Source organism: Scatophagus argus, chromosome 19 (assembly GCF_020382885.2).
Source record: "Scatophagus argus isolate fScaArg1 chromosome 19, fScaArg1.pri, whole genome shotgun sequence".
NCBI lineage: Eukaryota > Metazoa > Chordata > Actinopteri > Scatophagidae > Scatophagus > Scatophagus argus.
The window spans coordinates 15,466,555-15,527,502 of record NC_058511.1 but is presented as its reverse complement, the minus strand read 5'-3'; the positions used below and the strand labels follow the sequence as shown (position 1 = coordinate 15,527,502).

The following is a 60,948-nucleotide window of genomic DNA, read 5'->3' as shown; positions in this document are numbered from 1 at the left end:
ACTCTAAATTTCAGGTTTACAAATGGCCAGCAAACCTTCAGTTCTGGTATTGAAAGGAGGTCATGTCAGAGAGGGAGACACAGTGAGGAGCATGTCATGTCATAAGTAACTGACAGTGGCAATGGAAAAGGTAAAAGAGGTTCTTTTTACTTGATTTGAATGTCAGATTGGCATTTTATCACCTTATAGAGTTAACAAACAATTTCCTTCTGACACATCTAGCAGAGACAGAGAAACATTAGCATTTGTTTCAGTTGTGTTTGTGTCCACCAGATGAATGTGAATCCAATATTTAATGTCTTTTAGTTCTTTTTGGGTCTTCAGCAACTTCCAAGGAAACTGTCTGGCTCTTTAGCAGCTAAATGCTCTGCTATGTTCACCAGCTAAAGTCGTTAAGTTTGTCTGTCTGCCATTTGGTGCCAGGCAGGTAATGTATATAATGTAAAACCAAAACAAGAAGAAAGAAGAAAGAAAGTTACAACACAGCATAGAGTTCTGTGGAGAAAACAGCACCGCCTTATGATAACCATGACCATGAATGCAACCTATCCCTAAAATACAACATTTTGGAAAAGACTAATTTCTTTTCTTGACAATTGAGAATACCACTCACATATTTGTCAGTTAGCCAGTTATGTTATCTTAACATGAAGACTGGAATCACGGGGTTACCTTTAGCCATGTTCTGTCTAAAGCCTGCCTACCAACAACTTTAAAACTCAAAAATGAACACAGAATAATTTGTCTTTAATTGTTGTTTGTTTTTTACTTTCATGCAAAGTGTTATGCGTGGAACTACTTCTTGGCTAGGTACAGTGTCTTCATAGAGTATTCACTTGTTAATGTTATTTAACCTGGTCTTGTTAATTAGTGAACTTAAGCTCTGGATGCAGATTTTTGCAGCCTTTGAACGGAGCCAAGCTAGCTGTTTTCCCTAACTTCCAGTATTTATATTAAGCTAAACTCTTCTTGATTCAAACTTCATATTTGACAGACAGATTGAACATGAGATATGAGAAGAGTATTCTCAACAAGAAAACTGAAACCACTCACAGCCACCTGTGACTGATCCAGGTTTCTACCAGACTAATCTTTCATCATGATCTCAGGCATCAACTTGTGGCCAGCCTCTGTTCCATATGTGCCAGCGGAGCAAACATGGAGGCATGAGCGGCTTGGGTCATCTGTGCAGAGCAGTCAACCTGTCATCCATCCAGTTACTTTCCTGCTGCTGAGATATCCAGACACAACGTGTGAAGTGTTTAGACCCACCAGGCTGGCCTTGAGTAAACAGTCTGCATACACACAAGCTGGCATTCTCATAGCCTCAGACGTTACTCCAAATAGCAGCAGCTGATAAAAGACTGGCGCACCATCTGCCCTGCACGTGGAGCGGAAGTGAGTGGACAGAGAGCAGTGGGGGGGGGGGGGGGGTAAAGCCATGAAACATGCTTTACTTTTGCTTGTGGAGGGAAAAACTTTGAATAAGTGGGTCAGTGACTCAGTCGGATTATAGTAGATGAAGGGAAAATCCACACAAACCTAAGAATGAAAGCAATCTTTTTGAATATGAGGCTTTTGTGTAGAAACGCCTGGCTGCAAAGACATGTTGCAGAGTGATACTACGTTTCACTTGGGTTCTGACCAGCACTGCTGCTTGCTCATGCTGCAGGGCAGAGCTGATGACCAGTGGGCCAAACAGCCTGAGTGGCTGCAGGGCCACACATGTGCAGTTGTAGCTGCAGTTACTAGGTGAACTTTCCTTTTATAGAACTCAAGTGTTTTTTAAAAACTATGTGTATATGTGAAAAAGAGAGAGCAGTACACTAAGCAGGAAAGAAAACGCGTGTCCTCTAAATTATCCCAGTGTGCATACAACTATAAACTATCAACAGTCACAAACAGCAGCCTGCCCTATACACAAACAAGCCACTTGGTGAACATGCTAATCACTGCAGCTGTAATTTAAACGACAATTCCAGTTTATTACGGCTTCAGTCTTGTATTTTCAGGATTTTAGTGACATCGGTAAAAAGGAGGTGGTCGAGGCAATGCACATATGGGTTGTAAACAAATCCCTACCTTACTCAAACATACAAAGGTAACCCAAAGTTAAATCTACTTTACTTACTGTGGTTGGCTACTCAGTTTTCCCGTGTTACCAACCTCCAGTAAAGCTGGTCGTGATAATGTGGCTAAGAAGTCGCATATAGTACAACCTGTCTGATAATCTGGCTGGCCACATCTCAGAAACTGCTTTTGGAAGCAAAACATTAGCATAATTGAAAGGAATGTTTGCCAAGCTATGAATTTAATACCCAAGTTGAACTAAACTGGGAATTTCTGTTCGAGGCTATATACGATGATAAGTATCCTCCATTAGATATCACTCATTCATTAAAGCTCCTCTGGGCTTATAAATGCGTTTTGCATGTTGTCACTTTGTCTGAGCTTCAGTGTGCAGAATGAGTTTGTTTCACATGCATCTGCTGCTAAGGCAAAGCTTCTCCATGCTCACCAACTTACAATCATGGTCCAGTCCGCAACTTACATAAGTGTGATGTTTCTTGTGTCCAGTGATTAAAGATTAAAGATTAAAGATTAAAGTGACATATTTTGTCATTGGAGGGAACTCACTCCAACGAAATTTGTTCTCTGCATTTAACCCACCCAAGTGACGTGCACACACACACACAGCAAACCCGGGGCAGTGGGCGACCGCGTGCAGCGCCCGGGGAGCAGTGGGGGTTAGGTACCTTGCTCAAGGGTACCTCAGCCATGGACACCGGTACGGGGAATCGAACCAGCGATCCACCGGTTACGGGTCCGATACCCTAACCGCTGATCCACGACTGCCCCATTAAACTTTTGAAATTCATATATTCAAAGATTTTTGGATTTTAGAGTGAGGAAAAATACTGAAATGGCGGCATATTCTCAGGCCAGGTCACACTTCAGTGTCTCTTACAGACTCACGAGGTACGATTTGAGTCTGTGTACTGCCTTCTTGCCACCAAGACTTTCTAATGGCACTTTGGTTATGTTTCGGCACAAGGGCTACGTGGTTAGGTTTAGGAAGAGATCAGTGATGTTTGGTTTCACCCAGGACTCAGGTCTTCAGGGTGAAAATCATATGTGTGACCCGCCACTCAACCCTGAACTCCACCTTTCCTGGGGATTTTTTTGCTTTGCAAACTATGTCACGTTGTGCAGCTGCTCTGATCTGACGTGGATAGATTTAGATAATTTCACTGAGACACTAAAGGATACCGCTTGCATGTGGATGAGATGCTGAGGACCTGTTAAAATGGCAGTATTTAGGAATGAGATTGGGCTGGAACCAGATAATTGATGGAAGGGATCTTTAAAATGGACAAGAATGTCCCTGTCAGCAGCAGAGTGAGAGAGGGAGACAGAATCTATCCATGATCTTAACACTGTTGGTTTGGTTTTCTGGCAGCACTTGTTTTAAAATGCCAATTTACTAACATTTACTACTGCGGGTGAGGCCTCTCTTAGCTTATTATCTTTGAGATTGTGACTGAGATGATTTAAATGAGCCAGATAATAAACTTCTAATCCTTTGTGAGCCTATCCTACTCACATTTTTTCCTCTTCAATATCTGGTGTTCAAAAGTATGGTCAGTACATACCACTGTTGCGGGCCTGCTGTAATCACAGCGTTCGCTCAGTTCTGTTGTGAAAATTCATCACAGGCCTCAGGCATATGTTTCTGTGCAAGGAGCTTGCTGGTGTATGTGAAAAGGGGGAATCAATGCATTTCCATCTCACTCCATTATCTACATTATGGCGAAATGTTCTTTTTTTCAAATTCAAATTCAAAGTTGCATGTAAGAATTTGCAGTTGATGACTTGTAATAAATGCCTGACTCCCTCTCAGGCAACTGAGGCTCCTCAATGGAAATATGTTGGAGTCTCCTAGTAACAGACCAAACACTTGAGACCTATAGGTGTATAAAGGAAGACATTTGTGCTTATAGCAACCAACTGTTTGGAAAAACAGATTTTTACAAAGACTGCCATTGAAACTAAGTTGATATCATGACTTTATATCTGCCAAGTGGTTCATTACACAGACAAACACACTCAAAGTGAGTGTGTAGGTTGCAAAGAGTTCCTTTCCTGCTTTAAGATGTAACTTTGGGCACGCTGGTGTCAGCATGTAGGAAAGCACTGAACTGATTAGGCACATACCACTTGCAAGACCAAATTTTACAACTACAACTACAACTACTACTACAACTAGTGTTGGATATTTCACCCAAATTGAAAATGGATGCTGATTTTGTATGCTGGATGTATGAACTGTAGACCCGTATTACGGAGCTCTTGTATAACTGTTAAATTGGATTTGGCCAAAATTAAAAAGTAGATTAAATAAAGTGGATTGCTTTTTTTGATTTGCCTGTATTATAGATTAAATTATATTATGGTACATTCTTGTGGATATTTAGGATTTAGCATGAACATTTCAAATGTGTCAAAACAAGTAGCAGAAAAAAACTCCTCAAAACTGACAAACTGTGAAAACAATGCCAGGATTAGCCTGACCTCTGCTGGAAAAACTTGGCAATTACACTTTAAAGAAACCTTACGTCACATATCAGACTGTAGTCTGATTCTGACTGCAGTTAGAGGTCATTTCTGCTCAATAATAAATTACACAATATAATGAAGTAAAAATACCTGATGATGTCAGTAATAGCCAACATATTGTGCTTACTTTTTGATGAGATTACTCCTCTTTTGTCAATAATAAAATGACAATGTATACTGTATGGGCAACTATGAAACTAGCAAAAGTCAAAGTGAGTGAGTAAAAATCTATCCAGAGTCACAGTGCATACATGTATGGAAATAATGATAATAACAAACAATGACAATAACAACAGCAAAGTCAGCATAATGAACTATATTTTTTCATTAGAATTGTTTTTACATGATCTAAAAAGTGTTTCACAATTAAATATAAGAGAGAAAGAATACAACCATAAGTGAAATAAAACCAAACTGTATAAATGCACTTCCTGTTGCATACACTATACAGAATTAAATAATAACAAACAAATAATAATATTAAATAAAAGTATAAATAATGGCAATAATAATGATTGTTAGGCAACACTTTACTCTAATCCCCTTATTTAGCATTTTCTAAACTTTATACGATGAATGCTTTATAACACACTATAGTTGTATGTTGTCATTCACAGCATATAATGCAAAATGATAAACAATATGAGCTGACATATTGGACAGCTTGCAGTTTCACATTTTATCCACAAGGTGGCTCTAGATTATAGAGTGAGGCCAAGTTAGGATGAGTAACATGCTACTTGGATGCAGTTTTTGTCGATTACACCCTATCTGCCCACTCTTAAAATTGGTAACCTTAATTTATTGGATAAAAAATTGTAACAATAAATTGATAAGTCTGCATTTTAAACAAACAATTTTTGGCGACTTTAATTCATGTTCTGTTCAGGATAACAAAGAAGTGTCCCTAAAGAGACAGGCCCTTCCTTTTTATATAACTTGCCCTGTTGCTCCTAAAGTAAAGGAGGCCCATTTTAAAATAATATCAGCAATTTACCCTGCTTACCCTGCATACGATTTAAGTTTGCTGTTGATTCATGTGTCTTTGGCTCTTCAGAGGCCGAAACTGTTGAACATGTATTTTTTGAATGTTCCGTTGTCACTTTCAACCAACTTCTTTAGGTCAAAGTTATAGAAAGTTATAGAAAGAAAAAACCAAAAGACTGATAAAATATCCTTGTCTATTTCTCGATCCTTGCTCCCTTGTGTCTCTTTTTGTTTATTCTTAACTTCTCTTTTGTTTAATGGTTATATTCGGTTGCTTATTTCCGTCCTCGATTGGTTGATTCTTGTGATCAATTTTGTTCAATTGTTCCTATCTTGTGATGTAAATATAATTAATTAACTAAATCAATACAAAAATAAATAAATAAACATGTGCTACTTGGAACACTGAGCCTCACACTTCCTGCTGTTGATGAAGTAAGACAGGGCTGGTTGGGATTTGAAGTCAGTAGACTTCATTGCAGAATAAATGTCATTACACGACATATAAACCTTTCTCATCAACCACTTACCGTCTATTGTAATAGCTGCTCCATTTCCATGTGATTTGTCTTTGTTTTTTCAGATGGTCACAGTGACAGTTATGTGCAAATTCGTGCAAACTGACATTGTGGATACAGGAGCTAATGCCTGGGAGGTGCTTTCACTAATTATTGCTGAGCACTGAACACCTTCACTGGAGGTGTAGGTGTGTTTTCTGAAGGCCTGTTGTTGTGATAACAGCTTTTCACAGAGAACCCGTTGCTGCTGAGCCATGTACGGAAACTCGCAGCTAACGTATCCTATAGTACTAATGAACTACAGAGTTCTTTGTAGGAAACTCCAGGAAACCTATTCAGAGGTTTCAGAGCAATGAAATAAAGCATTACCAAAGATTACACTCTCTGCTATCTTAAATCAATAATGAATGAAGACTAATGTGAATTAGATTTTTCTTTTATATGAGAATGTCCCTACACTATATATACAAAGGTATCCAGACAAACCTCTTTATGGGGCTGTTTTTCAGGGGTTGGGCTCGGTCTCTTACTTCCAGTGAAGGGAAATCTTAATGTTTCGGCATACCAAGACATTTTGGACAATGCTATGCTTCCAACTTTGTGGAAACACTTTGGGGAAGTCCAGCATGACTGTGCCCCAGTGCACAAAGCAAAGTCCATAAAGACATGGTTGGGTGAGTTTGGTGTGGAAGAACTTGACTGGTCCACACAGAACCCTGACCTCAACCCCTTCCAACACCTTTGGGATGAACTGGAACGGAGATTGCTAGCCAGGCTTTCGTGTTGAACATCAGTGCCTGACCTCACAAATGCTCTACTGCATGAATGGGGAAAAATTCCCACAGAAACACTCAGAAGAAACATAAACCAAAATCTTATGAAGAGCCTTCCCAGAAGAGTGGAAGCTATTATAGCTGAAAAGCTGTCCATGTTTTCAAAATGCAATGTCATTACAGTCTGTGTTGGTGTGAAAGTCAAGCGTTCCACTATTTTTGTCTATATAGTGTATTTTCTTTAAATTTAGCACCAAACTTTGGTGTTATTATTTAAAGTTAGTAAAGTTATTATTTATTTATGGAATCATAAAGCATTGCTTAGTCCTCATATATGTTGACTTTTCTGACTATATGCAAATTCCACATTTGTCATATTCAACTGACATGCTGTGCTCAGACTAAATGATTTGCTGGGTTAGTTTAGCCATTATGATTATTATTATTATTATTACCATTACAAGATGACAGACCCATCAAATAAAGTGAAGCCGTGTACTCAGTGCCACCTCTACAAGAAAATCATTCACATCCACTCTCATCTGTTAGGCTCAGTGGGGATTAATCTCTACTTTGTATGTTGTCTGTAATTAGCTAATTATATTGATTAAATAAATTAATGGAAACGTGCATTGAGTGGTCTTCAAAGTTTAGGAATAAATGCACGTGTTTGAATTAATGAGAATAACCCAGGACTGTTATGGTTCCCAAAACCAAGCTGGACTCCTATGCTTCCACTGCATGTTATTCAAATTCATTCACCAACAATGAATGATGCTGTGTGTGTGTGTGCGTGTGTGTGTCTGCATGTGTGGTAGGGTTACTTGTGTGGTCAAACACATTTGCATAGAATATTTGTTTTTTGTTGCCTTTTGAAATGTTGTTGACATTTCGCTTAAATTGATCCTGTCAGGATGAATCAAAACTCAACTACTTCCTTTTTTAACAGTTCATTCTCTGGTTCTCTGGTTAGCAAGATAAGCTGGGAAATCAACAGCAGGCACTGTGCCCACTGCACAGCAATGACTTTTTATGTAATGCTGCAGGGCAAGGGCCCCGTCGCAGTGGCAACCCGAGCTATTTTTATCAATGTGATTTACAAATCAAATGTGAAATTTAAAATCGCTCTCAGTATTGAATCTGAAGTCCTGATTTAATTTTCTTGAAGCAAAAACTTCTTTAGAAACTTGATGATTTAACACAAATGCCATTACTGAAGCACAACATACTGATTATTAGTGCAGAGGTTTGAAGATGAGTTATTGTTGTTTAGATGCACATCTGATCACACATGCTGAGCTCTGTGAATGTTTTATGAACATGAAGCAGTTTTTTCACTTCAGTTCACATTCCCACAATCGCATTGTTTTGGATGTGGTGTGAGTGTCTCAAATAGTCTGTTGTCACATGACAGGGAGGAAAGATCCTATTGTGCCCTCTGATACCAAACCATTTATGACAAGGCCAGAAGTCATTCCATCGAAATGCTTTTATGCATGCACTTCACTTTCTTTTGATTCTGGTTAAGAGATTTATGCAACTACACTATATACTGTATCATATGATCAGGCACTTTTACTAACATATGTGCTTCACAATACTGTTATTACTCTATGTGTATATTACATAAACTGTGCATAGGCCTATAGAGACCTATAAGATTATATGTTGTTTATTATTTTGCATATTGTACTTGTTACTTATAACTAAATGCTTCCACTGGACCTATATGTCTAGTTTACACAACATGCCCACCTGCATTGCACCACTAGATTTCGCTGGCACAGGTATTTGCACAGTTCACAGCGCAGTGCCTTTAATATTGTCTTTAATATTTTATCTTATTTTAATATAAAAAAAAGTCCATATCCGATTTAAGAAATTAAAAAGCTTTTATTATTATTATTATTACTTAATCATCAAAGTCAGCCTCAAAAACTATCCGTCATCATCCATGCTGGTGTAACACTTGTGTCTGTTTTTCATTTTTGCATTTAATGAACAACAGTAAATTTATTCATTCTAAATCACTACGACTTGTATCATATTTTAAATTCTCTTCTGTCAACACAAGCTTTTGTGTATACAGCAGTCTCAATCATGCAGTGTCATCCCAGACTTATGGACAAGGCACTTCATTGGAGTACTGTATTTTCACTGTATTTTTTAGTACGCGTGCAGCGTTGTTTTCCCACTCACACGCAGTGGTTGGTGGTTGAATAAAAAACCAGCATAAATATCACTGTGGTTGGGAAGAGCACACACGCACGCGCGCACTCACGTACAGTAGTTACTGTACTTGCTGAGTGGGCCAATAATACCAGCGGGATCAACATTCCATTAAACATTCCTCTCGCGGGACTGTCCTACCTGAAACATCGCGAAGTTTTCTGCTATTTTGTATTTTGGTGGCAGGCAGAAGGCAGCCAGCAGCACCCCGTGAAGGCAAGTCCAAGAAAGGTGGAGACTCCTGGTTAACTTCCTGCACAATTATCTTGAAGCACCACCAAGAGAGAACTCGGAAGGCTGCTGCTGCTGCTGAGGGAAGGACGAATGGATACACGGCCCAATTTACTTCTTGTTCGGCAGTGAAGCGACTAAAGAAGAAGAACAAGAAGAGGGAAAACACTTTGTCGTTGATTATACACCTGGCTAGCAGCTAAAGTAGCTAGCAGTGCGGCTGCTGGATAAGAGATTCCCAACATTTGATAGCGAGGCGTTGCGAAGGACGGGAATGGGTGAGTTTTCCATGATGTGGCGCTTGTGTTGTGTTTATGTATTAGCTTGCTCATTCTTTTTGACTCAACATTCAAAGAAAGTCGAACACACCCAAGGGATTAAACCAAGTGTCAGTGCCATTAATCATGGTATCATCTTTTGCCAGCAGGGAGTTAAAGTTAGCAAGCCAGTTAGCTATAGCTCGTTAGCCTAGCCAGCTAGCTTGTCTGGTTAACTGGAGAACGCCGTCTCCATCCTTGAATCTGGCTGCAGTTTTAGCTAATGTTAACATGGACTACTTTAAAGCTGATGTCAGCATGGCCTCTGCAGAACCACTTACGGTCCTGAAAATGTCGTAACGGTAGTAGCTTGAAATTCCCACTTAATTTCCATCCGAAGTTGGCAGTCGAAAGGAAAGTTTAGACATAAAGTTAACTTTTTCTGCGAGTACAGGAGAACTTCTCCTTTTGACATTTGCTTCAAGTGACAGGTTTACTGTAAGTTCCCACACGCCAATGTAATACTTGGATTGTGTCCACCTAGCTGGAACAAAATGGACCAGGACTCTCTCAGGATTTTATATGTAACTATTACCTTCATCCTTTAACCTTACAACAAAGTATTAAATCAGTCCGATTCTCAGAGTGATCCAGTTCTCTTTGGGCAAACAACATCATAGCCAAACTTACTATCTTGCAGGCTTTATACAAGAGTTAAAAAATACACCAGGAGTGGGTGATGCTTTTTATTACCTTTCTACAGAGAGTGTTTTTTCTAATGGTTATACTGACTATATGTAGAGGAAATACTCAGATCTTGTGTGGAAACCTTTTGTATGATGACAGCAGCCTACTGCATCTCACTAAGATGTGCAGTCTGTGGTTCATGTGGTTGTGTGCAGTAGGACTTGTTCAAGAACTTCGCTATGTTGTAAAACAGGTTTTAAGATCAGCCTTGCTGTGTCTTCAGATGTGAAAAGTTGCACACTGTGGTTTTGATATTCAAAGTCAAGAGAACTGCTTAAGAAAACCTTGCATGGACTCTGTTTCTTACATTTGAACACATTTTAAGCAGTTTAGCAGTGAGGCACCAAAGTGACCATGTAGGAGCAAATGAAACTAACAATGTATTTAAATTGCAAAGAGATTAACAAAAACAGTACAGATTATAATCAAGCTAAAAAAAATTTTTGTCGAGATACTGGTCTCTCTCTTGGACTTTTAAAACATCTGACATTCACTCCATTTGAGAATCCATCAAAATAGACTTCTTAGCGAGTGCCCATTTATTTATTGCGTTTGTAATGCAATGTGCTTTTTTTTTTCTTTTTTTTTTTTTTCCTTTGGTATGCCTTTCCTCAGGTGCTTCATTGCTGAGGATATCTGAGCTGTGTTTGAACATGTCCAAGCTCTGTGTGTGTGTGAGCCCTTCACATTCTATGTTTGCTTTCTCTGAACTTAGCTTATGCTACGTACAGCGTGCTGCTGGTTGATTGACTAAAATCTACAAACTGGGATTTTGTTTTGTAATCTTAAGCACTTGGAAATACCAGTGCTTTGTCTGGTCTGCTCCTCAAAGTTGTGTCAGCAGCCATTCTTTGATCTTGTATTATTTGGGCATACTTTGTTTTTCATGCTTGTAGCTGTTAGTGGCAGAGGAAGGGACTGAGTGGAGAGAAAAAACAAAGGTCCCCAGCTACATATTGACTGGGGACATTATGATTACATAGACTGCTTCTTAAACCCTGAGACCACCAGGACATCACAGTTCTGTTTTATTAGCCAACGTCCCTACAGCTTTCCATAAAACCAAAACAAAGACTGGACATGTTCCAAAATGTCTGATTGATTATTAACCTCACTGGCCCCAACTGGTATTTACCAGCATGTGTTTTTTGTTAATTTCCCACCCTGGTTTTAACTTAACCGGTGAAGGTCAGTGTACCTAGCCTGGTTTATGTGGAGCTGAAAAGTTCATTCATTGGTAAAAATAACTTGATTTGGTCCTACTTATTGTAATTCTGATAAAATAGTTATCATAGATATTGCAAATGTCTGAAACTGAACATTGATGAAAGACACATTGTAATCGGCGGAGTTGAAAACATTTGTCACAAACTTTGATCACTGTCTTCAAATGTGCTTCAGAAATGTTCTTTCTGCTGACAGATATTTCATATCATTACAGTTATATTCTATTTGTCACATCTGAACCGAGACTTGTTTAGACCCACAGCAAACACATGTAGCCATGCATAACACAACAAGCTATAGATATTGCTTTCCTATGTGTTATTTATGTAATCCTTTCTCATAGCATAACTGTTTGATCTGTAGATTTTTATTATTATGTCTATAACAGACAGCAATGCTAATGTTTTCCACGACATGTTTGCCCTCTCATATTTGGCAGACACACTCATTGTTTGCTCATAGAACTATTGGTTATGTAATTTGTAAAACAGGGCAGGTTTAATAACTTGAATAAAGGTTGCACTGTTTAAAGTGTTGCCCAAACATAGCTTCCAGAAGTGTGTAATGAGTGGCAGAGCGTTGGTGTGAAATACACATGTATGTTGAGGTATTATCTCCTTCAGTGAAATAAAAGGTGAATGGAAGAATTCATTTAGACCAGTCATCTTACTATGATTGCCCTTCATATCAGCTACTTCTCAGATCAGTAGGAAGGAATGCAGTTATGAGTTTCCTCTTTGCTGATTGTGTGTGAGTGACTGAGAGAAACACAGAGAGCACACTGATTTAGACAGTCTGCCTGGCAGTCAGCTCGCCTGCGTGGCCTTGTGTACCCCCCCCCCCCCCCCCCTCTTCCTCTCCTCCCTCCCTCCTCTGTAACATCCTCCTGTCTGTCACTAGCTTATATAAGACCCATATTGTACAAACTCTTTACCTGGAAGCACTGTGTGAGGAGAGGAAAACAATAACCTGGAAATTCCTTCCCTTCTGTTTAACCTCAACCCGACACACAGGCAGGAAGTGAGATCAAAATTTACCGTGCTCTCTCAGGAGTTTTACTGGTGCTCATTAAAGCAGGGATAACGCATAGAAGTTAATAAAATCTATGTAAAAACACTTTCAGGTCTAGTCCCAATACCGAGCAGTGTTTCAGTCACTCTGAGTTAACTCTTGTTCCACAGTGTGAGTTCAGTTTTCAACACTGTGGGGAGGAGACTGAAAGATAAATTGCATCTGATAAGAGGCATACAGCACAAAGCAAGACAAGGCATGATGGAGGTATGCTGAAGGGGCAGCATGCACACACACAAAGAGACACACAGCAAAGCTGTACAGGCAATGACACGACTCTCAATTCTCTTGCTAGAATAATCCAAGATATTTTCATAGAGTCAGAATCTACAGAATTAAATATTTTCCATGTGTAGGACAGGGTTGTTTAAAAGGTTGTGTTGTTTGTATCTTGAAACTGATGGAACTGAACTAACTTATATTGGACACAATAATCTACCAGGGAAAACAAGCAACAGCTGATTTCACCTTTTAATGAGCAATGTGATCATTAAAGTGATAACAAGTCAAGATGTGTCCCATTCATTTCTGGAAGATATTGATCATATCTTAAGTTCTGTTTGCAGTAATCAACATTGCAATGAAAGACAAATTTGTACAGTCTGGGGGCAGCCATGGCCTAGAGGTTGGAGAAGCGGCTTGTGATCGGAGGGTCACCGGTTCGATTCCCCCACCGGACGGGCAGGAAAAATTTGGGTGTGGTGGAGTGATTAATGTGGAAAAAAAATGCCCCCCCCCCCCCCCCCCCCCTTCATTAGCCGGCTGATTGATCTTAAGTCTACTTTTCAGGTGAATTATTGAGATTGCAATATTTGATGTCCTTAAATATGTCCAATCCAGTGTGATTTTATAGCTGGACACATGGGGGATGAGGAGCTTGTGCCAAAGGAACTGTCATTACATCAATATTGTGGTTTAATGGTGGAAATGGAGACATTCTGAGGTCAACTCTGGCTATAGACTATGGGGAAATAATTGCGTTGAAATAGATTGTGGTATTATTAGTTTTAGCCAAAATCTCTCTCTCGCTCTCTCTCTCTCTCTCTCTCTCTCTCTCTCTCTCTCTCTCTCTCGTGCTCGTGCTCATGCTCATGTCTAAGCTGCAGCAAATATGTCAGGAATCCTCTCCCACCACTCCCCAAGGGCAAGGTGTCACGTCAATGTTAACGAAAAGATAGCAAATTTCCTAATGTGTATGTTCCTCTTTTTTTCCTCTTTCACTCCTTTCTATTATTTCTCACCCTCATTTGAGACTACCTTCATTCTTCCCTTTTGTACTGGTGGTCTGTATACTTGTGGGCAGTGTGAGAGAGTCTGTCAGGAGGTAACATGACAGTGTGAAGATGTGGTTAATTTTCTAGAATTTCTCATGTACATTGTAAAAACCAGACACTGTTCTTTATTTCTGCATCATTCAGCCAAGCACACTCGACACTGTGCTTGGCTTATCCAGAGATAAATGAAATGTGAATGGAATGGAGATGTTGGGGGGAGGTGCTGAAATCCTGAAGTGGTTTATTACTCACGTCTGTGTAATTTGTCATTTCTGTTGAGACATTATAAGTCAAAGGCAACTGGATTGGCTGTTTTATTTTGTCTTGAACTTGAACTTGAACTGTTCCCATTAGTGGTATTTTGCTCAGAGTTTCTACAAAGCCTATTAACATGTCACACACAAAATAAAGCAAAACTTAAGATTTTAGTTCTGATCATACTGTTCAGGTGCTCAGAATATATCCGACATCTGGACCTGGAGCTGAAGTTGCATTCTCTCACATTCACTTTCATATTCTTTGGAGTCATCTTCAATAATGTCGAAAAAACAGACAAATTGTTTTAAAGATGTCAATGAAATCTCCTGAGAACTTTGACAGAAGGGGGGGTGGGGTGCGGGGGTGTTTGGTTGGTTATGTATCTCATCTCATGCTTGTACAGTATTTTGACTCTTGCTCTACTCATCATCTGCTTGACAGCACACCATTTACTGGATGTGCTTTTGGCCATAGCTCTATGTTTTTTGACCTATTTCTCATTTATGGAAGGGCAATGGAACAACTTGTGCTGGATATTGTTGGTTTTGAAAGATGCTGACAGAATTTTAAATCGTTATATAATGTGTTCAGATTAGACTGAAATGAAAGAAAAGTGTGATGTGATTCATTTTGCATCCTTGACTTGTTTTGAGGGCTTTGCAGGCAAAATTATACTGTTGTACAGTCTGACATCAAGGCCATGAATGACTAGCAGACCTGCTGACCCACATCCACACTGATTCATTAACACAAAGGTTTCCAGGGAGACGTGCATCTAAGTCACTTACCGTCTTGTCTTAGCAATGGAGGCAGTTGGCTTTTGTCACACTTATTTATTCGGTTCATTTCAACATTCAGAAAGACAGCCATTGCATTTAATTTGTCTTAATCCTGTATGAATATAAGTAACTGTGTAGCTGTTCCTGGGACAGTGGCCAGCACTGGATGAATGAAGTAATTCTCCAACCTCAGCAAAAACCCTGTTTGAAGGCCCTTAAATGATTTGACCTTGGGCAGTTCTTGCACAAGTTACTTTGTTGTTAACAGACTTCTTTTTTGCTTCAGTTACTCAAGAAAAGTCCCACCTCTGCGCTCTGGACCACTTCACAAGTCGGTTCAACTATTTTGGCCAGAATTCTTCTGCTGTTGCCTGACTGTAGTGAACTGGCAGGAAGTTTGCTGCTGCTACACACATACATACACGCACACACACACAAACCACCTGCATGCTGACAGCTTTTGGCTGCGGTTAAATGTATTCAGAAAGGCATTTCCTCTGAAGGACAAACCAAGAAGACTTTGTCCACTGCCCTTCTGCAGGTATTTTACAGGCCGACGCCCATCACTCACTACACTCATTCAGTAGCAAAGTTAGTGAGAAAAATGCCAGACTGAAAGAGAACTGACCATCACAGTTCATTTCAGTGTGTTACTTGTCCCATCCCTCCAGAGTTTAGTTATCAAGAATCTCCAAAGGAACAGAAATGAGTCAGGTCAGCCCCCTAAACAAAGTTTTCAAGCAAGACAAATCCAGGCGAAAGTAATAAAGCCGTGAGTATAATGGAGACCTCTCACCCATGCAGTAACTGTAAGGAATAAAAATAATTTCACTTTTGAAGGAAATGCTCAGGAGATCTTGTAGAGGGTCTTGCATGTTGGAAATGTCTATTGAATGCCTTTCAAATAAAGTTCATAATTTATAAAATGAAATTTAGACTTTAGACACAGGCAGCACACCACTGTGATTTTCTTCCAAAGATTGTAACATAGCCAATGTCACACTAAGATCTTAAGACTGAAAAGTACACACTTCATTTTTCTCGTAAGGTGTGTTTTCTCTCCGTGATCAACTCAAACATCTCAGCTTTCACTGTCACTCAAAGTGTTCAACTCTGCCACTGCAACGCCACATGAATCAGCTGGCAGATTAGTCTGTAGTTGCCCTCCTTCGTCTTTCCATGCAATGTCATGTCCAGTAACAACACAGAATTACAGTAGTGTTTCTTGGTGCAGCCATCCGTACCTTTACATATACACTCATATCTGAGGAAACATGTCTTCAGTAAGGCTTGCAGATGTGCTCATACAGAGCACTGGAAACTAAAGTTTTTAAAATAGGCGCAAATGTTTTTTCCCTGAGATGCCAAAAATGTAAAACCACTTTTTATTTATTTACTTGTTTTTTTTTTTTTAGTTTAAGGAATACATTTTTGTTTCCACTACACTACATTAACACCAAATTACCTGGTAGCAAAATCCAAAACATAATGTACAAGTAAGTGTATAACAGTGTGTTTTAATGTGATATAAGCAATATGGATTTGTCTGGCCTGCGTTCCTCAGGCAGGGTGTGTTTGTGTGGTTGCTGAGGCGCTGTAATCTGCACGGTTGCAGAAAGTCCCTCTGCTCCACATCCAATCATCTGGAAGATGAGGACTGCCCTGTTTGTTGCAGTATGATTCGGTCTGTCAGTGTTGCCTCTTGTTATGTTTACTGAAGCAGACCATATCTCTTCCTGTGTTTACATGGACAGATAGGACCAAATTATTGTCTGGGGTCTTGGCTCGGTTGTTTATCTGAGCATTGCTCAGTTTGCACCTTGTGTGTCAAGACAGTTTCTTATGGTGCACTGTGGAGAGCTTACTCTGTGAACTTAAATATAGTTTTACCAATAGCTGATCTATAGTGCCATTGGGAAAGTGAGTTCAGTGAAGCTGGAACCCACCGGACTCATTATTTACAGACTGAGAGAAGATGAGTTTCACTCACCTGGTAGTAAATGAAGCTGAGAGTGGTTTCACTGCCTGATCCATAATGTCGTGCTGGTCTTTATGAATCTGCAATTATCCTGTCCATCCCAGATGGTGTTTGTGATCATGATGGGACTGAGATGGGACGCCTTACCTTGAACAGCACTTCCACCATTGATTTGCTTGTGTTTTGCAAGTGTTGGGGTCCTGCACTAGAATGCTGTTAGCTTATGTAGCTGTCAGAGTTGGTAGATGTGTTCTGTCTAAGCTTTTTGGAAGAGTCTCATTTTTGAATGTCTAGTTCAAGTCAGTGTACTAGAATCATATTTTTAGCACCAGTGCACAGTTTCAGTTTTGCAGTTGCAAAATTGACAGAGCTGCAGAATCAACTTCCAAAACACTAGTTGGCAAGTCATCATCTGATTGGTACAACTGCTCTGCGATCATCCGTAGAGACATGAGCGATTTTAGAATAGACAGGTGCCAAAACTTATGTTGTGTCATACTTGTTGCTTTGAAAGGTGTTTCTTTGTAGCTTGTCTTATGCTGCATTCATGTGTTGTCTGCTTTTCCAACTTGAGAGTTTTTACACATATTTCCAAGATGGATACCTCTTTTTCTAATCTTGTAATCACCCTATTTAAAATTGAATTGCAGTTTTTATGTCTGCTGCTACATGCATTATTGTAAATCACCTGTCCTGTGAGGAAAAAAAACAAGAAACCAAAAGGGAGAAACTTGTCTCTTTGTCATATTTTTTGGTCTCATGATGACACCCCCGAGTTTAACATTAATTAGTTATGTCATAGACAAGGCAGATGGTCACGCCAAGTCAGACAGCAACACGACACTAGGGCCTTAGACTCTGAACAGCAGCCCACATTAGCTTTAGTGAAGTGTACTTCCTCTCTAACTTTTTTCCTCACTCAGCAGTCGGATGGTGGGGCAGGCACTCCACTCCACTTTCTTCCTCCTCTTGAAACGCTGCTCCTCTTATCCTCTTTTCAAAGGCTTAAATACTGAGTGTTTGATGTAGAGGGGAAGGCTTCTCTGAGATCATTGGTCAGGACCGATTTCTCCTAGGAGGTTGGCCCTGTCTGCTGGAGTGCTCGGGCCAAGGTTGATGATGTCAGAGGGAGAGTAGAGCCTCACATGCACCAACAGTCTAAACTGAGCCAAGTTTTACAGCAGTTAGTCTTAGTATTGCTTGCCAAGAGTAGTTTAGTACCGAATGACGCTGAGATTGTGTGTATGTATGTTTGTATGCCCGAGAGAGACATCAAGTTTGCAGTGTACCGGTCACGTTTTTGTTTTGTCTGTGCTTGGCCAAAGACGTGGAGTCACTGCACTATGAATCACACCACATAGTAAAATACCTCAATACCAGTTAGTCCTCTGCAGTCTGCTTATTTTTAGAGGCTGCTCAACCTGTTGCACTGGAACCAACTTGGCAGTCTGTCGGTCTTCCTCAACTCTCTGTTTCACTCACCGTTTGTTGTTTTCCTTGTGATCGGAAATGAATGTTAGGGAGTCAGAAGATGAAGCGCAATGCATTTGTAGAAGTGTTGCGGCTCTCATGTTTTATTAAAGGTGTCTCTTTGGTCTCATGGTTCACATTACCCACTCATAATGTCTCTACTCTATACCCTACCAGCACATTAATGGTAAAATGTTTGTTATTGCCAAATTTCCATTTTGACCATGAAAGTGCAGTATGTTGTGTTAGCTTTGAGTGTGTAGTGTACTGTGTAGTTCTTACCATTTTATATGTAGCTTATATAGGCAAGATGTACCTGGCTTTTAATGTCACAGTGAAAGGTCAGGTTTGAGACTGAATGAAGGAGCGTTGCCACATAGGTGAGTCAGTAGATTTCCTATCACTGTTGGCACTGCCATATTTAGTCTAGGTTTGTAAGATCTGAATCTGTGGTCATCATGATTCCCATATCCGTTTTACCACAAGAATTAAACAGTGTAATGCATGTAGTACTTTTTTGTAAGCATATGGGCCATTTACCATTTAATTTACCACAAGTAAGCAAACATTTTGTTCACATTTTTTTTAAATTGGGCCTGGATTATATTAAACATTTTTTGTAATCACAGAAATGAACGCAGAACATTAACTGTTGTTCCCAGTGTAGCAGTTTCACTACATCCTTGCTTTTGTTTTAATAACTGGTAATACTTAAAGGGTCCTCAAATGATAGCTGGCTGTTGGACCAGACACTAAAGTTTTGGAATGACTGTGCTTTTTTGTTGTAGCAACCTGAATGTACTCATACTCTTCAGGAAACTGTATGCCACATAACCAAATAGATAACTATAGTAGTGAATAACATTTAACCAGTTGACAAAATCACTGCAGAGTCCCTTATTGTGACTGCTCCAGGAATTTAGTTACTCTTCAGTTTTTGATACAAATAGCTGTCCCTGTCAGAAATATAAAAGTAGCGAACAGTAGTGGTAATCACTGTCATATTACAATGTCACTTTTATATTGCCATTTTTATATTTTGTTAATTTCTTTGTCTTTTGTTGTCTCTTTGTGTCTCTTGTTACCCCTTTTCTTTCCCTAAACTTCCTCTTCCTGTTGCTCCTTTCCTTCTATTTACTCTTCTGTGTGTTTCTCCTTTCTGTCCTGTCTCTCACCCACTGCTGCCTCTTGCCTCCTTGTATTGCATACCTCTTTCTCTAACTCCATTTTCCTCCTTTCCTTTTTCTTTTCCCCTCATCTGTTTTCCTCCCTTATGTCTCGAGTAGAGGTTGTGGTGGAGTATGAGTACGACGCGCTCCATGAGGACGAGCTGACCCTGCGACTTGGTGACATCATCAGAAATGTGCGGTATATAGAGGAGGATGGCTGGATGGAGGGAGACCTCAACGGGAAAAGGGGCCTCTTCCCCGACAACTTTGTTAAGGTGAGAAGAGGACAATTTAATTTATGTCTTCTTTTGTCGTCCAGATTACTTGATATATTAACTCCCGGCTTATAATAGAGTTAGCTTGTGTAGATCTGACTTTGCACTTCCTCTGAGGTTTCAGGTGCCTTTGTCCATTGTTGTTGCTGTTCCATTAGAGATAATAGTATTGAAGCAGACAGCATTGTGAGACCATAGCAGTGTGTGGTAGAGAGTGTTGGACGCAGGCTGCAGCAGATGTGGAAACTGATTTCTAAGAGACAGACTTACGTCTGACAGTGCTGTATGCTGGGTTAAAAAGAAACTAAAGGGTTTCTTTGTTGAGCAGGTGTTATGATTTACAGTATGGCTCAATTTTACATGTTCAGTTTTCAGTTTTTTTGCACTACTGCTCTGAAGGCAGAGAATCCCGGTTGCAAACTTTCATCTGAGGTTGTAAGAGGTTAGTTGACGTTTTAGTGCAGACATGAAGCAACTGTTGGAGCTGTGGTTGTCGTGCTGGATTAGAGGAAGGCTCGTAAAAAGTTGGAGTCACAAGTTTTAGTCAAGCCTTTAGTGATACTGTATTTTATATAACAACTCAGGGCTATCTCAAAACTAGCACTGAATTGGCCTGGTGTGTCTATTATTGGACATGAGACCTTGATAACGCTGGACTACTAAGTATGGGTTGGTGTAGTTTGATGGGTCAGCACAGAGTGTTTTTCCACTCTGTACACAAAAAGAGTCGAAACCCAGGGAATCAACATGCTACAGCTTTGTTCAACCTGTCGATAAATGCATAACTTTAGTTAACCACCTCTCTGCGTATGATAGGCTGATGTCATGTTAGGAAACACAAACAGTAGTAGCAGATGAAGTAGTGTGCTGACATGTCATCTCTTTCTGTGCTGAAACTAATTATTAAAGTGTATGTCGGTGCTCCACTTGACTCCTCTTTGTATGTGCGCTTGTAAAAGTCAATGCCGTTAGGACTGTTGGTTTATGTTGATAAAACATTTACTAAAGTTGATTACTTCTCCTGGATTTACTTTGAGTCCTTGAGTGAACCTGCTACAGCGTTTCCGTTTAAATTCAAAGTGAAATTGTAGCTGCAGGTGTGACGGGGCTTGATGCTAAATTAAAACAAGGCGCTAAAAATACTACCTGCCAATATCTCTGTCATTTTAAGGGCAGCGCAATTAACTATGTGGACTAACACATACCCAGACAGTATCTGTGGTTTTGGTGAAGTTGGGTTTGAGGTTTGGTTTGCCATACTCCTCTTTTGTTATGACTCCGTTGTACGCTTGAAGCACCTGAGTGCTCTGCTGGGAAATTGGCCTCTTCTGTGCTCGATATACACAAGTAACGCATTGTGAAATGAGCCACTACAGTACAGTTGTTTTCTCTCCTTTTCTCACTCCTCACTCCTCATCCCTATCCTGTTTTTCTCATTCAGTAATCCTCCGTTGTGAGATAGGTAATCAGCTAAGCAGCCTGGCCCAGTCACTGAGCTTGGTAGTTAATCCCCTAAGGAGCCTGCTGGCTGTTGAACTTTGCTCCTGACAGTGTTACTGTCGCCTAGTGTCTTCTTCCTGGTTAATTTAATTGGTGTTTTAGCTGATCGGGGGACATGAAAGATGATAAGATGGTAAGGAATTTCACAGTGCTTCATCGTGGTTAGTTAGTATTAACTGACAGAAATGTGTCCTGTTGTTGTGTGTATATATATATGTGTGTGTGTGTGTGTGTGTGTGTGTGTGTTCCAAGTGAGCCTGTTGGTCCAGTTGTTTCTTGGTGAGTAAAATTGTATGTGACAGATTAGAGTAAAATAAAAACGTGTCGGATTTTTAAAAATGTTATATGATAATAATATTATATAATAGATTTATTAAAAAGAATACCTATGGGCTGTGAAATAAAATTCAATAAACTGTCTCAATGTATAAACTAGGGGAGAAAGAGAACCGGACCACCAAGCTCTCTTGCTCAGTTTATTATTATTTTTTTTACATACATGCATTTTCTATTCGTGCATACATCAAATATAAATATACAATCACTTTTTTCAGTTTACCCCTGTAAGAATGAACTAAAAAAGAGGAAAAAAAACACATAAAGTTAAACATATATGACGGCACCGGATATGGTCAGTGTGATAAATTGTGGCAAAATCTGGACATTGATAACCTGTGATAATATCGATAATGTGACTTCCTACATATATAAATGTTCACTATGCGATTTTCTGTAGCAGCCCAGTGATATTTATCCTTTAATTCTTGTTGTGGCACATCACAGGCTATGGTTAAGTTACACTTGAGTCCAAAAATTTCATAAACGAAGTTGCAAGAACAAAATTTTCCACTCATATACTTGAGATTTGATTTGAAAGAGAACTTAAAGGGATAGTTTAGGGTTTTATGAGATACTTATTCACAGTCAGTTTATTACCTACAGTAGAAGGTGATCAACAGGTCCCCATTTTGGAGAAGCAGCAAGAACATCCGTTGTAGCAAGTTAGGCTCTACACTGCTGTGGACAGGGCCACATAGAACATATTTTAGCCAGCTTAAAAGGGACACTAAAAACAATTAGTGTCAGTTCAAATCATTCTTATTGTCTTCAGTGCTCTGCCTTGCCATCAGGCAGCCCTGACCAACAGCAATCTGAAGCCATTACATCCATCTGTGCTCTTTATAAGCCATCGGACTTCTTAGACAGACATGGTTATTTTAACTCACAGAACAGTGGAATTACTGGTCTAACACTACCTTGATTGGTTTGTTTGTATTATTTTGTGACTTGGGTCTTTTTAGAGTTTTAGTTCAGACTTTTTAAAGACCAGCATAATATTCTGTTCTTGGCATGCAATAATTTGGAACGGATGACAGTCAATTATCACTGTAATAAACTCCTGCTGGTGTGATTTAAGACTGTTTGGGCCTAATTAGTTAGAAAAAGCAATGGTGGATGGGTAAAGTCAACACTCAACTGACCAATGATGCAACTTCATCACTCACTCACTCATTTAGGGACTAAGTTTCAAGACGCGCAGCAGGAAAGCATGTCAGCCAAAAATGACTGCCAGTAAATTAAAAAAAGTTTTAATATTAAGACGTTTTTACATTAAGATGTTTTAAGATTAAGATATTTTTAATTTTTGAGATTTTTTTTTCAGAGAAAAAAAGAAAGCAGAATTAGCATTGCTTTATTTTCTCATATCTACTGTATTTAAATTAACTTCCACTAGATGCCATTGTGAATGGGTTCTGGGCTTCTCTTTAGCTTGGACCAGCAGTACTAGAGGGAGGTGTGGATTTGTTTATTTCTGATTCAACTTCAACAGAGAAGTTTCAAGTAAATGGGTAATTTCACAAATTCAATCTGACCGTTTGATGTCAGATCAGAGACACAGAACAGAGTATCACAGATTTTACTCGGGATATAACAAATAAAACGTCCATCCATCCATCCATCCATTTTCTATACCGCTTATCCGTCAGGGTCATGGGGCAAATAAAACATGATCCAGCATTACATAAGTATTAAAATTTCCACCTTGTACAATCTAAGTACACTGTGCTGATAAATCTCTTCACAAAAAGAACTGAATGCAGGACTTTTTCTGAAAGTGTGCATGTGGTGGCTACCTCCATCCCTTGTCCAGAGGTGAAAATGCATCATAAACAAATGCATGAAGGAGAAAGTTGGTGAGATAAAATGTGCAAGACTTCTAAGCAGCAATAATAAATAGGAAATTTGTGGGCATCTGGACTTATCATTACTACAGTAATCAATCATTTAACCCAGGAGCTTGTTAAATACAGGATTTCAGTACGCATCCCTACATTGTTAGGCAGGGCAGTGGTTGATGATGTTCTGAAAAGTGAGTCACATCCATCAGTCGGTTAGATGTTGTACTTATCTGTTTGAACAGCATCCTGCAAATCTTCACAATCATCTAACTGTACTAAAAAAAAGTTCTGAGGCTCAATATCCAGACTGCCTTTTTAATAATGCAGTGCCCTCACTCCCTGTCAGTGATAGAACTCGACTTTCATTAGATGAAATCATTACAAGGATGATTGCCTTCTGATAGATCTTAGGGTGATTATGAAACTGTAAAACTGCCAGCTGATACTTTTGTCTTCATGAAGATCTTAGTACATCAGTCAATGAGAATATGTAGAGACTGTTAAGACCTAAAATGGTCAACAAAGACTCACAGATATAGCCTCAGCTTTTCATTAGAAAGTGTTGAGTTTCTTAGAAATGTTGCTGTTTTGTTGGCCAATGTCAAACCTCCAAATATAAGAAAAGAACAAAAACATACTGAACAACACCCTTTGTTGGCTGAATATGCTATAAGTAAACATGATTCTCATATGTTATTTTCTCTGTGTATGTGCCACCTAATTAACACCCAGTGCATGGAAAAACAGTTTGTAGGTGGGTGTTTATACAGTTTAAGTGCTGATGTGTGGTCTCACTTTTCAAACTCTCAGACTCACAGACTTTTTCACACTCTTCAGCAATATCTGTGAACTACACTACACTCGAGAGGAATGGAAGCCATTGTTGTGTGTTAGTATTGATGTTGTCTGTCTTCACTTTTCTGTCAGCTGTGGGTGAAGTTTTCAGCTTTACTCTGTCTCTGTGGCAGGTATACACACACACACATACACGCAGACACACACACACACACACACACTGAACTTCTTCTTTAGTGGAATTGCAAAGTCAGCGTGTGTTAACCAGGAAATGGGTGGTGAAAACACACACACATACACACACTCTCCCTTAATTGTGCCTTGTCTGTGCTACCAGTTTGAGATTTTTTTTTCAATGGCTGCAAAGTGCTGAGCACCAATCCAACCCTTCTTTGCTGGTATTGAATAATAATCATAACAGTTTCTTTATATAGCAAGTTTATTTTGAAATGTAGAAATACTGACTCTGTGGTTCTCCTTTTTTGGTGCAGGGAGCTCAGTAACATCTTTACCATTAGTCTGCACTGAGTAACTGGAAGGAGTGACTTGTCTGAAGACTGTAGACGCTTAAGTCGGTAATACCACTAGGTTTGCCTGGTACTTAAAAGTGTGCTCACCGCAAAGTATTGCTACAAGGTTTCTTGTGAGACGCTGGCTTTTACAGGCCAGGCTTCCATATTTGTAAAGTAGAAGTAAACAGAATAGTGTCTGGTGTGCCTTCATTTTTTTCAGATGTCAGACACAAGGGGAACCTAATATTCAGAAAGAAACAAAATATCCTGCACTTGGTATGGGGTAGTCAGGGACATAAGCTGCCTTCAGAACGTCACCTGCCCCCAGCTCAGCCACTGACAGAATTCAGTTGTTATAGCCGGGTTTCAACCCGTACAGGGCAGTCGCTATGCATATTTATAACACAAAACAGAAAATTCAAATACTTTCCACTAAAATGTCATGATTTGGACCTGAATCAATCAGTAACCCTACTAAATACCTATTTAAATTGATTTGCAACGGAAAAAGGCGGTTTAGTTACTCTTTAAGGTCTGCAGAGGCAGGGAGCTCTGACTAAAAACATGCAGGGTCACTGCAAATTGAATGTGGCACAAAAGAGTGTCTGCCATGTCCCACTGTCAAGATGATATTTATTATGAACTGGTTGACTAAGATGCATTGGAATGGTGATTTAAACAAAATAGAGTAAGAAAGATAATGGAGACAGTTACATTGCAGATATAACTTATTCCAAAAACATAGCCTCGCCTTTTGCTTTAAAGAAAGAAGGTCGCAGCTTTCAAGTTCCCCAGCAGGCTGGGGCCTTTCCTATGAAGTATGGTCTTTTTGTATCTGCCTGGATTTCCTTCATTTGCTTCAAAGTCCTCCTACAGCCCAAAAACACACAGGTTAGGTGAATTGGAGACACATGCTTGCAAAGGTGTTTTTAGACTTGAGATAACCTGGATTTCTGTCCAGTGTGTACTCTGCCTCTTCCACAGTGCATGCTGGGACAGGCGCCAGCCCCTTTGGACCCTGCACAGGATGACTAGACTGATGTTGACATAATGTCCTTGTGTCCCTCATGTATTTACTCCTGACTGTTTAGTGAAGGTGTGATGTGGACTCTGTGCTGTTGTCAGGGAGTTCCCTTGGATGGCGGCTGTTTTACAGTCCTGCCTGTGACGTGGTCGGGATCATTAACGGCAGCTACATTTAGCATGAGTGGGCTGTAACTAGTACAATGCTGCACTGAGCACTGACACAGGTTGCCATAGTTATGGTTTGCTTTGTCTCTCTTCAACTCATGAATGTCGACTGTCACACACATTTCATTTCTCTTAATGTTATGTTATGTGAAACTGATGTACCCTGTTTCATATGTCCACTTTCCGTGTAACTAAGGTAATCCCTTTTTGACTGTGTTGTTAATTTCACTGCTGTCTAACTTCTGTCTAATTTCCATTTTTGTGCACTGAGCTGATGCATGTAGAATGGAGATGCATTGTGGTGACCACACTGCATTTGCTGCAATCTTAAGGAGAACAAAGTGGTTTTGGGGCTATTTTGCTGTCCAGTTAAAATGTACTGACACAGTACGCATATCCTCATCATTTGCATGGTTTAACTTAGGTTTATGGTCAGTGGTCAGGATATGAGTTACACCACTGCTGAAACCGGAACATTAAGAAAGCCTTGTGATACAGACTATGTGGATGAACCAACTGTTTTATTCTAGGTTAAGTGTATGCGTTCTTCTAAGGCTATGTCATTGTAACAGACCTGTCAGCGTAGTGCTCAGGTGACTTGGTCTTGTGTGTTTGAGTACTGCTGTAGTGCTAACTCACTGTTTTTTCCGGTTACTCCTTTACCTTATCAACCCTGATATCACTCATTTGTGCTTGTGTTCATTTTTATATTGCTTTTAAGTCCACTTAAAGATTTAGTATTTGTGGCGTGTGTTAATGCACCTCTGAGGAAATAGTAATAAAGCCAATGCCACAACACTGAGCATGACTTTTCATTTTTCAGAAAGAAACTACTCTGCCTACTGCTTATTTTTGTAGCACAAATAAATGTTAAATTAAATACCTTTACTAAATAAGAAAACAATGATATTGTTCATTACATACTGTAAAAGGAGTGTGAACAGCAGCAGTTTTTATGTTTGTCTATACTGAACTGAAAGGATGAATATATATCACAAATGTGGAATATTTTGTTTAACAGAAAAAGAGCTTCATGGCAGACTTACTTAAAACAGTAATCAACGGTTCCTCCTTATTGCTGTGTGTCTGGTGTATTTTTAGGAACTGAAGAAGGAAACCAAAGAGGTCAAGGAAACTAAGAGCGAGCCAAAAGAGGAGACCTCACTGGCTCCAAGGAGAGAGAAGAGTGCAGGGAACGTGGCCAACTTGGTTCAGAGGATGAGCACTATCGGCATCCCAACTGGTGGCTTCCAGCCTCAGCCACCAGCAGCTGCAAAGAGTAAGATGCTCCTGTGTTGTCTTGTAAGTGTGTGTGTGTGATAGAGAGGGAGTTTGTTAAAAATTGTTTGTATAAGTAATTGTCAGGTAACTCAGTGTACAGGATGAGTGTAGTTTTCATTCAGCTGATGACAAGATCATGACCCAGCATTGATACTATATTGATATTGATACTATGCTTTGTTATAACAAAGTATCTTCAGTTGAATCATTTACTTTTTCAGTTCTTTAATGGATTTTTTAAGTAATTTCTTATTAGAGGAACATGTACAGATACAATGGCTCTGTCATAGCTACAGTCAGGGCCCGATTTCTTTTCGAAAGCCATCAGAATGCATGTACACTCGAATGCTGTATATACAGATGGAAGGCATGAGAGCTCTGCAAAAGTGAAGTCGAAACATCTTGATTGCCTCCTTGTGGCTGACTGCAGTACAGGTCATAATGCCCTCCCTCTCCATGTTAGCAGAGGGGCCATGGGCCAAACTGAAAACTCAAAGTACATGTCAAATAAATATTCCCCAAAGATGGTTTCTGATAATTTACATAGTTCTTATAACACTCATGTATGTTCAAGTATTAATTTTTTTTTCATCAGAGCAAAATGTGCTTGCAGCACTTCAACTTCACCACAATATCCAGAATATGTTGACTTCATTTTTGCTCAGCGGGATTAAGTGGAGACATGTCTTCCATGTATATATATGTCAGTGGTGAAGTCTGAATTGTTCCTGACAGGAGCATGAAGGCTTCAGAATACTTAAACCATCCTAATATTTTTGACACTTAATTGCATTGTCTTGCAGCAAATTGCATTTGTGTGGATTGCAGCAAGTTAAAAGTCAAGACTTGTTTGCAGATATTATTTCACCTGTGTCTGCTATGTGTGAGCTCTTGTGTCCTCTCATGCGGACGTATATGCATGTTGCAAATTTGCACTGTGCCTGTCATGAGTATGGTTGTATCGATGTCCTTTCCCACATAGTTACTGTTGCTGTGTTTCTCTTGTTACATAATAGCATGCTTGATGAAGATGTAGAGTAAAGAGCTCAACTTCAGGGAGAAATTCAAACATAAACATGATGGAGCCATGGCTTCCCACACTTAGAAAAGGAAGGACTTGACCAGACTTCAGGATTTCACTCATTATTTTCCTTTATTTAAACCAGTACACAGGAAGTAGGGAAGCCATGACACTGTAAAGAAACTTGACAGTGAAAAACCAGTAGCCCCTCTTTGATCAAGTCCTTTTCCCATGCGCTCAGATCTGTTTGTGTGACAGTGTGAGGAGATTCTTTTGCGTCTGCTTCTGCTATCTCAGCTTTCTTTTTTCCTCCAAAATGGCCGGTGCGTCACTTTCTATGTTTGGATGCGCGCTGCTGCACTTCTTATTCTCTATTAGTGCCTCTATGTGTTTTGCATTTTGCACTAGAATAGAATAGAGCTGTCACTGCACTGTCTGCTCTGTTCTGCAAGCTTCAGTTAAGTCACAGAACATGATGTCAACAAGCATGAGAAATGTTGCTTCTTGGTGTAAACTAATTTCAGGATTCAGTGTAAAAACTATATTTGTTCAGATAAACAGACTTCTCTTGAGAAAAGTCTTGTGTGAGGGCGACTAGAGTCGAAAAAGCAGAAGTTCTGACGGTAAAATCTAAAACGTGCTGCAGATAAAGTGATGCTGACCTGTTAATGGTGCTGTGCTATTGCATTGCACTGAGCCTCTCCAGAGGTGCTACACCTCCTGTTTCTCACACTCTCAGAAACTGTCAGGTTTCATTTCACTTGAAGTAGAGTCAGCACCATCAGTTGAATCCTGCTGAAGCCATGCTGTCATCTGTGTGAGAGCTGAAAATGTAGACGAATGCCCCAACCTGTAACGGACCTGTATTTATTTGAATTCAGAGACAGACAGCATTTGGAATAAGTTCATTGTGAGACTATAAAGCTCAGAAAAGACCAGGGTCAAGATTTAAATGGAGAGCCTTCCTCAAGTCAAATAATCCGACACGCAGGATGCCTCATAATAACACTTGAAGAACTTTTTTTTAAGCTAGGCCCCATGCTCAGTAAATATAATCTTTAAAAAAACTTTTTCAAATGTTTTCTTGTCAACACCATCTCTTCTTTAGTCTGTGTGCAGTTCTATTTGTTAAGCAGGGCGTGTCTGCCACCTGCCACAGGATCACCTTGCAGAGTAGTCCCAGAGTTTCTTGTTTGGAGGGTTAGTGTTCTTCTTTGCGCTCTCACTTCCTGGATTTACACCTTGCTTGCTTTCTCACCTGGCGCTCTAGAGGAGACGGATATGGCCACACACACATGCCATAGCTCATGATAAAAACAAAAACAGTGCACGGCACAGGCTCATATGGGGGCCACACAGCAGGTTGGTTGACTTAACTTGTGTTTTCTGACCCGCCTTTCACAGAGCCCAAGAAGCGACAGTGCAAGGTGCTGTTTGACTATCAGCCAGCGAACGATGATGAGCTGGAGCTGAAAAGCGGAGACATCATCGACATCACTGAAGAGGTACTAAAGACTAAATATATTTAAGCAAGTAACAGTAAGTGTACCTTCTTATATACCTGTTTTCATTGGGAATGCCATTTCCTGGGATACTCACATTGGCCTTTTTAGTATTCAGGATAAACAGCAGGCTTCCGTTTTTGGTGCGCCATCTGAGATGTGCTGCTGTTAGTGAAATATTACAGACACTTAATGTATTTCATAACTGAAGATGCACCATCTGTTAAGTGGTTATTTGTGGTGTTGGCAAGTCAGAACAAGAGAGAGACAGGACTGTGCAGCAGTCAGCACTGTGAGTGTATGCTACAAGAAGTGCTAAATGTGTCTGTCATGGCATTTGAAAAACAAACATATGTGTGTAACAAAAACAGGTATTAAATATGTTAACTGATACTGGTACTGATACTAATTGCAATAGATACAAAACATTTCCGTATTTTATTCTGAATTTTGTATTATTTACTGCCACAGCTGGATGTATATACAAGTTTTGTTTTTTTTTTTTAATGAAAAACCTGATTGTTTAACTCTAGCACCTTAGAGTCAGTTTCGTTTACATTTAAAAATACATAAAAACATTACATGTCCATGTCAGATGGTTTAGTGAATATCTTCTCTGTGCAGGTTGAAGAGGGTTGGTGGAGTGGCAACTTAAACGGCAAGTCAGGGCTGTTTCCCTCCAACTTTGTCAAAGAGCTGGATGCCACGGGAGAGGACGGAGAGTCCAACGACACGGCAGCGGATGAGACTAGTAAGAGAGAGGCAGCTGCCTCATTAATGTGAATAATGCAGCCTACTTGGAAATCCACTGGAGAGGCTGTATTGGACTTCTGTGTTTGGTTAGACAGCATATCAAAACAGAGCTCAAGGCATTTGCTGCAGTTCAGCAAAGAGATTGTTTTTCCTGTTCTTCTTGTATGCAAATATGACTGCAGAGCACCTTTTTAAAACTCACTTCACTCTCAGGAAGACTGCACAAGATCAAAGGTGGTAAATTGCTGCTTTCACTTATTCAGTCTGCTTCATAATTCTATAATGGAGCTGTTCAGGCGTTATTTCAGCCTAGCTGAAACAAGCCTCAACAAGAAGTTGAGTCTGCTAGTCTGTTTCTTCGCTTTTTGTCTGCTCATTTTACAACAGCTCTGTGTGCTGTGTGTGCACAGCTTGAGGTTAGATATTATATGACTACACTGAACGCAATGAATCTTTTCATTCATATGTTTAGGAATGTGAGAATGTAAATATTTAAGCACCTTCTGGTGTCTGAAAGATGAACAAAATGTGTGTTTTCCAAGACAAGTCGTGTATTCTGTCCTATACAAGATTGCATTGAAAGAGAAAGCACCAAGATGTAGTACTCCAGGGTTAACTGGCTCTCCCCTCACCCCGTTGTCTTGTTTCTGCAGATGGAAGTGGAATGGAAAGCACCGGCACCCCCACATCGCCTCAGCCTGCCTCAGGGAACGGAGTTATTGCTCAGCCCAAGAAGATCCGAGGTGTCGGCTTTGGAGACATTTTCAGAGAAGGTTCAGTCAAACTAAAGGTCCGACTGCCAAGCCCCGAAACAGAGGATACGGAGGAGCAAGTACCGGTAAGTGTGTCACAATGTACCATACATGTAACACAAGAAATGAAATCGGGCTGCAACTAACAATTATTTTCATTATTGTTTAATCTGCTAGTTATTTAAATGATGACAAAAAAGACCTGTCAAACCCCAAAGCATTGTCTTCAAATTTCTTCTTTTGTCCACCCAAAATGGCAAAAAAAAAGCAGTAAATCCTTGTATTTAAGATTCTTGAATGAGCAAATGCTTCCTCCCTCTTAGTTTTCTCCTGTTGGACATGTGCAATGGAGTAAAATAATAATCTAGAAGCAACTTGCGCAAATCAGGTGAACTTTATTCGTTATACTTTGGTCTTTTATTCTTTATGTATGAGAATTTTTGTAGGTAGTTTACTGTCAGATTTCCCTTTTTAAGACCTGTTGTTTACTGTCCCTGTCAGAAGAGCAGACCTTCATGTGAACTTCTGTTTGTTGTGAATACACTTGCATTGCTGTCATCAGCACATGCACATTGCATCACATTCGGACAGGAAATACCCTGCAAATCAGTAACAGCTTTTGCTGTAGATCATTCTGCTGTATATTCTGCATCTGAGGAAAACCCACTTGTTTAATTTATTTACTATTGAGAAACTGGCATACTCAGTGAAGAGAGGATATACTCATGTCGATGGCATGCTGATAATTGCATACTGACATACAGGTGTAACAGTTAAAAATAAAGGCTCACAGCTTGATTAGTTTAGCATGTACCTGCGTTCTGAAGCCCTCTTTCTCCCATCTCTTTCCTCCTCACTACAGCCCTCGTACTTTCTCGCCATTAACACGGCTTCCTCCACTCTCCTCCACTCGTCACTTACCACCAAATGTCGCATGCCCTCACAATCTCTTCTTCACCGGATATCTCCATGTGGTCTTGATCAACATCACATAATCCACTTAGTGCAGTAATGTCCAAGACATAGCATCCTGCTTGTGACATTTTCAATTGTTGACTCTTTTTGTTGATCTGAAAAGTTCTGTTATTCAACTTTTTAGTACACAGTAGTACTCCTATCACTTCCATGTAGATCACTTACAGATTGTGACAGTAGACAGAGGAAGTTTGAGCTGTCTGTGTTTCACAGTTAACTTTCTTTTACTAATCGTTATTTCTTTCTATATTCTCTGCAATTTCTCCTCACTAACCCCATAATTAACAGCATCATTCATGAACACTTATACTCATTAGGGTGGAGTCATTCGGTCCAGACACAAACACCTGTCCACATGAAGCTGCATATCCACTCATGTGTGCTAAATCATTTCCATCTGTATGGTTTGCTTCATTTTAGCCAATCCCATCATTACCATCTGCTGCAAAGCCTGCCCATCCCAACATGACAGACTCGCAGCGATCAGACGGAGACGGCAAATCCAAAGGAGCAGGTACTGGGGATACTTTGACATGTGAAAAGTGTATTTAATGTCACCAGACTGCCATCGGTATGAGAGAAAAATATTTTTCTATTTTAGTTCTGAAGTTGGCGTGTTAACCTTGTCAGCATGATTTGCATCTGTCAATAGTTACAGTTCCATTGTTTACTTTGGATGTGATGAAGCATCGCTTTCATCTACTGAAAATGTCTTTAAATGTTGCCGGTTCTCTCAAGTTGTAGTGAATTCTAAACACTGTGTTGTATGTGTATTTGAGAGATACCATATATGGACAAAAGTATCAGTATGGGACTGTTTCTCACTTCCAGTGGAGGGAAATCGTAATGCTACAGCATACCAAGACATTTTGGACAACTCTGCAGTTTGGGGAAGGTCCTTTTCTATTCTAGCATGACTGCCCCAGTGCACAAAGCAAAATCCATAAAGACATGGTTGGATAAGTTTAGTGTGCTGCAAAGCTTTCTGTGTGTTTAGAATGTAATGTCATTAAAGTCTCCATTGGTGTGAAGGTCAGGTATCCTAGAACTATTGTCAGTATAATGTATGCCAGGATGTTGACATCTCTGAGAAGTATGTCAGCTCTCTGAAGACATCTGTGCTTGTGTTCTCCTGTGAATAACAAATAGCTATAGAGTATGTTCATCGAGTGTGTTCTGTTTGCTTTCATGGTGTGCTTCTCCCCGAGTCCCTGTTTAAGACCCTGCTATTTCTGTCCCCTCAGCAAAAGAGTACTGCAAGGTCACTTTTACGTTTAAGGCTACAAATGAGGACGAGCTGAGCCTGAAAGAGGGTGACATCATTCACATCCTGACCAAGGTAGGTTTTCACTTTCTCATGTATTAAAGTTGCGGTATTAAATGACAACACGGCTTATTTAGGAACATTACAAAGGTTCAGTGAGCAGACTGAGTCACTAGTGAAGCTCAGCCTAAACAGGAAGAAAGCATTGAGCCCTATTAGCTGAACCCACTTGCTAGGTTTGTTGTCTTGTATCATTATGTGCTCTCTCACAACTGCAGAACTGTTTTTAAAGTTTGTCTCTAATAGCAGAGCAAATTAGACACAGTTCCATCAACTGGTTTTCTATAATAAACTAGGTTAATCAAAGTGTAGTTTCATCAGAGGTTGGCAATATGGACTAGGTTATGCATGATAGCAATAAACAAGAGTAGAAGTAAATGCTATGAACTGGAAAAAAACGAGTTGTTAATCAGTCACCAATAAACTTCAAAGAAGAAGAAAAAGAAACAAAATCTGTTGCCTTGGCCATTTACAAAGGAATATAGAAATAAATCTGGAAATGGGAATCTTATTGGAACATCTGGGAAGATGTCGACAGTGGACGTATTGTCTCCTCCTTCTCTGAGCAGGAATCTTGCTTCATTTTAAAACTCAGTTTAGCGCATTTACTGTAATCCATCCCACTAAAAAATAAACCAAGAGAAGACCAAATAAATAAATGGCAGGGTTAAACGGTGACAAAGCAAAAAAAAAAAAAAAAATGGTGCTCCTTTTTAATTTTTTTTTTAATTTTAACTTACATTACATAACATGTAATCCAAATGTATGAGCTCAGTTTTAACAGAAATGATACAACAAAATAAAAATAATATATGTCCCTTGGAGCGTACATGGAACACACCTTTATGTGCTCCTTGATAAGAACTATTTCCTTGTTTTGTTTCTACTGTTTGAAAGAAGGAGTAAATATCTATGAACAATGTAGACTGATAGGTAGTTGTACTTAATCACAGTTTGTTGCCTTTAAGATGATATTAGCTCTGTAGATAGATAGATACAGTGGGTTCATTTATGACAGGACAGGACAACAGGACAGACTTTGCACTGCTTTGTAAGAGACAATATGAGGTAGATGTGGTGCTCACTGCTCATAAGGATAATTCTTGAACAGAACAAGATCAAAAAAATGAGTCTGCACAGAAAGATTTTACGCTGTTCCTTCTGTTGGCTCAAAGTGAATATACTTCGTGTGTGAGGAGGTTAAATCTCGACAGTGAGATGTAGAAGAGTCAGATCTGTTCTGAAATGATGGCATAACCTGTCTCTCACTGTCTTCATTTTCTTCTTTCGTACCTGTTGAGGCTTTCGCAAATGAATTGTGTGATCGCTGAGATCAAGTCAAGGCCTTGCTCTACTCTTGAAGCTTTTTTCATTTGTTTGTTCAAGTTATTTCACATGACAATTTTGTGCATTATCTAAAGCCAATGGGTTGGCATCTTCCTCTCACCACTATGTTTATGTAAAGCCCCATTTAGCCACCTCAGTCGACTAATTCAATGCAGAGAATTTTTCCTGACTTCCTAATGAAGGGTCACTGCTGTTCAGGAGGAAATATTCCAGGACAGGTAGCAAGCACATAGAGCCCATGTTGTTGAGGTCTCCGACTCATGTCGCTGAAACAGTGACACATAACTATGGCTCCCTCAGTTTCCTTGCCAAGAATAGTTTAGAAAGCTACCACCATCTAGTGGAGACTTTTGAGAAGTGGTTGTGAAAGGATAAGGCGTGTTGTTTTCAGTCCCTTTTCTTTAATTCTTAGGGCAAGTTTGCACCTTCCATACTACTTTCTGCAGTAGAGAGACTTGTCTGTTTTCTTCTTTTGTTTCTTGGTAAAATAAACAAACCACAGACCTATCAGACAGAAAGAGATAAAGCAAAGATCATAAATTGATTTCTAATATGTTGTCACCAATGACATTTTTTAAATTTGTTCTCGAACAGGACACAGGAGAGCCCGGCTGGTGGCGAGGGGAAATCGGGGGCAAAGAAGGTGTCTTCCCTGACAACTTTGTTGTCATGCACTCTGAAGCAGAGAAAGAGGTGAGTCATTTTTTTAGGGTAAAATGCCAAACACATTAGTTCCTGTCCGCTAAAATGCTAGAGGGCTCTTAATTTGAAGAATATACAGGAAGTATTGATTTGCCTGTGTATTGCATTAACTTTAACAGGGCAAATGAGGCTTTGCACTAAAGTGTTGTATCATATAACAGAACACTTAACAGTATAACCTACACCAAATCATATAAGCGCACTGACCCTAACCCAGACACCTATCCAACCGTCAACATGGCTGAGTATTTTTACCTATTTTCTGACACTGATGCAGCCCTTTAATAAATCATAATCCTCTTTGTATTATCCCACGTTCATAAAATAAAATCACATGAACAAAAATTTCCCTTTAAATAATTATTAAACGTTTATACAGTAGAATAGCTATTCATTTATTTTTTTAATTTTAATTTAATTTAAGTTACTTTATTAATCCCAAGCTGGGAAATTACTTCTCTGCATTTAGCCCATCACTGATTGAAACACACACACACATGCAACGTGCAGTGAAACACAGGAGCAGTGGGCTGCACCAAGCGCCCGGGGAGCATATTAGAGGTTGAGTGCCTTGCTCAAGAGCACATCATCCGGCTAATGGGGGGTGGGGACATTCATTTTATACATTTTAATATATCTATTATAAGATATACATAAAGTTATGTATGATATATCTGTATGAGTAGCAGGAAGTAGTTTATATTAAGTGGATAAATTTTTGAAGTGAAAAGTATTTTTCTTTGTTTTGCAGTGAGGGAAGAAGAATAGTTGTAATCTTAAGAATTTGTAGCTTCTTGAGCTTTTTTGTTATTGAACAAATATATCAGACACATGATTATCCAAAACAAAGCATTTATTTATGTCTGACAGCGTGTGTGGATGAGATCTCTGGACATATGATGGGGTCATAGTGGGTGCTGTACCCACAATGCTCGGATCCTGCGCTGGTGTAAAAGATCTGCAAACGAGGGCGAACTCAACATAATAAGGCCTCTTAATAATCAGCTAGATGTATTTTGGGGTCATTGCTAGAACTGTGTTCCCTAATTATTCCATGTTGATTGTGTTTGAGTGGATGGTGCTCTGGGTATCTGCTTTGTATGAGTTTTTACATGATTTCTAATCCCTACTGTCCACCATGTTCATCTAAAGAGCCCTTGAGGTGTTAGCAGGGGATTTGAGGTCACAGATGGTATGCCATGATTATGTTCTGTTTTTATGCTTCAGATGCCCACGTCGAGAGGGTCTGTGAAATCATCACCTAAGCAGGAGTCTGAAGAGGTAAGCTGTGATGACTTTGGTTAGGCGTTTTTAATGTTTTTAAAGCATTTTGAAGCTACAGCCATCGCCATCTTTGTTGTGTTACCATAGTTACAGGTGTCTCTCTCATCTGTGTGTTCACACACATGTCCATCCCACTATACCCTGCAGTAACACAACAGCTGGACTCCAGTTGCCATGTCCCAGAACAGAGCCGTATTAGCATTAGCATTGCCACATCTACCTGTTCTCACCAGTGTAGAGCAGCAAAATCCCCAGAAGAATGTGCAACAGGCTATGCAGAAAGACAAAGCCAAGAAATATTTTGGGCTGACAGGGGAAATTAATCAGGAGCCACAGTGTGTGTGATTACAGAAATGCATACATGTTGTTGAATAAGACTTTGGTAGACCACTGGACCACACTGTTAAACCTCAGACCACCAGAAGCGTGACAAGCCAACATGCGACAGGCAGATTTTTGAATACTGGTCAGGGACAGAAAAGAGCAGGCGCACGTGTATGCACAGACAAACACATCCTCAAATTCCCACATTCCCACAATTCCTTTTGTCTTCTTCAACTTAAAACTTTATTTGTCAGTATATTTTTACATACACCCATCACTTTAACCCATCACTCACCGCAACGTGCAGTGAAACACACAGGAGCATCTGAGGCGGTCTCCAGCCTCTCGGCTGCGGTGTCTTCTTCTTGTGTTCTTCCCTCTCTCTCTTTAAAGAAGGCAGAGATCAAAATTCAGTTACCGTGTTCAAGCTGTGGTACTTGACACTGAACTGTGACTCAGTGAGACCTCATTGTATGCAACATATTTTTCTAATTCTGATAGGACGTAATTGAAAGTGATTGTCTAATGTGAAAAAAAAACAAGAATTTTACCTCCCGGACAGGATGACGCTATATATACAAAAGTATTCAGACACTCCTCTTTATGGGGCTGTTTTTCAGTGGTTGGGCTTGGCCCCTTACTTCCAGTTAAGGGAAATATTAATGTTTCAGCACAACAAGACGTTTTGGACAATGTTACGCTTCCAACTCTGTGGCAACAGTTTGGGGAAGGCCCTTTTTTATTCCAGCATGAAGGTGCCCCAGTGCACAAAGCGAAGTCCATAAAGACATGGTTGGGTGAGTTTGGTGTGGAAGAGCTTGACTGGTAACACACAGAGCCCTGACCTCAACCCCATCCAACACCATTGGGATGAACTGGAATGGACAGTGTTAGCCTTTCCTACATCAGTGTCTGACCCCACAAATGCTGCACTGCGCACATGAATGGGCGAAATTCCCACAGAAACACTCCAAAATCTTGTGGAAAGCCTTCCCAGAAGAGTAGAGACTGTTATAGCTGCAAGGCTGTCTGTTTAGAATTTGAGATCATTAAAGTCTCTGTTGGTGTAATGGTGCGATGGCCCAATATTTTTGTCCATATAATGTTGTGAAGGAGAATATGGTATAATGAGTGTGTTAGGTGAGACCCTCTGGGGTTATATAGTATCACTGGATTGTAGATGTTTTGCTTAATTAATGGACTACGCCATCAGCTCTTTATTGCTGATAATTCAGCCCTCATGGTCTCTGACTCCTCTTGCTGTGGAAAGAAATTGTTACGACAATGACAAAAATTAAGTAAAAGTCGTTAAATGTCGAAAAGCAGTAGTCTTACAAGCTACCTGAATGCTTGTGCACTTGTGCTTGTTGTGTGTACTGCGGCAGTTACATCACCACTGCCAAACTGAAAAGCCTCTAAACTGACATTCCACTACAATTAATGGTACTGACAAACGCCACATTATTACTTCTGGTCACACGATTATGAACTTTAACCAACACTGTTATGTGAACAGACATGTCAGTCATTGCAGCCTCAGATCCAGTATTAGTGATACTTCAGGTACTGCTTTTGTCACGTACCAGTTGCTGGTAAGAATCAGACAATATCTTCTGCTATTTTGCAGAAGAGGTTGTTATTGTGGTCGTAATGTTTATTGTTCTGAGCAGTTAAGAGGGTATTCTGGATGAGTGTACTGTGTCATTCATGTGAAGTGTTTTTTTTTTTCTTTCAAAACAGGTCTCCATCAGTTCAAGTGATGAAAAGAATTTGAATTTGAAAGTGTCATGCACCACCTCCTGCCTGTGCACGTTAACATTAACTGTGCAAAACGCAGTGAAACCACAGCTGTAGTGCCAGTTTCCAGTGACATTTACTGTGCTTCTCCTCCCACTGCTTTCTACAGTAAATGGAAGTTTTAGGTCATGGCCAGACTACTGCATTGAGACCTCGATTCTGTGTGTTTGTTGTTTCATTAAGTAATCTTGGTATTGCACAGTGCTTATTGTAATAACAGTATTCAAGACCCACAGTGTGTGTGTGATTGCAGAAATGCATACATGTTGTACAAGACCACACAGAGCCCTAAAAGCTTTGCACAGAAGTTTGTTTGTTTAGTTTCACTTACCACGTTCATGCATGTCCCTGCCATCACCCAACCAATATAGCATACAGAAAGCTCTACAACATAAAAGACATTAAGACAAGATGGAAAAGGAAATGCAAGACATAAAAGAAAGCCTTTAGAAGACTAACATTTTATGACAATAAATGAGCTTTGTTAACAGAGATGTTACCCTGCTGTGGGAACAGAAACACAAATAATAAGTGCTACAAAGGAAAAGCAACAGACTTACTGAAAGTGTGTAAGCTTTCTTCAAGGAACACTTTTCTCTAGAAGTGCAGACTCTTGTCAGTTTTTGTCGCAACTATGTGTGACTGGTGAAATGTGGCTATAGATAATAACGGAAAAAACATACATTGTAATTAATGAGAATTATTACATAGAATTCAAATAGCAGTGCGATGGCTGTTGTAAGAATGCAGGGAAGGATAATTCAATAGATTTTTCATGCAGGCTGTAGGTAGACATGTTTGAAGTCATATCATAAGCATGTTTTATATTAATGTGTAGTACATGGTATTGCGTATTTATAGTAAATCATATTAAACGTGAGATTATTAGAATTCAGGATGGTTTATTAAATTATCCATTTGAAGTACAATGTTCAGTGTAATCTCAATGAACACAAAAACACACAAACTTCTAAAAAAATGTATTAATATGATTTTGCCAGCCTTAAATATATATATATATACACAAAACTTGCTTTCCCTTGCAGTCCTCCAGCTGTAAAAGGTTTGATTTGTAGGCTGTATTCTTATAACGTTAGATTTTCTTAGTTTGAACCAAACCTAATTAGTTGTCCCTTTCTCCTTCCCTCCAGGTCTGGGTTTCTGTATTTGAGATCATACATGTCAGAACATATTAATGACTCACCTTCCACTTTTATGTCACTCTGACCTTTTCTTTTTCTATCTCCTCTTTCTCTCCCTGCCAGAAGCCGAAGAAGCCACCTCCACCATCAAAAAGCATAGGTAAGGAACACTTCACACCCTTCAGCTCATTAGATGCTATCAGCTCAGCGGCTTGATGCATCTTGCAGTTCTCCAGTAAAAACTCACTTGATATTGAACACATTTATATTATGCTGCAGAGTTGCATTAATAGGATCTGTAATTGTAGCATTTGATTATTTGTTAGTTTCTGTCTTAGCACACAGTGACAGAGTCTCTCATTTTCCACTCAACCTTTAACATCAAGGGTGATTCTCTATGATGGGACACCCCAAACAGCTTGATAGCAGTGTTGTGATCTGTCTTCACACATTTGCCTCTTTCACTCCAATGTAACAACATAAAACTGAGACTGGAACGAGTTAATCACATATCAGGAAGACACTTTTTAATTCATTCAGTTCCTGAAAACCATCAGTAGTCACATTATGTCAGTAATCATATTAGATCAGTAAATGCATGTAAGCTTACTTAGGCCAGCTGCATGGTTTACAAGGTGAACTTCCAAGGGAGGAGAATGTAAAAGGGCAGAGGATTCCTTTGTTTTGTTTTCTGTTTTCTTTTAGAAAAGGCTGACTCCTGACTGTATCAAAGTCACCAAGTCAGTAAAACTCACACAAAGGGACTAAGCCTGGGGCATGCAACTGTAATTCAACTCAATACTTGAAACATGTCCAAGGAAACTCCTGCTCTGTGTTGTTGTTCTAGTTTTTCCAGAACATCAAGTGCATCACAGTTTGATGGACATTCAGTGTTACTGGAAAAGCAGCTTTATATCAGCACCAAGATCTGCAGTTTGCAAAATGCACATTTGCATCACTGTTTTCCTGTTTGCACAGGAAGTAACGGGTTAGCATTATTATCCTCAAGCACTGCAAATGCATGTATGTCTGGTTGTGAAACATCAGTGAATATGGGTCCATACACAGCTTCCTGTCTCTGTTCAGAGTCTTTTTTTATAAAGTGTTCTGTCTCACACAAACAAAACCACAAATGAGTACATGAGACTGTACATGAAAAAGATGGTGTTTATGTACCAGAGAGAGATAAAAAATGGTTGTAAATTTCTGTTTGCTAATGCGTGGTAGATGCGGCTAAGTCTTTCTGTGTGTGTGTGTTTCAGAGAGCAGTGGTTTTTTTTTGCTGTTTGATCATACTTGTGAAAGTGTGTCTGTGTGCGTTCCTTGTCATTTTCTGTTAAGTCTTGAATCAGTCAGGTCAGACATACAGGTTGACTTTCTGTGGAACATGTTTCGTTTTTCAGCTCTCAAGCCGGACGTTCCCAGTGCAGAGAAGAAGCCTCATCCCATCAGGCCAGAGGACAGAGGTAGCAGGACTCTCCCTTTTCCCTCACATCGTTCCTTTCTTTCTCCATCTCATTTTATCTTCTCATGCTGTTCACCGCTTTTAAGCATTGAACAAATCAGAAGCTATCTTTTTTTGTTTGTGTCAGAAATTTGAACACTGTAGTCCTATTGATCTGTGTCTCTTTTTAACTCCTTTATTGACTTGGGGAGGTAGTAAACTATTTTCCAGGTCCTTCTCCATAATGGTCGCAGAATTACTCGAATCCTAGAAGTAAAACTACCCTTACATTAATAACAAAATACTCCATTACAAGTAAAAGCTTTAGTAGTCAGATGTACTTGAAGTATAAAACATAACAGTACTTATTCTACAGTAAAATGTCCCCTGTGATTAACATATTATTTAATTGTTAACACTGATGCATCAAAACATAAGCAGCAGTTTATCTCTAGTTGCTCGAGGTGGAGCTATTTTGATTTACTTTATACACAGTTACATATTTAGTCCCATTGTACCCAGCTTAGAGGTTGGGAACCTCCAAAGTCCCAGTAGATAAATATGAAGGGTCTTAAGATGATTAAATGGGAAAGGAAAGAAGAGGCAAAGTTCAGCTCTACACAAGCTATGTTTGGGGTTGAGACTTTGGTACAGTTTGTATCCACTAAGACGGTCCCTGCAGTTCCTTATAATGGTTGATAATTGTTTGCATACTGCTGTTGAGAGAAAAACCTCATTAGATAGATTGCTAAAGTGTATTTATTCATGTTATAAAAACTTATTCTGGAAATACTTCTTGATCAAAAACATTGAGCTCAATTGTAAGGCTGTTCTGTAAATAGTTTTGTCTGATTTTTAAAACCAGCTCGGGTCCCGCAACCCTCGTAAATACAATTAAGTCTAAATTCAGTTTGATATGGATTAATAGATAGAAATATAAAAAGAAAATAAATGAAAAATGTGTCCCTCTAAAAATAGTGGAGTTGATTGCAGGAAGCATTGAAACCTGCGTTCACTCTACAGTGGTTTTGTAATCACATGACCGGTTGAGTGAAGTTGTCAAGTCACTCTTGGTAAAGAGATTGACCTACTGTTAGTGCATTTTCTATTTTACTGAGCCACACACAGGAATGAGCGTTCGGGTGTGCGTGCGCTTGCTTGCGTGCTTGCATGTGTGCCAGCGTGTGTGCCTGTGTGTGTGTGTGTGTATTTGCCCATAGTGCTACGTTGGTGCCACATTTTTTTGCAGCTGGCAAAACATTCAGACCTCATTAATTGTCTATTTAGAATTCACTTTCAAAATTCACTGGCTCTATAGAGCTTTTTCAATCAATATTAAAACTGATAAACCATATTAGAATAACAATACTAATAGTTTATGAATATGTAATTATGAAATGGTGATGATAAAATAAAAGTAGATTTTGTCAGCCAGAATGGCTCTGGTACAACATGTAAACATAAAAAATATTTAATCTTCCTAGGTAAACAGTTAATACATTAATGAAAATTTTTATTAAAGAGAGTACAGGGCTGAATGAATTAAAATAAAGGTGCATACAGTGAGGTTGTTTTCTCTGATCTTATGTGACAGAGGGACTCCAGGTGTTCTGTCTCGTGGCTGACTAAATCTACCTCATGTAATGGTCAGCTTATTATTTAATCTTCAAAAGATGCTTTAAGAACACTCAGAAACTGAGTTTCTTCTTTCATTCCTTAAAGATCTCTAACATGTGGTTTAACTTTGTGATGTTGCTTTCAGCTCGGAGCACAGGCCAAGTCAGCTAGCATAACTCATGTCAGAAGAGTTTATCCCCATATATGCCAACCTCCCTTTCAGATGCAGATTAGAGAGAGCATTTTTTAGAGACTAAAATTCACATATGATAAAATAGTCCCGCACTTGGGAGCTGAACCATCCAATCAGTGCGCAGACTCTGACTCTTAATGATGTCATCAGCGCAAGATGGCAGCACCTGTATCCAGCATATTTTGATCTCACAGGAAATGGAGAGGTGTTGTCCATCTTTGTATTTGTCAGTGGTCCAGAATAAAGGGCCTTCTGTATTATATGAGTACAGTCAGTCACAGTTTTACCAAAAATCTGTCCCCTTTTCCTTTTTCCATCGCTCCTCTTAACCCTTTCTTCTCCATTTCAGTTGACAGGCCAGATCACAAACCATCCAAGCCCGCAGCGCCGCTGGTCCCGCCCAAAAAGCCGGTCCCCCCTCCCGGGAAAGGCAGACCAGGAAGCCTCCCACCAAAGAGGCCTGACAAGCCTCTTGCTCCCTCACCAAACCTCAGGTATGCAGTTTCCGGCACCTGTTTGTCCATGTGACTTGTTTGTCTGTCTTAATGCCACTGACATTTTAAACTAGGACCTCAAAACTTTCTTTTAAAAATTTTTTTAAGAAATTGCCTTCTATGAGAGGATATATATATATTGTTTCTTGTATATACAATAAATGTTTCTTCCCTTTCTTTTCAATTATCCTTATCTGTAGGCACAATGGAGAGGTGCCTTCCACACGACCAAAGTCCGACTACGAGCTGTTACTGTCCACTAAACCCAAAACGCTGTCAGGAGACTTGGGGGAGAAGTCCTCGGATGTGGGTACGTACAGTGTGGCCCACAAATGTCTTGTGTACTCTCTCATTTCAAGAGTGAGCTGCATTCAGATACAAAATTAATTGTTGTTTGACCATTGGAGTGGTTTTCACTCTGTGCTGTTTCATCACAAGCAGTCAGCTAGTTCCACAAATGATGTTTGGTGTGGCAACAAGCACTACTGTGTGTGACATCTCACAGACTGAATAAACAAAGTCTCTTTATTATGTGTGACATTGGCATATAGTCTTCACCTCCGCCTGTCTGATTGATGTTAATATAATAGCATAAAAATGCAATTGCACCCCATCAAAAGGCAATGAACTTATCATTCTTATCATTCTCTTAACATTCAAACAATGAAATCGGAATGTTAAAGAATACTAAAATATCCTAAATAAATAAAAATAAATGGGGTTGATGCACTTGAGAATTTGGATTTTAATCCACAGTGATTCACACAAAGCAGTTTGTCACAAAATGAAAAAAATCCATTCTAAAATATTGTGCAATCTGCCATAAAAAAACAAAAATGTTTATTAAAGAGTTTGCAGCAGTCAATTTTAGCATGTTTTGGCTGTTCATGTGACTTTGTAAAAATGAATTTGTGTCTTCAGTAAAAAGGCGAAAGACATGAGGAAGTCATGTAGAACTTTTAAAGTGACATCACCTCCACTGACAAAAGCAGAGCTCAGAGAAATGAAAGTAGATGGGAGGTCGCGAGGAAGCTGTGAAAAGGAGCAGGAACAGACATGAGTGAAAAGATGAATAGTTTAGAGGATGATGTTTTCAGAGTGGAAGAGAAGGCTTTTGTAGTATATGGAGGCACAGGGGAACAGACAGTGAGGCAAAAGGGTCGCACTGCAAAGGCGCAGGAGATGTATTTAATAGAGCTGACTTGAAGGGATATCACGGGAGAGTTCTCTCTTGTGACAGATGCCCCGTGAATGTGATAAAGAGCTGCTAAAACTCCACACTTCTCACCAGCAGTCAGTCTGACACACATTGCCGGGAAACATGAAAATTCAATCTTTCCTGCAGTCACAAGCATTGCTTTGTAATTTTAGCAGTTTACCGGTGTGTAGCTGCAAAGTGCTGTTACACAACACTGCCTAAAGTTTCAGCATATCATGATAAAAGGAGGAAGGACTCATTATATTCTCTGTTTAAGTTTGTTGTGGTCCTTTATACACACTCATAAACAAATTTTATCTCAGTTACGTTTACTTTATCAAGTAAGAGGAACAGTTTGCCCAAGAAGGTAAATTTGGTCGTTGTCCACTCACCCCCGTGCTGATGGAAAGTCAGGTGAAGTTCTGTCATCTACAAAACATTTCTGTAGCTTCACAGGCAAACAGCCTTGCAACATTCTCCTAATCAACTGATAACCACAAAACACATAAAATGGCTCCATTTAGCTCATCTGGTGTCATCCAAGTCTCTGGGTACCCACAGAGCCCAACTTTATTTGAAAAGCTGCTATACATGCCCCCCTTTATCAGCTGAAATCTTCACTGTAGCTGTAAAACTAAAAGCATTATTGTGCACCCTGTCTAAAGTGGAGGCACAAGCTCAAACATCATGTATGTGCAGCGTAAATAACGTCTTAAAATCAGTCTGGGATCTCAGGGCCTCTGGAGACTTTGATTATGCCAGATGAACAGTATGGAGTCATTTTGTGTTCTCTTTTTAGTTCCTTTTTACACTTTAAAACAAGTCTGCATCTGCTTCAGCTGTTCAGCAGAATGCTGCAACTCTGTTTTGCTGTAAATTTCCAAAATTGTTTTGTGGACTCAATTTCACCCAACTTTTCATCATGAAGGTGAGTAGATAATGAGTGAACTTTAGTTTTTGGGTGATTGATGCGTTTAACATATATTTGAAGTTAAATGCATACCTCAGACAGTGTCCTTCATTACCATTCTTTTCCTAAACTTACCTGTACATAAGTAAGTTTCAATAAGAAATTGGCCCGTTTCCTGGTCTGGTCATGTTGGAACAGTCAATTACTTGGTTTCTTCTGAGTATAGCTGACTGTGTTTTCAGTACTTAATTAATTCCAATCACTTCCACTTTCTCCTTGGACCTTTTTTCAATCTTTATTGCGCACTAGTGAGTAATAAAAGTTAATAACATTAACAGCCCTCTAGAGCATTAAATGGGATAATCATTTCCTTTCCTAGCAGAGGAAAAGAGCAGTAGCTTGGTGTGACATGATTACTGTAATAATGGAATTATTTCTGAACACGGACACAGTTCCACTTCATTATGATTTTTAACAAACTTTTTCTTGTGTTCAGCCTGAATTTGTTCATGCTGTTATTGTTATTACTTGAATAATGAATAAATGTAATGTAAATATAAAATGTAAATTAAATTAATGAGAAATGTGATACACTATGGAGTTACTGTGGCTCAGCAGTCACACACAGTCTGTCTAAAGCTGACACTAGCCTGGCATTCTGTCACTGACCCTACAGCAGGTGAAGGAGAATCCTCCCTCTACAGGTGTCAAGTTTACCATAAAAACATGATCATGAGTGAAGACATGTCAGCATTATAGTATATGTGCAGAATTCAGTAGTACTAAGGTCAAATTAAAGATTTAAAGCCTTTTGAACACTGGCAATGTACGTACCATGAATGCTGAGAATAGCCTGTTACCAGTGCATCAATTCACGTGTGTGTTTGTGTGTTTTGGGGGAGGGGATTAACTCGTGGTCATTGTCCATGAACATATAAAGGACACTAATTGTGACTTTGTGACCTCACCTCTGTTTATTTTTAGCTGCTCTGTTTGTTAAAGTCATTAGCTGATAGGAAATACACTGGCACCAGCAGCTGCATACAAGCATTTAGATTGCATTCAAATTGAAAGAAATTAAATTAGTAGTGGTGGTTCTCCTGTGAATGTTCCTTTAGTCATGACTGAAATATTCCTCAGAATTAATTTTCTCTGTTTTCCATGCTTACACCCCCACCCTTGTGTCTTCTCAGCAGATCTGATGAGTTTTGATGAGTTGTCGTCTACCTCGGAGAAGCTCTCTCACCCCACTGCTAACAGACCAAAGATGCCTGGCAGGAGGCTGCCTGCCCAGTTCAGCGGTGGACATTCGGTGAGCACAAGAAGAGTTCTTTTCAAATTTAAGGTCAATTTTACGTTGAATAAGCGAAATATGGGTAATTGTTACCATTTCTTGCGACATCTTGCGTAGGGATCCCCTAATATTTGAAGCTACTTTTCAAGAGGCTACACCTGCTAGTGTATAAGACACATTTCATCATCGTTTCAGATGTTATGCTGTTTATATGATTTTCATATTTTAGCTCCAGATTCTGAATTTTAATAGGCTAACATTACAATTTCAGCCCCATAAAAGGTTATTATGGATCTAAATTAAATCTCCGAGTGATAGTTTTTGTAACATTAGCTGAAAGCTAAAAATAATTCGATTCCGTTAGGGATTTGAAAAGAATTCAGAGCCAACAATATGTGGCTCAACACATGAGACGAGAGTGTGTTTAAATCATTACACTAGGAAACACAAGCATGCTTTTTTCCCCCCAGAGATCTAATTCTCCAACATGAAATGTTAACACACACTTTAAGAGCAGTTCTCAAACTAATCTAGCAAACCTTAGATTTAAATCGAGAGTGATCAAATCAAAGAAGAGATTGTCAAAAAGTTCTTATGCTAGCTTGGACACTTGGTTGTGGTGTTTTTCATAATGACATACTATAAATATTTCCTTTGTGTTTGCAATGTGCGTCATTCATTGACTAGTCCTTTAAATGTTGCTCCCCTCATTAGGCGAGACCAGAAATACAGGTCCATTATTAAACTAACTATTATCAATTTATTCATGTCCATGTAGGTGCCATTTCAGGAGCTCAGTATCTGTGGGACACCACGTTGGTTCTGTAGGTGTCACCTTTGTGCTTTAGGTCACGCTTGTTGTTGTTCGGTGAAAAGTTTGACTGTAAGGGGATTTATGGATTTATGGATTCTTACATGTGGCATGTCGAAGAACATTATATTTCATCAAAGACAAGAAACAGACTCTGCTATGAACTTCTCAGCTGTTAACCTGTCCATGCAGCCCCTCAGTGGCTTTAAGTTTAGTCTTAGCTGCTACAATACACAATTAAATTACATTCTGACATAATTTACAATGAAATGTCATGTCTTCATAGTCAAATGTTGCTTTATAAAAATGAGTATCCATTACTAATGTTAACAACGCCAGTTAACTGTTAATTGCTGACTGTCTAAGATGTTATTGAAGAATGTGATTCAAGGTTTCAAAAGGTTCTCATACACGACATTTATTTGGACAAAATAATAATGTTATAAATTAAATTGTCTTCTCAAATTGATCTGCCCATCCACAGATTTCCTTGCTCTCTGATTGCCCCCAGCTCTTTGTAAGGTGTTGCTTTTGTGACACTGTTCTCCCTCTCTCTTACACACACACACACACACACACTCTGTTGTTCTCCTGAGCACGTGGCTAGAGATCCCAACACCACTCACAGAGGTCTCACTGCCTACCGCCCACTACTCTAATCATCTACACACCAGTGAGTGTTGTCAGTCAGCTGATATCAGTTCTGGATTGGAGCTTCTCTGAATGTTGGCAGATTACCCAATATTTGCAAAGTTGTGAACGGAAACTCAAATAAAAATATTAATGTAAATCAAATACTAAATAAAAGTCTTCCTTCACAGCCCAGCAAGGAAGTGAGTGTGGAGAAATCCTTCAAGATCGATGAAGAGGATGCAGCCAAACCAAAGCTAACAGAAACCAGAAAGGTGACTAAGAACACCATTGTTAACTGAGTTAATTACACAGTTGGAGGTGGTAAACTCTACAAATGATATGATATCCTTGATATATTTAAATACACACACACACACACAAATGCAGCATCTAGATGAGTTCTAAGTGACCTATCTGACCTTCTGTCCAGAAGATCCTGGTTCCCTTGAGCATTTGCACCAGCACACAGGATAAAGTGCTTCTTCCCTGCTGCTCTGCTATTCCGCTGTCTAATGAGGTTTCATATAGGGATGGTAGCAATAAAATATTAACAATGTGAAAACCATTTCAGTGTTTCGACCCTACAAATTGACCTGAGAAACACAATTTGCACCTTCCAGACAGTGAGACGGTTCTCTACATTGTGTGTCTGTGTGTTTGTGACAGGAGTAAACAAGCAGAGGATGACCACCTGCTGCTCAGTCTTCCTGTTCAGCATTTCATTAATTGTCCTAGATGCTATCTAGTCTGGATTGGTCATGGTCAACCAAGACTAATTAGACTTTTCTGTTCAGCTGGGGGATACACAGCATCAGGCCACTTTATTGTTAAACACAAACATACACACACAGACGCAGTCAGAATAAAACCTAGCTTGGAGCTCTCATAACCCAGAGTTTCAGACTTCTAGAAGTGAACAACAGGACATGGACTCAAAGTGACCTTCTCCTCATCCTTTTATTGTTTCAAAATGAGATTCTAACCCTTCTAACATTTTCTCCATTGAAGGTAAAAGACAAGAGCAGAACAGTAATGTGAGCCCTCCGGGGCAGGAGAGGGGAGTTCCTCGCTGAAACTCAATAACTGGAGCTGCTGAATTTAAAAAGCAAAAAATGAAAGGAAAACTACCAAAAAAGAGTATATTGCATTTGGTTTGCAGCGCATAAATTTATCATTCCAAAAGTGAAAGCTTATTTTAAAGTTCAGTGATGCAGAAAATGAAGGCACTGGTATACAGAGATGTGGAAAAGAAAAATGAAATGATCAAATAAGTCACCGTTCATCACCATGTATATTCTTGTCATCTGTCCTCTTAGGAGAAAGGGTTACTCCAAACCAATTAATCTGAGTGGTCACCTTAATCCTGTGATGAAACACTTCTATCCATGATGCAGGATGCCCTGCATAAAGGATCACTAGATAATATGATGAGTGTCAAAGTGATGTGCATCATATGTGCCATGGCTGAATATGTGCTGTCGGTCCTTCTAGTAGAGTTCCTGTACACACACACTTGCAAATCTTTTTTTTTTTTTTTTTTTTTTTTTTTTTTTTCCCCCCCACAGCCTTCTGCAAACACTTTGTCCCATTCACCATTGCTCCACAAGCCAACTCCGACCATCACCGAGTCCAAGCCGAGTCCCACAGGAGTCACATGCTCAGACGGCGCATCACTGTCCAGCAGGGCCCGGACGGAGCCTGAAGAGCCCAGCTCCCAGCTGGATGAGCTGAGGAACCAGATGAAGGAGCTGCTGCTTTCTGTGGAGCTGCTCAAGGCCCAGCAAATGTAATGAAACTCAATGCAGATCAGAACAGGCTTTGAACATGCAAGTTAGAATGCATCACACAAGGATGCGAGCTTGGAGAAATGTGCCCTTGCATATATCTCTTTCAACGGTGATTGTCCATTTGTTTGGACAGTGGCAGGACGAACAGAAAGAGATCCGACAGAAGTTATAGGCTGGTTTTGAGCCGTAAGATTTCCTGTTGACAGTACACAGTTCTCCCATCACTTTGAATCAGTAATCTTTTTAAGTTCTGTCAAGCTTTCACATGGCCTGCAGCAATTTTTCAACCAGCATTTCCCTATATCCCACATCAAACTGAAAGTTGGTTAATACATACTATTGTATATCATAATATTATACTATATATAGGTCAGGCTGTCACTTCATATATTGTGATTCAGGATGGTTTAAAGAGTGAAATCAGCTGTTTCCCTCAGTAGAAACATATATGTAATGTGTGTCGCTGAGCATTGACCGTAAAGTCAGTGATTGGGATGCAGCACTTCATGCCGAGTCTTACTAGAACTGTACTGACACTTTGTTTTGCTTGTGGAATGTAAACTTCACAGCATGTTAGCTTTTAATCTTTGTGTAAATTTTAATCTCCAAAGAACACACAGCAATTAGATTATGTTTTTGCTGCAGTGGTATACACATGCTAAAGAGTGTGTTAATGTGTGTGCATGTATGTGTTCATCTCCAGGAGAGAGATAGCGGAGCTACGAGGGGAGCTGGATGAGGAGAGGCTAAAGCGCGTAGCCCTGCAGGTAACATCGATGCCCATAGCAACACATGCTGAGCTGTCCACATTCATTACTCTCATTAGTTTAGCCAAATATTGATGCTATCTGTTCACACATGATGACCAGAACAAGCAGAGTGACTAGCGTATACACAGTAAATTCAATACAGAGCAGACAGATGCAGTTGCACTTCTAGCTGCAAACCAACAGTGAATTGCATCAGTGAGGGGCTAAATGGAACTCTATGATGAGAATGGTTATTGTTATTCTTTAGTCATGTTTTTATATTATTATTATGATTATTAGTTACTGTTTCAGTATTTCTGTTATTCTGCTGTTGCTGTGCACATCTACATGCCCTCCCACCCTTTAATGCTTTAATTGTATTACTACCATTACTGTTGTTACTACTATTGTTATCATAACGATCATAGTACCTTCTGTATACTTCATCATTATCTATACTTCCAATAATTCTCTCTCTCTCACCCCAGCCACCCCCCTGTCTGCTCTGAGGTTTCTGCCTTCTCAAAGGAACTTTGAGTAGTATCTCCTCAAATGCCATCCACCAATCCTCATGATGTTCAGTTTATTGGTTCTAATAAGCCTTTGTGAACAATGGCTTTGAAGGGGTCTAACAGTTAAACCCCCCCCAAAAAACAAGACCTGTTGATGGCTCTTCACAGCTTGGCACCAATATAATCTCATCACAGGAGGAGAAAACCCCTGCAGAGAACCCTAGGCTCTCACACACACACACACACACACACACACACACACACAGAGGATAACACTCTATTTGTTTAAATCCCCTAGGGTTAGCTTCTATTTCCACAAATAGAAAGAGATGAAAAACCATGGAAAGAAAAGGACAATGGAAAAAATGGAGAGATCACAGTTACTTACCCTTAAGTAGTAGTAGTAATAATAGTAGTTAGAATTTCTGAAGTAGTATGTTAATTAGAAGGGAGAACTTACTGCTTCCTTTCTTTCCCTTCCATTATTTTTTTCATTTTTTCCCATAGCTGCATGTGCAAGTCGTCCAAATTAGTCAAGATATGTGTTTAATAAATAGAACTTACTCATCAATAGAACTTACCCTTGTGTGGGTAAGTTCTACCCTTGTGTCCTTACCCTTGTGTGGGTAAGTTCTAGGGACATTTAGGTGCTCTTTCACCAACTTGGAAGTCTGAGAAATCCTTTGACCCAACAGAATGGAGCCAAAGACTTGGAAAAATAAAGTTAACTGGCCCGTTAGGGAGGCATATTTCCATATAGAGGGGAAGGGTCATGGTTCAGTTAGAACATACACCCATCAGCCGTAACATGAAAACCACTGACAGGTGAAATCATAACTTTACAATGCAGTGTTCTGCCAAGACACCTTGGGTTCTTGCAATCACGTGGATGTTCTTTTTCATGCCTCTAGCTCAGTGCTTCACAGCAGGGGGAGGGCACTCACTGAGTCATGTGCTGTAATAGTGCGTTCCACTGGTACTCGTAAGTACTTTCCCGAGTTGTTTTCAGAGTTCCAAAGCTGGAAATGACAAATGGAACGCCCCCCCCCGAACTCATAAAACCAGCTTGTCAACTCAGTCGTTCTCAGAGGAGACCGTTTTTTAACAGTGACATCACTTTGTATCCCGACTTATGACTTACGTGGAATGCAACTTCTTTGGCAGATACAACATTTTGTGTTATTCTTCTAAAGTTGCTTTATTTTGTAAGTGTTCTAATCTGTATTTTTTGTGTGTTTGTGTCCTTGCAGATGGAAATAGAAAAACTAAAGCAGGCTGTCCACTCAACATGAAGGCCATGTTCCATTCAACAGCAAGCCTCAAGGTCAGCTGCTGGCCTCTCGACCAATCAGAGAGCAGGAGGGTGGCTTTGGGCGGAGAGAGGGTGGGGAATCAGATGAACCACCATGAGCACAATCCACTTCCATAAAATTTTCTACATAAATAAACTCTCCCCGTCTTTGTAAGAGTTACATTTTGCACATTTTATTTTCAAGCTAGATGTAATTAAGTTAGAGATGTATATGTTTCTCATTATTTCTTTCTTTGTTGTTTTTTTTTTTTTTTTAATTTTGCCAACACAAAAAAAAACAAACTGAGGCCTTAATTCAAACTATTGTGCAGGGCAATGCTGCCACTCACGCTCTCTCCCCTTCACTCCGGTGTTCCTTGAACCCCCCCCCCCCCCCCCCCAGGAAGGAGGTTCACTCTCAGTACTACTGACTTTGTACAAAGTTAAGGGGCGCTCATTTTCCTCGCCTCATTTTCTCTTTCACTATTTTTTATGATGCACAGATAGTTAATTTTAAAAACAAGAAAACATTTGATTTGAAACTACATCTTTTGATCCTGACAGCAAATTGTTTTCCTTTCCTACATGGCACTCGCCAGCAGTTCTCTGCTCAGTGGCTGCAGCGCTTTGCGGAGAGTTCTGCTTTCATATTTCTTTGTCTTTTATATCTAGCATTCCTATCCAGGGTAACACTACTGTGCCTGTTAAAAACAAAAGTAAGTGTTTGTAATGGGAGCTTACATATACCATGATGGTGTCTGGAAATTTTGAAGCATGATATTGTATATCTATATTTTTAAGTCTACTGACATGCCTAGTCAAATACTATATAGAGGGCCTCTTCTATGCTGGTCTCTTCTATTTTTGTCAAGCTGTTTTGCCTGCAGGGAATGTTCAAACAGGTATAGTTATAGAGTTATGGTCTGCAGCTTATGTGGTCAGAATCCATGTGCAAAAAATATATAAAAAATTTAAAGATAATTATTTAATGGAAGAGAAAATATGCATTCTTTCATTACACATGGTTGCTGATCAGTATGTAGGCAACAAAATGGCGTCATTACGATCAATGTGCTTTTCCTTTCTTGTTTTTAATCTGGCCACCATCCCTCCAACAACCCATTTTACTTCCTCCTAACTTTCCTCTGATCCCTCTTTGATCCAAAGTGAATCTTATAATCAGCTCTGTTTTATGTTATGCATGAGCCTGCACAGCATTATCAGTTGTCTTAACCTTATTGTACATGTCTGTCATATCTTCCCACATTCCAAGTACAAAAGTTAAGCTAACTGGAAGCGCACAGTGGAGAGCAGCGGTAATAACAAAATCAAATCACATTCTCCTTATTCTCACTCAATTTGAGGAGGAATGAAGACCCATTTGTGTAGTTTTAATGTAAAATGATATCGTTTTTTGAATTATTCTTGTGGAAAAAAAAAAAAGATAATCCCCGTGCCAATTTGTGTATGCCACGTTAGAACCACAGCTCTGGAGAATGCACTCACCATCAGTCTGCCAGACAGTTAATCAGTCCACCTCTTTGGTACAGACCAAGTATAAACCCACTGTGACATCACCTGTTGAGTTTTTGGACTACTATTTTAAAGTCTTGAGTTTTGCGTTACAGCTGTCACCATCTTGTTTTTGGAGCCAGAAGTGACCATATTTGGACAAGAGGGTGGAGCTGGGGAAGATGTTACTACCCCTTGATCCTGATTGGATCTGACTGAGAATCTGAGGAACGATTGTCAAGGTAGCCATGCCCTACTTTATTTTATTATTGATTTTATTTTACTCTAAATAGGATGAATAATTACTAAATGAAGACATGAAATTATTAACTGAGACCATAAACCCATTGTTTACTAAGGGAACAAATCAAAAGTTAGGTCACTTTCTCATAAGTGTATATACAGACTTCTCAAATAGTGGCCCTGCTGGCCAGTAGAAGGAATGCAAGTTTAAAGTGGTTGAGCATTGGCTTTACTTTTCAGAAGTGGAAACTATCCATATTTTATTCCGTAAGTGGTCCAATCTGAAATATGGATAAATACTGGAATAAATTTGTACAGACACTCTTGGTCAAAGAGGATGAATCCCAAGGTTCTTCTCTTTTTTTCTTTCCTCATGTAACTTCACCAACAGGTCACAGTTTCAAATTATTCAGTGAAATGTCTCAATATCTAACTGGTGCTCTGACCCAAAATATCTTTACCAGATGATGTATCCTTAAGACTGACAATCCTTTGACCTTTTATCTAGTGTAACTAACACGATAAACCAAGTTGTTGGACATGGCAAACCGTCAGCATGTTAGTATTAATGCCTGACCAATTAGTTTAAAATAAACAGGTACCAATGGATGTAAATTTTCTTCGTAAGGGACCACTCTGAAATGGAGATTTTACAGAACTTAAATACGCTCTGCAAACAAAAAAGTTATTTGTGCTTTTTCAAAACATATCTTTTGTTTCATATAAGTATTTAGCTCAAAATAAGAACTACAACTTCACAGAGCTGCTAACATGGCTGATTCTTGATGATCATGATTCTACCACCAAGACTTGCCAACGGTTATAATGTAAATTTTTTTACACAGAGGGGCTTTAAGGTGAAGCTTAAACAGAAAAGGATTTTTTTTCTTTTTGTTTATTTCAAAAGCATTTCAGCAGAACAGAGCTGCAGCTGCCCTTCTGGAAGCTAATCCTTTTTAACATCTGAATTCTTATGACTGCTAACAAAATTTGGGGCTGCAGAAATGACGAGTCCAAGTCCAGCTTAAGCTTTGTAGGATGTGAGTCTCTCTCAGTTGGTTCCAACTTGTAGCCCTGAGCTCTGAATGTGCAGCTGGGCTGATGAACAGCTTATTTCTGTGTTGAGATGGTTTTGAAAGATGAAAGCCAGTCAAGTACCAGTGTAACCCCCTCTGGCCTTGAAAAGGGGTTTGGACAAAAGCTTCAGTCCAGACTATTGGTCACCATGTTTATAGATTTCCAAATCAAATGTTGTGTAACTCTCTCACATCTACTGTGTACCATGAATACAAATACTGGTTACTGTTATTCCTGTTTTTTTATTTTCTCTGTGCGTGTCTCACAAATGTCTTAAAAAAGTGTTACTTTGCTTTTAAATCATCCTCAGGCTACGTCGCATGTGTTCTGTGTGTGTGCGTGTGTGTGTGCACGTGTGTGCGAGTGCATGTCTGCCAGTATCTGCTTACAAAACATTCAGGTGTACCAGTGTCCATGATGTTAAATTCTGGACTCCAGAGTGCTTTGTCCAAGTTGACGTAGTATATCTGACCTTAATGAGCAGGGCACTCATGCGGTATGTTGATGCCTAACATAAAACAAACTTCCTTTGAGCACAACTGCTCTTTAACAACATGGCTGGGCGATGAAATAAACACAGTGTGGGAAAGAGGGGCCAGGGACCTTTGGTGACAGCTCTTCAAGTAAAATCTGTACCTGCAGTTTATCTTCTACATATTGTACATTCCAGAGTTTGACATCGAGAAAAGAAGAAATCTGTGCACATTTATTGCATTTTCAAGTGATTTTGTTTACAAGAGCTGTATCCTTGCATGAGCTAAGATTCTTCTCCAAAATGAATAAATATCTTTATTTACTATCACAGACTCTCTTCTAATGTTTTCTTTGCCTTTGAATTGTGTATCACCTGAGAGCTTTCACAGCCACACAACATTGAGGATCTTCATGCTTGAGTTCTTTAAAAACTCAAACATTCTCTGAAGTATTGAGTGAAAAATATTGACGTTTCAGAGAAGAGAGTGAGTTTCTTTGAGGGATTGTGCTTTACGGTGAAATTAGACCTGGGTGATGTGTTCAATCTATCATTGTATCTGACTTGTGTTCAGGGGGTTGTACCGGACTGTTGTGAAGAAGGAGCTGAGCTGGAAGGTGATGCTTTTGATTACTAGCCCATCTGAGTTCCAACTCTCACCTATGGTCGTGAGCTCTGGGAAGTGACCGAGAGAATGAGACTGCAGATACAAGCAATAAATAGTTTCTTCTGTGGGGTGTCTGGGCTCAGTATGTGGGTGAGAGAACTCAGAGTCAATCCAATGTCCTTTTGTGTTGAAAGGAGCCAGTTGAGGTGATGTCGGTATCTGATTATGATGTCCCCTGGGCAGCTTCCTTTTAAAGGTTTGCCAGGCACATTCAATTATATGAGAAGCTGTGGTAGACCCAGAACAGGCTGCACATATTATACATCTCATCTTGCCTAGGAACAACTCCAGATCCCTCAGGAGGAGCTGCAGAACGTTGCTGGTTAGAGGAACTTCTGGACTACTTCGCTTAGCTTGGATAAGTCGCAGAAAATCGATGAATGGATTGTCTGTCTAGCCTTATGTTTGCATGTGTACTTACAGTATGTGCGCTTGGTCTGTTTAAATAATAAGACTTCATATGTAAACCTGGAGCAGAGGTTAGTCTGCACTTCATAAATAAATTATACATTCTGCATTAAAAGTGATCTAAGCCTGGTTATGAGAATGTGAAGCGTTTGCAAATGAGGGATAAAAATGTAGATTTGTAAAGCTGCCCCAAGACATCTGCTTAGTCAAAGTCTTGGATTAAGAATTAATCCAAGGATTAATTAAGGCCTCCAGTATCCAGTACTCAACCCATATGTTTACATAAATATACTAAATGGTTAGGTTCATAGCAGAAAACTGTGAGGAGCCCATCAATAATGTTTTCATTGCTGGTAAGGTTGTCAAAATCTTCTTATTCCACATCATCTGTCCAAGTATAATATTCAATTCAGTTTATTTATATAGCGCCAATTCACAACGAAAATTATCTCATGACACTTTCCAATTAGAGCAGGTCTAGACCAAACTCTTTAATTAAATTGTAATACAGAGAGCCCAACATTCCCCCTTGAGCAAGCACTTGGCAACAGTGACAAGGAAAAACTGCCTTTTAGAAGGCAGAAACCTCAGAGCAGACCCCGGCTCAAGATGGGAGATCATCTGCCTTGACTAGTTGGGTTGAGAGAGAGAGAGAGGAAGAGGGGGGTTGAGAAAAGGAGCACACAAACAGAGATGCATAGCAACAGCAATAAGACCAGAAGTATTGGAACTATAGAAAATCATAATGATGAAGTATACAGAAGGTACTGTGGTGATTATGATAACCATAGTAGTAACAATAATAATGGTAGTAATAGAATTAAAGCTAAAGCTCACTCTCTGACATGAGTGTAACTTTTAACTAACAAGAATGACCAATTCATTAGAAAGTAATACGTTTCCTGAAGGTCAGGTCAGTTTATTGTCTGTTTTCTGTTTTTAAAAACCTCACAAAGGATTAGGATAAGCAGTCAGCCATGCATGTGTGTATGAGTGTGGAGATTTGTTCAGACAGTAAAGCTCCTTTAAATCCAAAGCCTCCCTCACTGAATGAAACGACTCTGCAGGGATAGTGAGGCGTTCTGCGGCAAGCTGCGAAACAGACGTGGTGATTCTTTTGATATTACAAAGTGACATAGCAGTATTTCCTCTTCCTCTTCTTTGTCACGTTCTTTTTATTCATTCAGGTCTCTGTTTGCTTTGACCCTCTTGTCAGTGTCAGGTCACATTTGCTCAACATGAGTCACTTTTTACAACTGATGATTTTACTGCAAAATAAAAGTACTTTTATTACTATTATTTTTCAAATAATAGTTACTACTATAGTAACTATAGTAAATAGTTAATACTCAAAAGTTCCTGTATTTTCTTTTGTTTTTTTTTCACATCTTTATTTTAATCAGAGAGTCTCATATACCTCAGGATGTTGTCTGCCCATGGTAATTTAAAAAAGCAATTAACAATGACCAATTAAATTTATAATTAGTTTCATGGCAGAAACTTGCCAATGACATGAGCCTGTGCGGTTCAGCATGATAAATGGTGGCACTTTCCGAGGAGCTCAGACCAATTGTGACCTTGGTGAATACCCATTCAAGTAATAATTTTGAAATAAGAATAACCCATGTTGGTAATTGTGTAATTAAAAAACAACTTATGAAAGAACTAACCTGTGCTCTGTTGCTCAGTCTACTTTTCAGGAGTGGATATTCCTGCTTTCTAATTCAAATGCAAGTTGTCTGCATTTCAGAGGAGTTAGTTCATGAAACTGGTTTGTATGCTTCTTCATGTGGCATTAATTTCCCACTCTCTCCGTGTGCTTAAGTCCCAGATGGATTGAGTAACATGAACTGTACTTCTCTAATTAGTGATCACATGATTTCATTCTCCGTTTCTTATCTCTCATCTCCATTAGTACAGCAGAAGATGATGAGTGACACATGCAAGTTCATTACATGGATGTTGTACGCGGTCTTTCATAAAGTCCGGGCTGTTTTGTTGATGGGTAAGGCAGGAGGCTAACTTTGTGTTTCCTGTGGCTTTGTCAGGCGGACACGGCCACCTGAGAGCTTTCACCTGTCTGGGAAACCAGAAGGATTCATGTCTGAATGAGCTTTTCTCATTGATGTCTTGATAACATGCAGTAGCATACTACACGTGTAATGCTACATCAGACTGAACAGTACATCCCATCTGTGGCTGAACCTCATACGGCAGATCTCTTAAGATGCGTTCACTTATGAGGAGTGCTTTATTTTACAGTATATACACACAGGAATGTTGAGTGGAAAATTGTCCACAAAATTGTTGTGTGGAAAGTTTGCTGTTAATGTAGCAGGATAAAGGAACATGATAAAGGATTTTATAGTTCACATTGTTAAAATCCAAACATGCCCATTCCATCAGCTGCAGGATAATGTAAGCTTTTCATAAATCTGCTTTCTACTACCTTCTAAAACCTGCTGGGCTCTTAGTTTTTCAAGGGCACAACCAGATGAAATTATAGTCAAGTAACGTCTCCTGTGCTGCACATTTTTGTCACAGCCATGCAGTGATGATCCTACAGAGAATTATCACCTAAATCTGCAGATTGTCCCCGGGTTACAGAGCTTTAGTGAGTTGCAGCTCATTGTTTAGCTGCCTCCACTAATCTTTTCTTTTTTCCTCTCAAATCAACTCTGTTATGTCAGAACAGCGCTGACGAAAAGCTGACAAAGTGATGCTCCACAAGAAGCAATAGCACATGAGATGCTTGCACTGTCAGGGAAAGGGCAGCGGGCTCAGCCATCCCTGTGAATTAAATTCCGTAACGGAAGCCCAGCAGGTGCTGAGGCTCTCGCCTTATGTAGAACCTCTATTATGATAATGAATGTGAAAGACGAGTGAGGGTAGACAATTATGTAAATGACATTACTGGACTCCCTCACATGTTGCACACTTAGGAAAAATGTCTTGACACACGTTTCGTAATGAGAGCCAGTGTAAACACAGCGTCTAGGAAACAAACAAAGTGACCGGACTTTCTTTGTATGAACTAAAATGGTTTTGGAATTTGAGAATTAAAAAGTGAGTTGTTCAGTCAGTTCTGTCCAGCGATGGTTATGCTGCATTCATACATGCAGATATGCAGTCATATGCAGTCATTTCCTGTTGCTTGTGCTTGTTTTAAGGTTTGTTTCTCAACTACACAATGGTTTTGTTCGATGTCTCTTTGGTCTGTGTTGTTGAAACTGTTCAAATACAATGATGGTGCCTGAGCAAGAAAGCCTGACTCTCACTCCAGTCGTGCTGGAAGTGACCTCCACTTCTGTGGAGCGAGCATGCTGTGGATATTTCTCAAAACAAATATTTTCCTCTATGTTTTCAAAACTCTGGTTTCAGTCTATCAATGCGG

At 39.5% G+C, this 60,948-nt stretch overlaps 1 protein-coding gene across 5 annotated transcripts; it reads left to right on the top strand.

Moving 5' to 3' along the window:
• Positions 1–9,210: 9,210 nt before the first annotated feature.
• LOC124050276 (CD2-associated protein) lies at positions 9,211–56,806 on the top strand. 5 transcript variants are annotated; one of them, XM_046372629.1, is made up of 19 exons: positions 9,215–9,633; positions 19,703–19,860; positions 27,140–27,317; positions 29,745–29,845; positions 30,467–30,593; positions 31,249–31,433; positions 32,743–32,836; positions 33,567–33,661; positions 35,588–35,686; positions 36,923–36,976; positions 40,366–40,402; positions 41,646–41,708; positions 43,846–43,990; positions 44,191–44,300; positions 47,292–47,410; positions 49,025–49,108; positions 50,402–50,622; positions 51,327–51,390; positions 53,135–56,806. In XM_046372629.1, exons 1-19 carry the CDS (start codon positions 9,630–9,632, stop codon positions 53,174–53,176), a joined length of 1,980 nt encoding a protein of 659 aa, XP_046228585.1. In that variant the 5' UTR covers positions 9,215–9,629; the 3' UTR covers positions 53,177–56,806. The 5 variants fall into 5 exon arrangements, with proteins under 5 accessions (XP_046228589.1, XP_046228585.1, XP_046228586.1 ...); XM_046372630.1 differs by having other exon boundaries at positions 9,216–9,633; positions 47,295–47,410; XM_046372632.1 differs by having other exon boundaries at positions 9,222–9,633; positions 31,249–31,427.
• The last annotated feature ends 4,142 nt before the right edge of the window (positions 56,807–60,948 follow it).

Excerpts from the sequence above, each read along its gene's own strand:
- LOC124050276 (XM_046372629.1), top strand. Across the intron at positions 49,109-50,401 it reads AGCTAACAGAAACCAGAAAG|CCTTCTGCAAACACTTTGTC; the intron begins GTGACTAAGAAC and ends TCCCCCCCACAG. Across the intron at positions 50,623-51,326 it reads CTGCTCAAGGCCCAGCAAAT|GAGAGAGATAGCGGAGCTAC; the intron begins GTAATGAAACTC and ends GTTCATCTCCAG.